The sequence below is a fragment of the Phyllostomus hastatus genome, unplaced genomic scaffold (assembly GCF_019186645.2).
Source record: "Phyllostomus hastatus isolate PE091 unplaced genomic scaffold, TTU_PhHast_1.1 phas_scaffold_182, whole genome shotgun sequence".
Taxonomy (NCBI): Eukaryota; Metazoa; Chordata; class Mammalia; order Chiroptera; family Phyllostomidae; genus Phyllostomus; species Phyllostomus hastatus.
The window spans coordinates 17,451,083-17,508,769 of record NW_025334013.1 but is presented as its reverse complement, the minus strand read 5'-3'; the positions used below and the strand labels follow the sequence as shown (position 1 = coordinate 17,508,769).

At 42.6% G+C, this 57,687-nt stretch overlaps 2 protein-coding genes, 1 long non-coding RNA gene, 1 other non-coding gene and 1 pseudogene across 4 annotated transcripts; 2 read left to right on the top strand and 3 right to left on the bottom strand.

Annotated features, from left to right (window-relative positions):
- Nucleotides 1-1,362: 1,362 nt before the first annotated feature.
- On the top strand, nucleotides 1,363-1,550 carry LOC123831555 (annotated as a pseudogene).
- Nucleotides 1,551-4,662: 3,112 nt separating this feature from the next.
- On the bottom strand, nucleotides 4,663-18,621 carry PPP1R8 (protein phosphatase 1 regulatory subunit 8). The gene is made up of 7 exons (XM_045859944.1): nucleotides 18,476-18,621; nucleotides 16,587-16,647; nucleotides 13,085-13,238; nucleotides 11,595-11,815; nucleotides 9,909-10,053; nucleotides 6,736-6,800; nucleotides 4,663-6,116 (listed from the first exon to the last, which is right to left on the bottom strand). Exons 1-7 carry the CDS (start codon nucleotides 18,529-18,531, stop codon nucleotides 5,763-5,765), a joined length of 1,056 nt encoding a protein of 351 aa, XP_045715900.1. The 5' UTR covers nucleotides 18,532-18,621; the 3' UTR covers nucleotides 4,663-5,762.
- LOC123832376 lies at nucleotides 14,591-14,746 on the bottom strand. Its single transcript, XR_006788034.1, has one exon. It is a non-coding gene; the product is annotated as a small Cajal body-specific RNA 1 (non-coding RNA).
- A 121-nt stretch (nucleotides 18,622-18,742) lies between the features above and the next one.
- On the top strand, nucleotides 18,743-22,492 carry LOC123832291. Its single transcript, XR_006788023.1, has 3 exons — nucleotides 18,743-18,962; nucleotides 19,674-19,738; nucleotides 22,208-22,492. It is a non-coding gene; the product is annotated as an uncharacterized LOC123832291 (long non-coding RNA).
- A 1,961-nt stretch (nucleotides 22,493-24,453) lies between these two features.
- STX12 (syntaxin 12) lies at nucleotides 24,454-57,244 on the bottom strand. The gene is made up of 9 exons (XM_045859890.1): nucleotides 57,022-57,244; nucleotides 42,911-42,980; nucleotides 41,340-41,439; nucleotides 37,066-37,203; nucleotides 33,412-33,455; nucleotides 31,927-32,032; nucleotides 28,787-28,859; nucleotides 27,431-27,513; nucleotides 24,454-25,966 (listed from the first exon to the last, which is right to left on the bottom strand). The coding sequence occupies exons 1-9, from the start codon at nucleotides 57,137-57,139 to the stop codon at nucleotides 25,871-25,873; spliced, it is 828 nt and encodes a 275-aa protein (XP_045715846.1). The 5' UTR covers nucleotides 57,140-57,244; the 3' UTR covers nucleotides 24,454-25,870.
- Between the last annotated feature and the right edge of the window lie 443 nt (nucleotides 57,245-57,687).

The window sequence follows — 57,687 nt, the reverse complement described above, 5'->3', positions numbered from 1 at the left end:
ACATCAGGGGGCGGGGTGGGTGAGGCGTCCAGCTCCAGGGGCAGGGTGGGAGTGTGCCTTGAGGGTTGAAGGACCAACCAGACTCTGGGCAGCTGCAGGTCATGAGCAAGAGGGAGAAGGGTAGGAGGGGAGAGCAGAGAGGGGGAGGGTGTGCAGTGGAAGAACTGCTCTTCCTCTGATGAAAACGAGGGGCCCTGGGAGCATCCTGATCGGAGCAGTGAATACGACAGACCGACAGTGAATACGTCATTAGCAGGCATTTCCATGGACTGTTGGTGGACTGAGTTGGTTTCAAGAGCAAGGGGAGGAGAGGAACTGGAAACAGCAAGATGAGGCCACTCTAATCAGATGTTCTGCAAAGCGGAGCAGAGAAAGGGCTGGGGGGAAGCTGAGGTCCCTGGTGGGGAAGTGGAATCGAATTAAGAGATGGTTTTTGCTGTTTCCTTTTAAGGTGAGAGCAGTAAGAGTGAGTTTGACTGCTGCTCCAAGTGATCCACAGCAGCAGGGGGCGGTCTGGGCAGCGTCAATAGGAGAGGGCATGACCACAGGCGAGGGAGACAGGCTCTAGTGGCCAGGTGGCAGCTTGGCTGGGCAGGGTGGGCAGGGTGGGCAGGGGGGCAGAGGGAGGCGGAGGGAGGCAGGCCGTGAGACTCAGCCACCAGAGGTTCTCTTCTCAGAGTCTCCTTCCACATCTGGTCTGCGCTTTCCCATAGTAAACCTGCCCCCGGGGCCATGAGGCAATAGTGTCACCCAACCTGGCCTCGGTGTGGACACAGCACTTATAGCTCCACAGACCCCTAAAGGGGACCAGAGATAGTGACAGAAGTAGGAAATAGAGAGGGAGAGAAATCAGAAAGAGACCAAAATCCAGAGTCTTCACAGACCCAGGCACATCAACTCGAGTCAGGAGCTCCCCTGTGCTGTGCATGGTCCAAACCACCAGCGCCAGGGTGGACCCTCTGCTGACCGCTTGCCAGCTGTGTGACCTTGGTCCCGGCACTCCTCTGGGCCTCAGATTCCCCACCTGTAAAACGGGATACCACCAACCTCCTATCAGGGCTGTTGGGAGAAAGAATTAGGGAGATAACACACGTCTGGACCAAAAGCTCGCGGTATACAGCGTTCCTCGTCCGCCCCTCACAGCCCCACCCCAGGCACACACGTCAACACAGCGATTCCAAGGGTGGTAGCAGGGCTCCCCCTGCTGGCTGACTCTGGAACTGCACCTTCGCCCCTGTTCAGAGGTGGACCGTCCCAGTGTATTCCCTAAGGACAACAGGCAATGATTTTATTCCGCAACAGATGCCAACCAAAGTCAGCAGGTGATAGCTTCCAGTGGTCTTGGCAAGGGGTGACAGGGCCATGTCTGGCCACAAAGGTGGCAAGAAGAAGCCCCTAAAGTAGCCCAAGAAACAGGTCAAGGAGATGGACAAGGAAGATAAGGCATTCAAGCAGAGGCAAAAAGAGAAGAAACTTGAGGAACTAAAGCGAAGGCCTCAGGGAAGGGCCCCCTGGCCACGGGTGGAATTAAGAAATCTGGCAAAAAGTGAGCTATTCTCCTGCCTGGGGCAGTGGTGACCCTTCATTCCATTCCCGTGCAACGTCTGGATTCCTTGTCACAGCTCTCCTGCCACCTATAGCTGGACTGACGTGCTGTCTGGAGCCTGTTGCACATTTAAGAGTAAACTTTTGTAAAAAAAAATATATAATAATAATAATAATAATAATAATAATAATAGTCATGCAGTGACTCATCTCTTTAGTTCTTCTCGCTGCCATTTCAACCTTAGCTGGGAGTTCAGAGTAAAACCCAACCCCAAATCCTGTCAAAGAGCGTTCGTTCTTCAGTCTTTGTTCCATCCAGAATTCTGTACCACCTGGAAGTAAACGAACTCCTTTGAAATGGCTGCTAAAAAAAATCAGTAGGTGAGCACTCCAGAACCTTCCCATCACCCCCTTTATCATATGCTGGGGGTTTTAATCCACCCCGCCCCCTTTGGTTCTGCAACTGCCCCTTCATGGAGTACCCTCCCCTCCACCATGTGGAAACACAAATGTCTCCCTTCTGGAACGTTCCATGACCTTCACCACCCTTCCTTCCTGCAGACAGAACTACTGGAACTTTCTCTTCCATATGCTCTTACCTCTACTGGATTTGCTAAATTATGTGAGAGCACTAAAACACCTGTCTCACCTGAGGCCAGGTGATTGCCTTATTCATCCACTGCCAGATGGATTTTAAAACATCTGAAATCTCCCCAAGGTAGTCTCCCTCACTGTGGGTGACAGGTGAGGGGTGTGTGTGTGTGATGTACTTTGGATTATCCGATATTTCTACATGAGCGTATCTTTTTTTTTTAAAGGAAAGAAAAATCCTTTAGTGGCTTCCTGGTATTTTCAAATTCCCCAGCAAAGCTTACAGGGTGGGGTCTGGCCTCTGCCTTTGACTCCTCCCTCCTTCCACCCACCAGCACCCCATACCTGCCTCCGTGCCTCTTCACACTGGTTGCCCTCCCTGGAGAATCTTGGTCCACACTCCTCCACACGGCAAATCCCTACTGGTTTTCAAAGCCTGGCCTAACTGTCATCTCCCTAGAAGCCTTCCTGACCCCCACAGTCATGCTGTCCTCACCTGTCCGGCCCTCCACTAAAGCTCTCAGCATCGACAGCACTGTATATGCTCCCTTGAAGGAGGCAGGCCCCCTGCAGGTGGGGGAGGGGTAGTGCACCACCTTCGTGTTCAACCTGTTGAGAGAAGTCAGTTCCCGCTGCCATGGTTTGCTCACAGGCAGAATGAAGGATCCAGGCAGAATCTCATAAATCCTTCAGATTCTAAAATTCTATGGTCTGCAGAGAGTAGTCACCTTATTTTAAGCAACCGTCACCCAACAGCAGATGCTGCACTGGGATCACCTGGGAAATGGGCCGTTTTCTGTTCTTTGTGGGATTCACCCTCCTCTCCCCACCCCCGGGCAGGGGCACATGGGTTGTCCTCTCCTTAGCCGACGGCCCCGTTAGTGGGCACAGGACTTCGGGGAAGCTCATGGTCTCTTCCCATGCAGGGTGGACTGTGTCCTAGGGGGAGAGGCTGTGTCTCAGCAGCATCATGCTCATCTGCATGACAGTCATTTGCCAACACCTGTGGTGAGTAGGAGGGTCGATGTCTAAAGCTGCACTAAGGGGAAGAGGCAACTGAGCCGCCTCCCGCGGTGCTCACCTTTGAGGGGTGCACAGACATGACTGGGGGGAAATCAGAAACATGGCGCCAGGCAAGCCAGGTTTCTTTCTACACGTACATCCCTCCTCACATCACGTAACTACCAAGTTCAGGCACTCCTGCTCCCACTGATGTCAACTGGGCCTTTGGAGGAAAAGATGCATAGCTTTGCAGACTTGGATAACCTCTGCTGAGCTTTCTTTGAGGCACCGATGCCAAGTTTCACCCTGCAACGCAAATGCTGGAACCCAATAATGCAGGGCATGAGCTCTACCTAGGAAGCATGTCTTTCATTATCCACACTAAATCTAAATCCTTTCACGTACCTTCCAGTACGTTGTTGTTTGGAAAACAATTAACTTCAAAACAATGCCCAGCTACAACCAATAAAGCTACAGCCCGTTGCACACAACAGCGCCCCAGGCGCAGGCTGCGCTCACTCACCCTTCGCCCCAACCCGTGCTGGAGGCTGTGTGAGCCTGTGTCCTGGATTCAGACTAGTTTCAACCCCGACTTCACTACAGTGGGATCACAGGGAAATTTATTTTGTCTCTGAGCCATATTCTCATCTGTAGAGTGGGGATAAAAACAGTACTCGACTTGGGGCTCTGTGAACTCAGTGACGCTGTAAACCAGGGGTCCTCGGCCTCTCCTCCCCTGTGGATGCCACCCGTGTTACTGCTCAAGCTCCTCCTCCTGTCTCCTCCCCACCCACCCCAACCCCACCTGGGTCGGTGGAAAAACTGTCTTCCATGAAACTGGTCCCTAGTTCCAAAGAGTTGGGGGCCGCTGCTGGGTTGGCAGGGTGGGTAGGTGATCAATGTGTCACTACAATGAGGGAAAGGTACTCTCCTAAGATGAGGACCCTCACTTTTACAGGAGCCGATGGAGAAGTCAACTTCCTACACACTTGTGACTTTATGGACCTTCCCATTCTTACCAGGCTGCGCCGGCTACAAGTCCACTGTCCACCCACGGGATCCAGAGCGGAGCTGGCACCTCCGTCACAAAGCCATCTCCGTGCATAATCCCGGCCACACGCCGAGTGCACTTGCTGCCGTGACGCTCCAGCAGGCAAGACACTTCCATTCAATCCAAACTCCAGCTGGAACCCCTTCTAAACGTACACAACTTTGGCTTCCTTTTGCTCCTGTGCTACCTGAGCTGCAGCTGTAACCAGAGAGCAGGTGACCGAGCTTAAACCACGCCCACGCCAGGACAAATGCCCCAAAGCCCAGTCTCCCAATTAAGAGCCGCTGCCGGCACCTCTTCACCCACTCGGCTCCATGAGGCTTCCCTCTGGGGCTAGAGTCTCTAACTGGAAGTCTCGCATCCGTCAGGGGGCATTTCCCTGTGTGGTAATAACATGGGGACAGAACACCACCTCCCAAGCCCTCTTGTCGGTGGGGATCGGTGATGGTGACTGAATCACAACTGCACGGGAATGACAAAAGTTACATTTAATTTACAATGTAATAAAGGTTACAGGTAAAAAGCTACACTTAAAGCGTGAAAAGGCCTATTACACAAATGTACAAATCTCTGTACAAAGCTCACATCAATGTTTCCTACCTCCGTCTCCTACGTTTGTTAGCCAGGACTAGCCTCAGCGCTCTGGGAAACGAGAGCTCTCAGTCAAAGGGGGGAAGAGCCATTGAACCAACTTCTAAAAACATCCTCTTAGAGACATCCGTTGCTTGCAAAGTTAAATCTTTTTTTTAATTAATTGGAATTCTTCTAACTGGTCATATCCTTTGTAAGTCGCCTTCATTAACACACTTGAAAAGGAAAAGTACAGCCTTAGAGTCGAGGACAGTACTCCAGAGTCAAATGGGAAGCTTCTGCACGTAGGGTACTCAGGTTTGACAAGAAAAACAGGTAAAGTTCAAACAAGTCGTAAGTGTAAAACTACCAACCTGTGTCTCTGGCACGGGCCTCAGCCACAAGCAAAATGTCCTCATTCCAATAGAAAGAACACAAGAGAAAAGCCTAACTACTGGACCTCAAAACCACTGACCAGGGAAATATTTTGAGTTTAAACTTGAGCTTAACTGAAGAGTACTAAACCCTTTCTGATCAACCTCAGACCCATGGCAACCCTTTTGCTCTGTGGGACTTACAGGGATAGTACGTTTAAATTAGGCTGCAGTACCCACAAGGCTGATGAGGTGACGGTCACCTCCCCACCTCTGAATTCAACCTGAGGGCCTGGAGTGTCTCCCTAGGGTTCATGACTTTAAATAAAAATGATCCTAGAAAGAGGGAGGGAAGGAGGAGGTAATGAAAGGCCTGGGAGAGGGCCAGGGCAGTCTATTTAAAAGGATGTATAAAACATTTCTCTACACCGAAGGTGTTCTGAAGACTAGTCTTTACGGGCTATTTCAACCCCACCCCAAGTCTTGATATCACATGGTTAGGACCCCAGGAGACACTCTGAAAGACGATACTGCACACATGGAAAATTTTTCTCCCTAGTTCATTAGCTCCCCCATCGCCCTTCCACCCAACTCCCACCCAATCCCACCCTTCTCCATGACCAAAAATATCAAATCAGCAAGGAAGGAGTGGGCTTCTTGCCCGGCCAAGCTTCTTTTGCATATTTCTTCTTCTTGGGTTCATTGACAGCTTCAGGGTTATAGACGACAGGGTTTGGTGCAGGATTCATGGTCACTGCTGATGGCACAACAGGAGTCAAGTCCACGTCAGGGGCAAGGTTCGGGTATGGCATGGGCAAACCACCGATGAGTGCTGTCCCGTGGATGCCATGGGGCTGAGAGCCGGCTTCACTGTGCGTGGGGGGCAGACCTCCATAGAGTCCTCCACTGAATGCAAAGTTCTGTATGCGCCTGCTCCCCGACTCTTCCAGGCCCAGGGAGCCGGCGCCCTCCACTCGCTTCTTCTGTGGTTCACAAGGAAGAGAGGAGACAAGAGGTGAGACACAGAGTGGTACCAATTAGCTTTTTTCTATTCTAGTCCGAAAAGAATTTTAGGAGGCCCCTTTTTGTTTTATTTCCCAGACAGTCTATTTCACTGTCCTGAAGCCTCAGGGTTTACAGAGACTTGACAGTGGCCGTGTAACGTGCCGGGTCCACACAAGATCTTTACCACCCGAGTCACACCGAGAAAATGAGGACAGAGTGTGAGCTTTTCCTAAAGTAAAACATATCTATCCAGTTTAAGTGATCATTCTTTATCCTTAGGCTGTCATACTACCCCTCCCTCTGTTTTTAAAGATTTTATTTATTTATTTTTTAGAGGCAGGGGAAGAGAGGGAGGAGAGGGAAAGAACCGTCAATGTGCAGTTGCCTCTCGCACACCCCCTACTGGGGATCTGGTCCGACAACCCAGGGATGTGCCCTGTCTGGGAATCGAACCAGTGACCTTTAGGTTCACAGGCTGGCACTCAATCCACTGACCCACACCAGCCAGGGCAAAAGTGATTTTTTTTTTAAAGAGTGAATTTTAAAACCAGATCATATGAAATGTCATTTCAAATACTGTTACAATGTGCTTCCTACCTTCACTGGGACCACAGCCGTCTGCACCATGTTCCGGAAGCGTCCAACTGAGGGATCCACATCCTCTGCAAAAAGACACGAGGGAAGAATTAGGTTGGTACTCTACTGGGAGGACTGAGGGTATAGCGTTCGCTGCAAACAAAGCAATCACAACAACTTATGTTAAAACAGTAAAATCCAGCTAATACTTTGAGTGTTTACTGGGTGCTAAGCACCGGTTAAGTCTCCACAAGCCTATGAGGTAAACACCACTACAGTCAACACTTAACTGACAAGAAAACAACTCAGGCCCTGGCAGATGAGGCTCCATGGACTGAGCTCCAGCCTGAGAACCGAAAGGTCACCGGTTTGATTCCTAGGCAGGGCCCGTGCCTGGGTTGTAAGCCAGGTTCCCAGTTGGGAACACGTGAAAGGCAACTGTTTCTCCCTCACACATGGATGCTTCTCCCCCTCTCTGTCTCTCTTCCCTTCCCCTCTCTAGAAAGAAACAAAAGAAATTTTATTTGTTTCTTTCTAGAGAGAAGAAGAGAGGGAGACAGAGAGGGGGAGAAACATCCATGTGTGGTTGCCTCTCACACACCCCTAACTGGGGACCTGGCCTGCAACCCAGGCATGCGCCCTGACTGGGACCTGAACCAGCAACCTTTTGGTTCACAGGCTGGAGCTCAGTCCACTGAGCCACACCAACAGGGCAAATAACTAAAATCTTAAAAACAACAACAACACTCCTATAAATTCCTTTGGAAAATAAAGATTCATTATTTAATTTGAATAATTAATACCTGGTTGATTTAAGCCTGACTTTTCCACGTTAGGGTGCCTCTAAAGAATATACCTTGGTATATTCACTGAACAACCAACCTTCGTTCAACGAATGAACGAATGAATGGCTCCCGCATGCAAGAGGAAAAGACAACCAGATTCAGGAAGGATACGAGGTCTCTAAAAAAGGCACCCTCATCTTTTCTCCTCCCCACAGGAGCCCTGTTCCAATCATCCCTTCGGCAAGGAAAGCTGAAGGAGGCACATGAGCAACGGGAGCCTGCCAGGGGTGGCTACCGGGGTGTGCACCCCACGGGCGCACCAGGCCTACAGAAGGGAGGCCTAAGCCTCTCTGGGGGACCCTGTTCTGTGCTGGCTGAATGGTGGTCAAGCCTCTCATCCTCTCCTCATTCTCCAGTCACTCTACTCCTACACAGAGGATACAACCACTCCAGGAGACCCCTGTTCCTGGGTATGTACCAACAAACTCCCTGGTAAGTCGACTTCAGGGTATAGGAAAGCTTGCATGGCTAGAAGGCTGACGCTCTGACAGGCGATGGAGGGATAATGGCTAACATTTATCAAGAGCTTACTGAATGCCAAGCACCGATCTGAAGTATTTTTACATATCATGCATTTAATCTCCTCACCAATCCTGTGAGGACAGTAGTCTTTTAAGTTACTTGACCAAGGTCTTGCAAGTACCAGGTAGAGAGGGGGACTTCCAACCCAGGCCCTCTCATTTCAGAGCCTATACTCTTTAACCATTCCACTGTGCTCGGCCTTAATACAGCTCTGGACAACACTTCCCCAGGAGAAAGACAAAGCAGATCAGATGCTGGTCGTCTAGTCCAGTAATTCCCAAGTTATCAGCTATTCGTTAGTGCCAGGGCTTGTTTTAAACTACAAATTTTTAGGTCTCACCTCTAGAAACTCTTACTCCATAGGTTCTGGGCCCAGAATAAGCTTCCGAGATTGGTCATCCCACCCCTGCCTAAACATTTCCCTCGGGCATTCACGACTTCTGGCAGTAAGCCGGTCCACTTCACACACCGTCTAGGGAAGGTAAACTGGTCCCTAGAATGAATGCCCCGATCTCTTTCACAGGAATCCTTTCAACTCTTCTAAATATAAGAAGGACTCGATGCTGTTATTGTTGTTTTAATCCTAAGGATATCTTTATTGATTTTAGAGAGAAAGAAGAGGGGGAGAGGGAGGAGGGGAGACAGAGACAGAGAGAGAGACACAGAGAGGAGCATCAATCAGCTGCCTCCATGTATGCCCCCTCAATCGAACCCACAACCTTTTCGGGTTCGGGATGATAACCCAACCAGCTGAACCAACCAGCCGGGCTCCTCGTTGCCTTTCACACTGACCCAAACACTTGCTACTCACCGGCTCTGGTTCTGCCCACGGCTTCCTCCTTAAGGCTGGCCCTGCACGGATCCGACCACAGGGGCCACCCCTCCTCCCTCCACTCTTCCCGACGCGTGGTCCCTTCCCTACATTCCAGCATCGGGGGACTAAGGGACTGTTCTCCATACCTATGAGTCTCTGCCTCCATTTAAATAATTGGTATTTTGAACCTAAATGCAGGGCTTGAAAGTGATTCTCACTGCATTTCATTTTGGGCATTAATAGCGACTTATTAGTCTGGGATCCCTGTTTCTATCCATTGAGATTTATGTTCAAACAAAGATTTTTGAATCCCAATTCCATCTTCACTGTACAAACTATAACTCCCAGCTCTATGTCATTCCCCTGCCAGAGTACTTAAGATACAACATGAACCCAGGGGGAGGGGTGGGGAGAAAATGCAGATAACTGTAACTGAACAATAAACTAATAAAAAAAAAAGATACAACATGAACCCAATAAATAAATGTTAGACGATGGAACAAACTGGTAAAGTTAGTGGCCGTCCCATATGATGTTCTTAGCTTACTGACATTTTCAGACAAACTTTCTATAAATTATTCTCCAACAGACAGGCAAGTCCTCAATGCGGTTAATAGCAGCAGCAGAAGGTTCTCCAATCTTAAGAGTTACCAAGCATACACAGAAGCGCAAAAAGACAATCATGTCCTCCTTAGAGATAAAGAGAGCAAACACCTATGCTTAACTTAACCCTTCACTATGACCCGGACATACCTGATCAGCAGAGGAAAATTACGGCCTTGCTCTGTATATCGAGTTACATGGGCCCTGCCTTCAGCTATTGCTTTCACACCGCAAGTGGATAATGCTTGAGTGTTGGGGGTGCCGCCCCAATGAACTACAGAAACTCTCTCCTTAAGGTAGCAACCTGTTATCCTAAACCTTGTGAGAGACACCGCAGCTGGCCTGCAGGTTATGTGTACCACTCTCTGAGACCATACTTTTTCACCAGAAGAAACTGGGAAGATACCCACCTGGGTTGATGATCTCATCATCCTCACTGAAAGTCACCCGTGAATTCTTCCTCTTCCTCTTTGGTCTCTGAATATCCAGATTCCCCTCCTCAATGGTGAGGGTGGAGATCCGCTTGTTGTGGGCAGTGTTGAACTCTGTCAGGTTCTAGGCCAAGGTTCACACAGGAAAGACAGGAGTCAGTACACAGAAGATCTGAGGAATATGTTCCTACATAAAGGGCAGGAAGGCATTAGGGGCTAACTCTGACTTCCCCAGGCAGACGAGATTCTCTTCTCTATTCAGAAAAAACTCATTACTGTCCCTAGATTGCTAATATTAACAAGATACCTTTGACAGAATGTGAGACGCCTTCTTTGACTAGTGGGGCAGTTGATATTCAAAAGGGGGTGGAGGCCGAGATCTGAGAACAGGCTATCTGTACAACCATCTTTGAGTTGAGGTTTTGAGCTTTTTTTTTCTTTTAAAGAAAGGCTATCACATTTTTATGCTGAGAATTAAAAGAATATGACTGCAAAGAACTCCAAGAATTGTTTTAAAGTAACAAAACAGAGACAAGAAAGGACAATTCACAGCTTCTTTCTTTTAGAACTCACAGGGACACTGCCAGTGCACTTAATGTTTGGCATGAACGTGCTGTCACTCCCCCATTCCTGCGTATGGCCCCATTTCTATTCATAACCATCCATCCATCTCAACGATTAACTTGGCCTCCGCACCGGTGCCTGCCTCTTCCCAATCCTCTGGACTCGCTCCAGTCTGCACTGCAGTTTGTGGTGTTCAAAATGCCTTGAGAATGAAGATGCAGACAGACCTCACACACTAAATCTCAAAGACAGAAAAGCATGGAAGAAGCCTGGAGGAAAAAGGGGCAAGAGTGGCTGCCATCAAGGCCTCTGGCTATGAGGCTACTTCTTTGTAACAAAATAACTTGCAAACTGTAAGATTTCCTTAAGTGCTTTTCTCCCTAAAGGCTGGGAAACTGCCTTAATGCACTAGAACAGTAAGTGCAAGTGGGTGGTTAAGGACATGCTTGCGTATGCTCTACCTGAATAAACCAGTCACACCCAGGCAGGGACAGACATGTAAAGGATGACAGCCACATCACAAACTATGGGGGTCAGCCTCTAGAAAACTTTAAAATAAAATACTGTAAAAATCATAGCATTCAGGGCAGCCAGGTCCATAAGAACAAGAACAGTCTAGTTCTATTCAGAAGATTCCTGGGTTATCTGGACAGTGTCAAAAAAGCTTCAGTCTAAGTCAGTGCTGTCCAAACTATCTGAATGATAAAAATGTTGTCTACCTGTGGTATTCAACACGAAGTCACCAGTCACATATGACTACCAAGTACTTGACATGCAGCTGGTAGCTACCACCATGGACAGTGCAGCTTTGGGAAAAATTCAACTCCCAGCCTTGGCTTCTAACATCCAGTGAAGGTGCATAAGAAAACCATGAGTGTCTACTGGCAAGAGACCTAGCCTCCTTGTCACCCCTTGTCATACATAACCAAACACACAATGCAGCTCTCCAACGTGTGTCAGTTGACCACACTAGTCTACCTAAGTGACAAAGGCCCATTACTGACATCAAGAAGATCTCCTGGCACTAAGTCATTGGCATTTTAAGCTACATACTGCCACCGGAGTCCCAAAGACAAAACAATGACATAGACGTGGAATTACATCAAGTTCGGTTTCCTCCTCTGGAAGCCCCAGTAAGCCCTTGAGTTCATCATCCTCTCCACCCATCTTCTCATCTCCTTTCACAGCCGATGGCAATGTCTGAGGCTTCTCTCGAAGAGTGTATGCCCTTGTGGATGCACCAAATGAGACTGTGGAATCGATGGGAATTTGCTGAGGCTTGTGAGGTTCCAATCGAATGTGACCCAAGAAAGTGCCGTGTGCTGGGAATAACCAAATCAAAAATGTAAGAGAAAAAAAACCAACCTGAGTTGTAGAAGGGAGAGCAGCTCCTCCCAGCATATCATTTCTGCTTTTTAAAATGAAAATGACACTGGGTCCACTTTGCATCCCTTGTCATGGGTCACAATGAAAAGGAAAACTCCTTCACTGGGTCTTGAATCTCTTCAGTGGAATTCTTACACATCTTCAGACCTGCTGTCACCCCATATAACAAACACCACTGCCTGCTCTCTGCTGCCAGGCAGGCTTGGCTCCATTCTGGGCCCAGCAGGAATGGCTCCGGCCCACCAATAACCATGCCACCCACAGCAGGAGGCAGGCATCGCTGTGGTCTGACCTCTCCAGCCCCAAGTCTAAGGAACACAGGCCCTGGCGGCAGTTATCCTTGGGTTTTCCCCAGGACAAGACAAGGAAGTTGGCTGAAACAGGTGTAATATGAATGCCAAGGCCAGCCAAAATCCTACTTCAGAGTCTGAAAACTTTTCCATGTCTGCATTCTGCGTGTTATAAAAACGGAGAGAAAAGATGAGATAAATTTGCAAGTAAGTACTTGTGAGACATGGCTCTCCAAAACCACTATATAGGCAGACTGGGCTGGGGTCCGTGTGGGGAAGTGAGGAGGGAGAACATGGGCAGCCCAGGAAGCAGGATCCTTTGAATTCCACACTGTACTCATATAAGGGAAAAATGAACAAACTTCAGGGTTCCATGTGGTTAACTCTCAATTGCATCTTGGGCAAAGTTGAAAACCTTATTAGTTGTAGTATGTTCACGAAATTAAAATTGATATTAGTAGGCAAAGCAGAATGTAGCTGGAGTAAATAACCCACTACAAGAAAATTAAACTGTTCAAAAGCTTTTTTTTAAATATCCTGCACCACTATTCTATTACATTAATGGAGCTAATCACAGCTTCTGCTTAAACTGGACCACAATTTATCAAGGTCCTACAAACACTTGGACTCCCGCGGCCCCCAGCCCTCGGGTATTTTTGTTGTTGTTGTTCTCTATCTCTACCAACTGCCTTCTCCAGCACAGTCCTCCCCAAAACCTTCCCCTCCAGTCACCAATTATTTCAGGAAAATTGGCGATATCACAGGAGTTGAGAAGGGCGGATTTAAAAACCAAACGTAAACTTCTTCCTTGATCAGTAATAAAACTCAACTTGGAAACTGAAGAACCCAGAGGGCACTTTCACACTGCCCAAAAGGAATGTGTGAGATGGGGATGGATGGGATGCCAGTACTTACTACTGTTGAGATCTATTAGGAAAACTCTCTTCAGATGCTTGTGGTAGACCAAGGCAGCATGGACCCGCGAGCAGGACTGGTGGTCAATGGTGAAGTCACACAAATCAGGGTTTCTCCCAAATAAGTAATACTTCTTCTCATCAATAATCAGTTTCTAAATAAACATTAGATTCAATATTACTCAAATCGTTTTGACAGGGTTTAGCAAACATTCTTCCAATCAAATAAACAGAGGATTATGAATAGATAAAATTCCTTGCCAAGGTGAAAAAAAAATTATTTCCTGTTATTCTTCAAGATAAAGAGCACAGAATAATTTACTAACATTTTGAGGGGTAGAGGCAATTAATCTTCCCAAATACAGTGGTCAAATGTCTAGTGTTGATTAAAAAAACCTGTCCTGCCCTGGCTGGCGTAGCTCTGTGGATTGAGTGCAGGCTGCGAACCAAAGCATCACAGGATTGATTCCCAGTCAGGGCACATGCCTGGGTTGCAGGCCACAGCCCCCAGCAACCGCACATTGATGTCTCTCTCCCTCTCTCTTTCTCCCTCCCTTCCCTCTCTAAAAATAAATAAATAAAATCTTAAAAAAAAGAGATTTGGACAGATGGAAACAGCCTGACTTCAGAGTCTAAGCTCTTTTAATCATGTTATATATTTTCTTCACTCTACCTGCATCAAAAAATGCACCATATGGCAAGGAACATTTTAACAAGTGAACAAATACTATAGACGCACTCTTGATTTTTTTTTAAAACAATCCCTTACCCAGTTTCTTTCAAGCTTTGCCTTAAGGCTCAATTAGTTCCAGCTAGTGGTATAGGTAAGTGGGTCACCTCTGGGAAACCCTGTCCAGCAGAGTGCCCCATCTGCTGCTGGCAAGGCTTGTTCCAGGTCCATACTATACTGCTGGGCAGCACCAAGAACTAACAGCCTGCAGCTCAGTAAGGCAATCATCCCTATGTGTGCTTAGACCCAAGTCTTAAGACTTGTGTTAAATATAAGACATTGCTTTAGAATTGAGAGAACTCTGAAATTTCAACATCTTATTCTCTCTGGGTAATATCCGGGCAGGCTGAATCTCATTGCATTTTTCATTCATGTGTATACACACACAGATTATGCCCTCACAAAATAAAATTTGCTAATCACAGTCCTCACTGGCTACTCTCAAGGAAAGAGTATATAAGACCACCAGCTCTTGGGTTCTAATATAACACTGACCAAATTGCTGTAATTCTGAGGTGTCAAACACATAACAGAAATATAGATGTTTGGGGGGGAAGCACAAAAGGGCTTTCAAATTAAATGTATACATTCATTAAAGGCATCTCAATTATAAAAACATGAACATGTAGTGGGAAAATAGTATGTCTTAGAATTGAGATTTGTTAACTCCTGGACAGTGTGCTGCTTCTGTTCAAGTAAATGAAAAAATGCACTGGTCTTTTTCAATAATCAGTAAAGCCAAAATTTCTTGATTAACTATGGCTAGTACCTTTATCCAGTTATGCCACTGAGTTATAACTCAGAGTGTGTCTTTATACACTGAGCTTAAAAGACTCATGGCTTTTGTTTCAATATTGCAGTTCTTAAACCCAGCTATCACAAGCCTTTGACACAAGGCTAGGATGTAGATTGTTCAGTTAGTATCAAGTGTTGCCTAAATCCTTAAAAATAAGCACATTGCAGATCTACTCCTCTCAGAAAAAGCACAGTGATGTCTAAAGATCGTAACTTGACAATTGCGTGGCAACTCAACACACCTAAGAGCAACGAAAGACAGAGAACACTATCAGCTAATGGAAACAGTAATCAGAGGGATGTTTGACAACTGATAGCACTTTGAAAATATAAATTATTTCACAAAGGAATATGATATTAAGGCTAGGCCTCCTCTTCTGTTTCTTCCTGTTGCACAATGGAGCCTTATTAAATTCTAGTAACAAAACAGATTCTTATGTCCTCAAAGCTTCATGCTATTTAGCAACAGTACTTTATATCTGTGAAACAGTCTACAGTTAAAGAGGCTTTACAGATATTTTAGAAAAATTATTTCATTGAATAATACTGTTTTGTAACTTTTAAGACAGAAGAACTCTACACAGATGGTGAATTACAAAACTGTACACCTGAAACATATCATTTCATTAACTAATGTCACCCTAATAAATTCAATTATAAATAAATAAAATAAAATAAAAAGATAGAACCACCCATGACAAAGGGGCTTAAGTGACTGGCTGTGGGCACGATGAATAAAAAAATTCATCACAACTCATGCCTTAATACTTTGTAAAATACTGGGGTATTTCTACAATATTCTGAAGTGACAATACATTTACAGAACATCATTCAGAAGATCTCACAGATAGCTTTTCAACCATGGAACAATGTTTTTACTATATACACTCAGAAGTGGGACCCTGAACCTAAATTCTATTCGAGCAAGCAAACATAAAAGTGGTCTAAGAGATGGAGACGCACAACTCCATGGTCATAGCAGGCTTAATCTCCATGCTTGGTAAATAAATAGCGCCATAAGAATTCAACGAAAACACAACCAAACCATACACAACCTATTAGCTAATCAAAATTTATGTTCTCTTCAAGTTCTATGGGGTGTTCATTCCAGAGACTTGTAAAAAATCTGGAATTCTGCTAAACTTTGTCTTTATACTACTTATTTCAATTATTATCATGGAATTTTTTATGTGATGTGTCTTTCCCACCAAATAATTTCCTTGAAGGAGGAAACCATGTTTTATTCACTGCTGAGTACAATAACTGGAACACAGTAAGCACTCAATGTTTTGAATAAATGAATAAATTTCACCAACATTCCATTCTCTTCATTCAAGGGCTTGAGCCTGAATATCACAAAAACAACTTAAAAGTTACACTTAATCTACATCATTCACTTCTTTTTTAGTTATTTCATATTTTCAATTTATTTATTTATTTATTTATTTATTTATTTATTTATAGACAGGGGAAGAGGAGGAGAGAGACAGAAACAGTAATGTGTGGTTGCTTCTAGTGCGCCCCCTACTGGAAACCTGGCCCGCAACCCAGCATGTGCCCTGACTGAGAATCAAACTGGCGACCTTTTGGTTCGCAGGCGGGAGCTCAATCCACTGAGCGACACCAGCCAGGGCCAGTTATTGCATATCCTGCACCTTCCACACAATTCCATGTACTTATATAGAGAGAATTCACTAAGTAAGTTATAGGGCTTCCAGTTTGATTAAGGTCTATAGGCCCAAGATCTATTAAAAACTCGTCATTTAGAAGGTGAGAGAAGTCACAAAAAACAGAGTGTCTGTGCGAGATATGAGGTATGAATGTGTTATATCACCAGGTGCTTTTAATAGAAAAAAATCAGGATGAACAAAAGTAGCACTGCTGGAAAACAAAGCACAGGAGAGGGGGTGGAAAAGTGAGCCACTGGCAAAAAATCTTTAGTGTGGTAGGAAAAAAGGGAAGACATGTATTTCCAAACCTCAATTAGTTTGTCTCCTTTGACTACATCCAGATGTAATCCAGGTGGGGGTTTACCTGCCCTGAAAAATAAGAGGGAAAAAGCATTTTCAGGATGAGTTCATAAGTGCCACTTACAATTATTGTCCCATTCAGCACTGGAGCTCTCCTATCAGCCTATAATTAGTTCATGTTTCAAACAGAAATGTCATCTACTTCACTGTTATTACAGCTCCTTTCTAAGTTTGACACTTACTTCCCCAGTGATTCAATTGCTCTAAAAGAGATTTTAGTGGATCTGTATTTAGAGCAGCACCAAAGAAACCTATATTTTAACACTGGCTTTCTACCTCAGCAAGACAGCGGCGTAGAGTCCAAGTACTATAGCTGGGGTAGTCTGATCATTTGAATGAATCTCAGCTTTGCCACTACCACTAATACCATATAAAGGTTGAATAAATCCATTGGTGTTTTGAACTGATCAAGAGCAATCCCATCACAGAATAAGTAGACCTCTGAGACCATATCACAGGTACATAATTAGGGAATTCAGGCAACCCGATATCATGCCCCTGAGACCAGGTAACAACAAATACAAGAGATGGCTCTTACCCTTGAACAGGTCATGCTATAATGGCTTTTCTAAGGGAACTTTCTCTCTATATTCCTATAACCACAGTATTCAAGGGGGGTACACAGGACAAAGCACCTAACAAAGTGCCTGGTGAGTAACAGCCTGAGGAAATGGTAGGTCACCTGTCTACTGTAACTGTAAGTTTACTGTCCTGGTCCAACTTCTGAAATTGATGCAGCAGGGAACCAAAACTGACACAAAATTTGTAGAGTGAAGTAACTGGGTGTTACGAAAAATGCAAGGACATCCAGAAAACGGCCACATTCACTTGCTTCCTATGTTTGCTCCTTTGAAGTTTGTCCTTACATTTGCATTCAAAAAGTGTGTATGTATCTGTTCATCTAATCGAAGAGGCAACATAGTCATCTCACAATTCTGTGCTGACTCCTCTATGGCAGTTGCTGAAGGGACAGTGCCTTGGACAAAGGCCCATTTTGTCTGGGAAACAGGAAAAGCAATGTTACATCCAAAACATCCTTTCTGAACCCCTACTAGGTGCCTGGTTGAGGCCTAGGAGCTGGGAACATAAAGATGCATCAGAGAACCCTTGTCCTTGAGGATCTCAACATAACAAGAGGCAAAGATTAACACATAAACAATATACACTGTGGAGAGTTGCAGCAGAAATAGAGCTCTAACTCAGATGGGGCTTCTGGCCAGGCAATTCATAGTTATTCATCCTGTACTCTACTCAAAGACTAAATTAAATTATTCCATTATTCCCAAGAACTTGAGAAAGGATGAAAGGGGCTCCTTGTAACAATTACTGATGCCCACTTGTGTCCGGCTTCGTGCTGGTCGCTGGGAACACAGGGGTAGGTCGGAGCCGTCCCTGCCCTCAGGGAGCTCCCAGGCTCGAGAGACAAACACGTACCGGGCCAGGCATGCCGCACGGCAGGGGATGCGGGGCTCTGAGGTCGGGCTAGGGCCGGGACGCCGGCTCGTGCGCGCTCGGGACAGGTAGGGTGCTCTACAAGAGCACTAGTCAGTCTGGAGTTGAGGTAAGTTCAGGGCCATGGCCCCGAAGCGCTCCGGCAAACGGCTCACGGACGGAGGGGCTGCGTAAGCGAGCACCTCAGAATCCCCCAACTCTGGGTTTCTTCAGTGCCTGGGCCCGGGCTGCCGGTTCCTCCGCACGCCGCCCGGCCCGACGAACTGTTCTGCCTCATCAGTCCCAAGGTGTCTGAGCCTTTCGGCCCGCTGGGAGAAATAAGCCGCCCAGCCCGCTCTGGCCGGGCCAGGCCAGGCCACTCCACCCTGGTCGCCCCGCCACTCACCAAGTCGGGCAGTCGAACAGCGGGAGGCTGGAGCCAGAGTTCGCGGCTGCCGCCATCTTGCGTCTCCCCCTCCCATTTGGCGGGCTCGAAGCACGCCGGGAAACTGGAAGACTCAGTGGGGAGAGGCGGCATCCCAGTATCCTGTGCGTACGCACGCGAGCGCGCACGCACGCACGTACCGGGCGCTTTTAGTGGCGGTGTGGACTGGGATGATTTTGAGGTGTGTTTCAGTGTTTGAGACAGTTATCCTTCTCTGGAAGAGTCTCCGAAAACTAGTTTTCCGTAGCTGGGAGGTGTCTGAGGAAAAGGTGCTTTTAAGGAGAGGTGTAGGTCCCCCCATACCTCTGAGCTCTTAAATCTTCCCACTCCATCCTTGCTACAGGCTTGCACCCCAATCTGGAGAGGAAGGAGCTAGAGCGCAGAGCTCAGAAATTGCAGTGATCATTCATTCTGTTTCTCTTCCGGCACTTCTCTGCAGAGCTGCAAGGTCACTTCCCCTTCCTAATCCAAACCTGGGCCTCGTGGGCTTCGTTCGGTAAATTAATTATATGGGAATCCGCTTTAGAGGGGTCAGATATTTTGCCATGTACAATGCGATCCCGTGTGTGACGTGCACCCACGTCTTTGGCCCAAACTTGCAAGAAAAAAAAACTTATAATTTTAAAATTCAATTGTTTATTTATGTTTAGATACTTGTTTTTTGTATTATAAAGGAATTTCAGCATTTATTTTGAACATATTTTATGTAACCAATTACAAAAGAACAGATACTGGTGTTTCAGGTTATAATATGTATAATATTGTATCCTTACAATATTGTATCCATGTATAATATGTATCCTTATTTTTCCCTCAAAAATTTGGGCAGAAAAGTGCACATTATACATTGCAAAATAGTCTGTTAATGAAATAAAGTCTGGACAAGGTAGAGCCAGGAACAATTTGACCAGAAGACAGGCATTCAAATCTTCAATAGTAATCAAGCTGTGGCCCCGTTAGATTTGTAAGTTTTGGTTATGGTGACTAAATCATGAAAGGAAACACGATTCAGGCCTACCCTGGGTCAATGGCTGATTGAGAGACTATCAGCAGGGCCCCTGGTTATAATGGCTTTGTCTGTTGGGTGCTTGCTTCTTTGGGCAAGTATGTATTTTATATGGATCATCTCATTTAAATCTTCATAACACTCTTGAGATAGGTATTATGATCGCTGAGTGAAGGTTCAGAGAGATCGAATTGCCCAGCCTCACTCTAGAACAAAAGGTGAGTGGGATTCACACCTAAATCTGGATGATGGCAAAGGCATGCTCTTTAATCAGCTGTCCTGCACAATTAGATGTTGATACAATCATCTTTATTATCACATACTAATGCCCAGTTTTCACTTTTGTAGAAAGCATGGATTCTCTGACCTGTTGTTTTCTTCAAGATTTTATTTATTTATTTTTAGAGAGGGGAAGGCAGGGAGAGAAATATCAATATGTGATTGCTTCTTGGACCTCCCCCACTGGGGACCTGGCTCACAACCCAGGCATGTGCCCTGACTGGGATTCGAACTAGCAACCCTTCAGTTCACTGGCCAGCACTCAACCCACTGAGCCACACCAGCCAGGGCCGTTTGTTTGTATTTAAAGAAATTAATTGAAAATTGTTCACCCAGAGTTACTGCACATGATCAGGGAGTTATTTCTTTTCTTGATTCCCTTTTACTGGCCCTCGATTTTAAACTGAACATCAACCTGTTCAAAGATTTTGCCCTTAATGACATCTCCAGGGATCAAGATTTAACTGCAACACAATAACTTGGATTTTAAAATGATCAACTCTTAGGCAGGTAGGAGAATCACCTTTTCCTCTGGCCTTCAAAAGCACAATAAACTCATCCAGCAAGGATATTAATCGATCAGATGACTTACCAAATGACCTATAAACATCCTCTTTTCCAGCTTGTGATTCCAAAGATTAGACTGAATGGGGAAAATACAAATTCTAAACCTGGTTTCAAGTAAACAGACTATGGCTCTCCTCTTGAGCATGGGAACATGATTCTTGAGAGGGAATTAAATAGTCTCAAAAGTGTTTTGAGTGTTAACAGAAAAGGACAAGTTTCTTTTATTTACAGAGGTTGTGCAGGCCTTGGAGGTTCTATGCCTCTTTAAGGTGTGAGGTGCTATTAAAGCCATTTCTAGCTATGAGTGACCTGATAACATCTACGTCAACTTTGCCTTTCAATTCTCAACTTCCTTGTGTGGTCCATTATTTAATCCTTTCTATTGCTGACTATCCAACCCAAGAAATCGAAAGCTGTATTCTTACCCTTGTAATTCTTTACTCCTTGGTCATGTTTTCTGCTTTCAGCACAGCTGATATTTACACTGGCTTGTGATGTGAGGGCACCTTGCACTTACCTAGGCCTTATAAAGCAAAAGGCTCATTGTTTGGGCACCAATGATGTCAGTATAGATGAGCAAATTGGAGGGCATCAGTCTAGGGTCTAGACTCTAGACCCTTAACCTTTGAAATGGAAAGGCTGTTGGCTAGCAGCTTTTGGATTTTGAACAAAGACAGATTAATTTCTCAGACATTGAGACTTCCTTAGAGTAGAATCTAAGACATTAGGAGCATATTGATGTCAAAAAACTTTCTTTTTTCTTACATTTTATTTATTTTTAGGGAGAACGAAAGGGAGGGAAAAGAGGACATCGATGTGAGAGAGAAACATCAATAGGTTGCCTCCCGTACGTGCCCCAGCAGGGGACTGAACGCCCAACCAACTGTGCCACACAGTTCAGGGCCAGAAAACTTTCTTAAACACAAAGGATCAAAAGGAGACACAAAAAACAACTGTGTATATATATGGCACAAGCAGGAGGCTTCATTTATCTTGGGGGTTAATGAAAAGTTCACAAGGTACTAACAAAAGGATGTCCATGAAAAATTGGGTGAAACTGCCATCACTCCAGATTTTTAGAGAAAGCTTCATGGAAGAGGTGGTGAGTAGGATAGTTTGTATCAATGATGCTCGAAGACAGTGTCTAGTGTTGAAAGGTGTGGTTTTCAAGTCTGAGTGCTTGAGATCCAGTCCTGGCTCCATCATTCCTAAACAGTGCGCCTATAGACAGGTTATTTACCATGTCTTGTTTTCCTAATCCATAAAAAGGGGACAAGAAAAATATATGTCCAAAATGATTTTGTGGGTATGAAATATTAAATACAAAACATCTGCCCTGGCTGGTGTAGCTCAATGGATCGGGCATGAGCCTGTAAACCAAAGGGTCGCCAGTTCGATTCCCAGTAAGCACATGTGCCTGGGTTGTGAGCCAGGTCCCTGGTGGGGGGGCACGTGAGAGACAAACACATTGATGTTTTTCTCCCTCTCTCCTTCCCTTCCCTTCTCTCTAAAAATAAATAAATGAAATCTTTAAAAAAAAAAAAAACAAAACATTTAGCATAGTAAACTGCTGGTAGCAAGAGCTCAAATATTACCCCACAAGTGACCATTCACATGTAGAGCAATCCCTTAAGCCTTTCAGTTCATGTAGTAGACTGCCATTCCTGGCCTCAACTTCTTCAGTTGTGAAGTGATGGGGCAAGTCCAAATGAGCAAGCAGTTCAGACGTTAGAGTTGTCATGGACCAGGAAAAAATTATTGGACTGTTGATTTTTATTGTGCCAACTAAGTAGGTTTAAGAAATGAAGATGGCCAGAGTGTACTTTCCCTTTCCACCAGAGACTGAAGATTGTGCTTTCCAGGCTGAGCTGGAATGCAGGTGCCTTGCCAGAGAGGAGTGGAGCAGAGCAGGAGCAGACTAGCGTGAAGCACAGCAGACCTTCCTGGAGCACAGCGGAGCAGAGCTGGGTGGAGAAGGGCCTGGCCCCAGAGCTCGTCCACAGCAGTACTGTTTTCAGAGCTATGCTGTATTGCAACTGTGCTGTTTTGCATTGAATAAAGTTTCCTTCTTTACCATATGCTCCCCACACCCTCAAAAAACTAAAAAAAAATAAATAAAAATGAAGACTGCCATCTAGTATCACCACCTTTTCATTATTATAATCTTGAAATACCCTTGTTTTAAAAAGTTGGAAGGTGCCCTGGCTGGTGTAGCTCAGTGGATTCAGCACAGGCTGCAAACCAAAGGGTCGCAGCTTTGATTCCCAGTCAGGGCATATGCCTGGGTTGTGGGCCAGGTCCCCAGTAGGGGCCATGCGAAAGGCAAACACATTGATGTTTCTCTCTCTCTCTTTCTCCCTCCCTTCCCCTCTCTAAAAATAAATAAAATCTTAAAAAAATAAAAAGTTGAAAGGTCATTAGCTTAGCCTCAAAGATAGTACTTTAAAAAGCCTATTATATCACTTTTCTCATGTCTCTATGGACTGGTAAAAGCTTGGTCCTTAATCATAGTCCAACATTAAAAATTCTATTATTTCAAGTTTATCTTTAAAAATTAAGTGCTACATTGTCAATCAAACTTCATTTTGGGTATTTAAAATGAACTATTCACCTGCCTTAAAAGTAAGATCAGAGGCTGGGAATCAAAAACCTTTCAAACCAATTCCTGGTTAAATGGAGATTTCAAAGTAGTTGTGTTTCATAGCACTGGAAGGCAATACTGAAAAAAATCTCTGAAACCTAGAGATACTAGGAATCAGGACAGACTGAAAACTGAACTGGGTTCTGGTCCACATTTAGTGACCAAAAGCAAAAGCTTCATTCCCATGACTGAGGCCAGCCTCTGAACAGAAGAACAAAGCTGCAAGGAGAAGGCTGAGGGTGTTTTACTTTGCACTGACTGAGTGATAATTTCCCTTTGATATTTTTGCTCAATGGTAAAACAGAGTGTCACCACCCCTTAACAAAACAAGACAAACCTACCCTGGAAACATCAGTCTAGCAGCTAACGAGTTCTTGTTCTGGAACATTCCCAGAGAAAGTAGTCAGCCTGGCATTTCTACTTTACCATATACAGTACTACAGTTTTAATTGACTTAAAGAGGGAATGCCAGATCTGTCCAGTACTTCTCAAACATTCCATAAAAGAAACGAGGAAAAGGAAAGGAATACAGAAGCAAACAGAATGTGTATGTTTAGACCAAACCCCTGTGGTCCTTATAATCAGAGAATTTCACAACTAGAAGAGAGCTGTTGCTAAAACTTGGGGCCTATGGGTTAGGTGACTTTTCCAAATACCTACAGCAAGTTAATGGCAGAGCTAAGATTCTCTAGGCCTTCAGTACCCAAGTCTAGCTTTTGACTTCCACTCCAGTGGTTCTTAACCATGGCTGTACATGAGAATTAGCTGGACCTTTCAAAGGCCCCTATGCCTAGCCTATATTCCAAATTAACTACATTAGAACCTTTTGGCAGGGGTACCCAGGTATCAGTAGTTTTCTAGTCTTTAATGTGAAGCCATGGTCAAGAAACATTGTCCTGGACCATGGTGCCCACAATGACGGGGGGGGGGGGGGGGGGCGGGGAACACAGATAAGGATTCTATGAATAGGCTTTTAGGATCATCTGACCTCTTTGCAACTGCCACAAATTCCAGGCCATTCAAATTCTAGGCAAGGTCATATTTGCTACCTATGGTCACTATTACCACCACCACTGGATTACACAGTATTACAGAACAGAACTACAGTGGCTTCATTTTACCCAAATGCAAATAGCTTTTCACAATCAAGACTTTTTATTGCCTGGAATGTTACAAATGATGTATCCAAGTCCAGCTATAATTTGGAGCTGAAGGGGCATGGATCATAGAACCAAGGAATCAGCTCTGAAGTTGCTGCCCGGGCCACTGTGACTCCCCAGCAGCTCTGCATCCTGGTTTTCAAGGACGGGACCGCAGCAGCCCTGTTCCACCCCCACACCAATCCTCCCAATCTCCGGTCTTCCTGCAGGTCTCAGCTTTTCTAGAGGACAACACATGACCTAATAACTACCCCGTTAGGAAAGTAACTCATAAAAACTTACTACAAAAGTTTTTAAAGTGTTTATTTGTATTAAGTGGGTAGAATGGTGCAAGAGTGCAAAAAAACCTTACGCATTTGGGCCCTTGTTTCCCTACTGTTCACATGAGTTTAGTAAAAGAAGGTTAAGGAACATGAAAAGGAATGGAAGAAATTAATATAAATATACCCATGGTAGTCAAATCCTCTAATTCACTTAAGGACAAACTGAAATTCTTGGCCCAATTCACATTTATGTGAGAGGTTAAAGAAATCACATTCCCTTTCACTGTCCTAGACCTGTGAAAAAGGGAAGTGAACAAATATTTATATTACAAGACAACAATCTTTTATTGAAACATTTTTTTGTCTAAAACTATGAGAGATTAATTCCTTGTTCATAAATTAAGTCTAACATCACTATTCCAAACCAGTATTATTTACAAAAATGAACCTTTCTTTTGCCTTATCGCCAGGTTCACAGCACTAAATTTTAAAACAACTTCAGTTTAGCTTTTAAAATCTTCCTGCCATCAAATACCCAGCAACCCTTACAGGGCTGGGCGGTGTTTGGGCTGCAACATTCATCATTCACCAGAAATGCAGAACCACAACTGAACGACACCACCAAAAAGATTAAATCATTCTACACAACTCCTAGTGGCTTTCCAAAAGCATGCTTTGTCTAATTATCCCTTTCTATACAGGCAGGTGGAGAGGGACACCTTGGAATATAGTAATGCTAATGAAATTAGTCTCTTCAGACAGTAAACATGATGGTTTAGTGTGTGTATGGGTGAGCTGCTGTGGATGACATCAGCAGGTAATAAAGCAAACTTTATACCCAGAGTAATGTGTACCTCAACACCTGGTAAGCTCACCTAGATACTTCTCATTTAATCTGGACCACATGTGCAATTTTTTACTTTCTAGTTAAATACACTGCCAAAATCTTTCCAAGCAGATGGAGAATAGGCTTCTTAAAAATTCAACTTAAAATGTTAAATAATAAAAACTGCTGGCTTCTTTTACGTTTCTGACAAATTCCAATATGCTGGGTGCCAGAAAGTAATTCTCAGTTGCTAGTAAAAAGGTAAATCTTGTGTATACATAAAAAGACAATTTACAAGACTGTAGTGTCACCTGTTAAAACAAGAATATCTAGAATGAAATTTTCAGTAAACATTTGGGATAAAGGGCAATCAGAATAGAAGAGAAAGCAAAATACAAATCAATTCCTAATTTGAGAAATCAGTACAATGTATACATAAATGGATAATTACTGCCTCTAGAGGTCACTAATTCCAAGGACTGGTTAGTAGTTTCTAACTAAATAATTACAGGACGTTCTGATATATGCTCTCTTCCTGTGATCAGTTTGTTCTGGCAGACTCCAGCAAGCACTTGCCCTTGAAAACAGTTCAGTGGGAGAAGGCTCCGAAGCAATCACTTTCCATAAACTATCCACATAACAAGTGCGAAGACAGCAACAATCACTGACAGGACAAGCACCAGGATACAGATCTTCTTGCGAGATTTTTTCTGAGAAGAGAAATGTGTGCAGAAGATACTCATGAAACAAGTAGGATTTTTTTATTCTAAGAGTGCTTCATAAATCTGCCTCCTGGTAATTCGAAATTTACTCTCTCCATGAATAAATATGCAGAGACCTGCCCAAAACCTTAACAGTTACCACAGCTAGGCAGTGGTGCAACTTTGGATTCCAGGTTCCCAAATACAATTTAGCTAGGCATTATTTGCAATAAAATAACTTATTTGTGCATATGTATATTAATAAAGGTTTTATACCTATTATAAAATGTTATGTTTGTTATAAAAAATACAGACAGGCAGAAAGAAAATAATCACCCACAGATAAAGGTACTGACATTTTGACTATATTTCCTCCTGATCTTTTACCGAAACAAACTGTTATTTCATATAATTGGGATCATACTGTATGATGTTTGATGTTTTTCTCACTTAACATTTTAGCATAAAATTTTTGTTATTATAAACCTTTCATAAACACCTCTTTTAATTCCCACATAACACTGAGTAGATGTAGATGATTTACTTTATTCCTTTGCTGTTGGATACTAAAGTCATCATTTAGTTTTAAAAGGAAACACTATTATTAAATACAAATTTAAGAATATTCCCAGGTAAAATACAGCTATCCTAGGAAATGGAACAGGAAAAATGACTGAAATGCTAGTTATTTCTAAAAAGCCATGCAACACCACATTGAGAAATGAGATGGACCTCATTCATAGTATCTGTACACAAAGACCCAGATGAGTCATAAAACCAGTTTCAACTAGTATGTAAAAGAATGTCACGTTATAGAAAGTAAAGCAATCAACCCCTATTTATTCACAGATTAAAAAAAAACCCAAATGATAAACCCCTACTTATTCACGGGTAAATAGCCATCAGAGCTGATCCTACATCCACTCTCTATGGCAAAGTCAACAGAAAGTGTCTGCAAAGTCCTACTTTGTATCAATCGTCACCCTAACTGAAACAGAGTTCAACTGTTTAGGACTTAAAAGTAGCCTTCAACCAGATTTAAGTATCAAGCTAGCTTCCGGGGGTTAGCTCTGTAGCTAACAGGCTTTTATATAAGTTTATCCAAGGTCTGATGTCTTTTTGTAGATCTCTCTGCAAAAGAAAATACTAAAAATGGAAGTGGAACTGCAATTACATCTTCTTGCCTCCAACTAAAGCCTAAGCAAAGGGCTGCAACTATGCTCAATGTGTTAACTCATCGCAGTGATTTCCCACCAGTGCGCTACAATTTTTAAAACATGCAACACCTGACTATTTAGTCAGGGGCACTGATCTCTTTTCCCTTAGTCTGTCAAATAAAAAAATGACAACCAAAACAACAACAGCCATCCAGTGTGAATGAATAAAAATTATTCTTATTGAAAATCACTAGTCTATTCTGATGGCCCATAAAGTCTGTGGTACAGAGTGACTTTCTCGGGTACCTTCTTTTACCTGATAGTAAGCAGCTCGCTGTAACTGGTCAGTGGCTCTTTCCACATGCACCTCTGAGCTTTCCACATTGGCTTCTATGCTATCTGCAAAAAAGGAAGGCAGTGGACATTTTACCAAACTCTGGTGTTTCAAGACTGCAAATTCAACAAACTTCTGATGGGTCCTGGTTTCACCACCACCATTGCAACTATCCAGCCACAATATCAAACGTTACTAACCCTGTAAGAAATAGCCCTATTCTTTGGAAATAAACACTGAAATGTGTAGGGGGAAGGGTTATGAAGTATGCAACTTACCTACAAATGGTTCAGAAAAGTTATGTATATACATTTGACAAGAAAAAAAATTCTAAGGTTTTCTAAATTAAAACTATAGCAGCTGCAGAGTAAGATAAAGAGACAGTTAATCTGTTAATAGCCATGGACCAGCTCTGACAAAAGACTGCTCACATTTATGCATATCTGTTGGAATTTAGTTTTAATTTCCAGGTGGCTATTTCTACAATTATCTAAAAGAGAGAATAGCCAGGTGCCATGGAACCCCAGAAGCCTCGGCTTCTTATTTACATATGAACATTCCAACCTGCTGCCCACAGCTAATTCACAGGAGTGGACACTTCTTTCTTGGGGACTGCACCTACCCCAGAACTGACCTTGCTTCACCTTCTCCCATCCCCTTTGTCACAGCTAATGTCATCCTTTCAGAAGGGCTTCCATCTTTCTCCCCACTATCGGATACATAAATGCTGGCAGAACTCCAGGATGACGAACGTGCTGTCTTTCCTACCTAGCCATGCTGCTGGGGGTTTCAACTCTATGCCCCAAGACTGGTCTTTTTTTGCTAGCAGTGGCCTAATAAACCCTTTTCTTTTAAAAAGGCTTTCAGCCATGGAAATTAATTTTTTTTTGTTTGACACATTATATAGAGAAAAAGAGTAAGAGCAAATAAAAAGCAAATGAGGTAGAATATTAACAAGAGGTAAGCCTGGGTAAAGATTACAAAGGACTTCCTTGTAGCATTTTTGCAACTTTTTATGAACTTGAAATTATTTCCTATTAGAAAGCTTAAAAAAGGACTTACTAATCCCAGAATTGTGAAAGTTTCTAGAAATAAAGTTGGGAAGCTCACAGCTACTACCCTAAACAGCAGAAGACCTACCACGAGGCTACGGCAAGTAAATGGAGCTGAATACCCACTGAGGCCTCACTTTAACTTCGACATTTGACGACGTAAGAGAAATGCTAAGAAACCGAACTTAATAATTTTTAAATGGCATTCCTAAGACACATTTTACTGACTTCTCTGCACACAAATATTACTAACTCACCTTGAGTTAAAGGTACTAATAATACATACCAATCAGGTCGCCTTGGTCATGGATCATCATAGCTAAATCTTTAAATATCTGATTGACATCCAAAATGTCAGCCTAAGGAACACAGAAAACAACTAATATTGAGCAACATGTTAGAGATTCAGCTCCTCTACTTACCTAAAGTTAGTAACATACCTAAAGCTATTAACATAACACATGTGTTTTTAAGGCTTATAAATCATGTGTAAGTGTTAGTTACTATTAACTATTACTTACTTGGTCTGCATGACAACCCAATGAGACATGTATTGTCTCCATACTATAGAAGAGAAAATTGGGGCTCAGAGAGGCTTAATGACTTATATACTAAGGTCTCACAGCTAGCAAGTGGCCAGACTGAGAATTAAAAGTTCGTGATGTTTTAGTTATGTTACTATGCCTCCTTTATATTTAAATTAATTGTTCAGTAACTCTATTAAGTAAGTATCTTTGAGGATAATGGGGCTCAAAGAGGTTAAGTAACTTGTCCAGTCACATGGCTTGTCAGCGAGAAAATGAAGCATCACAGCTAGGATTATGTCTCTAAAGCCCATCTCTCTTTTTTTTTTTTAAACTTTAAAGACATTTGCCATACTTGGGACAGTGTGCTAGTTGCTGTAGATACAAAAGGGCTTAATAGCTGACTGGGACTTGAGGGGATTAGCTCACACAACATTAATAAGAAGGGCTTTATGTGGGAAATGACTAATAAATGGTATACAGAACATTGCTTAGGGCAGACTTTGCAGAAGAGGTAGGACTTGAGTTGTGCCTTATAGCTGAAGAGAAGCCATATAAACAGAAAGGTAACTGTGTTATTAGAGCCAACAGGCCCAGCCTGGTTATAACATGGATATGATATATATTTGGTCTTCATCCCATTCCCTTTACAGAGCTCCTAAAACCTGTGGAACTCCCTAAGTGATCAAAGACAAAGGTGTCTTCTGTTATTTATTCATAACAAGCCCCATTCAACCACACCAGAATTCACTCTAAAGACTGGACTTTTGAGGACCTGACTGGTGTGGTTCAGTGGGCTGGGCATCGTCCAGCAAACCAAAAGGTTGCGGTTCAGTTCCCGATCAGGGCACATGCCTGGGTTGTGGGCCAGGTCCCTGGCTGGGGGCGTGTGAGAGGCAACCGATGGATATTTCTCTCGCTCATCAATGTTTCCCTCCCTCTCTTTCTCCTTCTCTTTCCCTCTCTCTAAAAATAAATAAATAAAATCTCAAAAAAAAAAAAAAACCCAAAAAAACCTTGACTTCTGGATAGCCCCTAAGGATGGGGGATAGTTGCCAGGGGAACGAACCTTGTGATTAGGTGGTTGGAACTTTCAGCCCCAGTATGGGGAGGGGAGGGGTACTGGAGGTTGACTCAATCTCCAGCGGCCAGTAACGTAATCAACCAAGCCCACGAAATGAAGCCTCCATAACAGTCCTGCACATGGGGCTCTGAGAGTCCCGGGCTGCTGAACACATGGAGGTCCTGGGAGAGCGGCACACACAGAGAGGGCATGGAAGCCCCGCGTCCCTCCCCCCACACTCTGCCCTGGCGTCTCTTCCATTTGTCTATTCCTGCGTTGCATTCTTCTATGAGAAGCCAGTAAGCTAGCCAGGAAGTTGTTTTCCTGAGTTCTGTGTGCCACTCTAGCATATTAATCAAGACCAAGAAGGGGGTTTGGGAGCCTCCAAGTTAGAGCCTACACCCTGTCAGTCAGAAGTACAGGTGACAATTTGGACTTGCTACTGGCGTGTGAAGTGTGGGAGTGAATTCAACCTTCGGGAGCTGGTGCTAATTCCCGGTAGATAGTGTCAGAATTGAGTTAAATTGTAGGATAGCCAGCTGGTGTGGCAAAACTGCATGATGTGGAAAAAAACCCACACTTTTGGTGGCCAGAAGTGTCAGAAGCGTAGTGCGAGAGTGCAGGAGACACGCGGGAGTGTGTTGTTTTCTCATCAGAACAGGGCTGGTGTGTCAGACATAGGGAAATAACTGAACATGGAAACCGAGCCTGGTTAAGGACTGTGGAATTGACTCTGTCAAATGCGAAGTGCCCCTCCCATTCCTGACGCCCACTAGCTACAGTGCTCACCTTAGCTCACTGTGTCTCACTCCCTACTGTAGCAGTGTTTCTGATGTTAGCGAGCCAAGTCGATGATTAGTAGCAGTAGGTGAAAAAAAGAAAGATACAATATCTTTGAAGGAAATTAAATAATCAAACTTGAGGATGAACTGTCCCATTTAAGACCAGGTACTGATGGGATCCAGGGCACAGTGGGTCTCAACCCTGACTGCATATTATCATCTGGAAAATTAAAAAAAGAAAAAAGAAAAAATCCATGCCCAGGGCCTCTTGTGATTTGCCCAGTTTTAACCTACAAAAGACAGGAGGTTCACAAAGTCCAAACTAATAATTGGTGTGTAGAGCATGAGAGCTAAGGCATTAAAAAACTGTCCAAGTGATTCCAATGTGCTGTCAGGGTTCAGAGCCACAGGTGAAGGTCAAGGAGGAGTTCAAAGTTTCTCCTCTCTACAACCTTCCTTTCCCTACCGCCCCTTCAGGGATGGCAGTCCTCTGGTCTAAGGATGTTTTACTGGTCACTGCGCAAAGTTACAGTGGGAAACTCAGGTAAGAAAGGCCCTAATATCTCCCTTTCAACCGCCACCTAAAACCTGTTCTACTTTCTCCACCCCACTGAAGTGATATCCACGATTTAGGATTAGAGTTTGGGATGCACAAAAAAGGAGCAAACTTCTTGGCTTACTTTTATTCTGAGCTACTCAGACTAAGCAAAGGGGCTCCCAGTAGAGCCCCACCTAACCCAGGGACTGGCACTGAGGTTTGGGGGTAAAGTCTTAATGAGCAAGACAATATCTGTTTGCCTTGCTCTGCTCTCCATGCATATTCTCGTGGACACCATAGAAGACATGGTGACTGAGAAAAGGAACTGGGTATTCTTGGGAACCGTGGCCAATTACCACCATAACAGTTGTTCAAATTCACCACTGATTACACTGAAACATAATATCCAAATCACACAGTGACTCACTTCATGTTTTCTCATAATCACTGAGAGAAAACCCAGGTGGATTATACAGTATAGATACATCAAGTGAAACAAAAAAAAACATGACCTCTCACCTCCAGCTGCCGAATCGCTGTTTCCCTCTCTTTAATAAGTTCCAGATCCTGTTCGGTGATGGCCACTTCATCCTCCTGGCTCTGCATCTGGTTCCATTCCTCGTGGCTACAGGGGGACAGGCACTCTAGTTCACTCCTCCTCTCAAAGGTGTGCACGAGACACCTACAACATCTCTATGGCCAAAGAGCCTACCCAAGGACAAATCCTCCGGTATCGATCAACGCAAGGCCCCTCGGGGCTGCACTCTGCATATCCAGAGGCAAAGGGCCCGATAACACCAAGAAAACAAAGTCCCAGCTTTCGCAGGTGAGACCGAGATGAGGCAGAATTATGAGGCATGGGACTCCCTGCTGTTTCCATTTGGGGGTACACTCTACAGTCTTGCTAGGGCTTGCTAGACAAGGACAATAGGCAGAGATTTGAAGTCAGTGAAGCATATACTGGCCCGTTCTCTTCCAGGGCACTCTCGAAGTGCTAGCTGTGCGGCTATCTCGGGCACTAAATGGAAGGAGAAGAGGAGGCTAAACGACCTGGCAGTCCAACAGAAAGACACCTCCTGGTTTTCAGAGATCTTGAGATTATGCTTTGGGTTAAATACCTCTTAACAGAAAACCAAAGTAAAAAGTTAGCGAAATGTTATAACTCTTCGGGTACCCTATTTAGGAGACAGGCACGGCATACATTATGCTAGACATGAAACACTTTGAAAATCCAGTATTAAGCATTTTTTCCAACAGTATGCATAAATCATATGTCATCTTGACATTATTTTAAAAATTTCCTTCATGTGCTGGAGACAGAAAGCTGCATAATACAGCACCCCTTTGAGGTGTTCATAACGTATTCTGTGACTTTAAGCAAAACAACACATAGAGGCTAGTTGATATAAACAAGAATTAAGTTCCCAGGGCATCTAGTCAAGGTTATAAGGAAATGACATTGAACAAAATGGTGTTATTCGAGGACCTACTATAGCTGATACAGTTTGAAGAATGGAGACATTTTTCAGATGCAAACGGCTTTCTCTTTCAATACTCCTAGAAAAATGAGTTGTCTCCATTTTAGAGATGAGTAAACAGAGACCCAATAACTTTGACAAATTAAAGATAAAATGATAAATCTCAATTAGAGATAAAATGTCTAGACCTCCTAATCTGTAGATTTGTGGCTCACTACTTATTCCTAATGAGCCAGGCTCTCTCCCCAACACAGGCATCAGGGGATTCCTGGAATTTTTCTTCACCTTGAAAGCATTCCTCACATAATTCAAAGACCTTGGGAAAACCCACGGTTTTGATGTTTTTGTTTGATTTGGTGGATTATAAATTACCCACACCAGGTCTCCCCTTGTTTTTTCCACTTTTTTTTCCTCACTGATTTTTAAAGTTAAAAGGAATAGAATAGAACAGAATAGAATAGAATAGAACAGAACAGAACAGAATCCTATCTCGACTAGCCAGCAGGTTGTCTGATAATTCCTTTACCTGTCAAAAGAGACGAGCTGCTCCTCTCTTTGCCTCTCTTCCGCCTAGAAAGCAGAGGGCGTTATTGCCACTGATATCCAGAAACATGTCAGAGACACACAAAACAATAGCTTCCTTTAGCTAGCGTGTAAAGAAGCTACATCCCTCGGCTCCAACCGGATCTACATAGGAAGGCACAGGGCTCTGGCATCTGTCTTGACTAGGAAATGGGGGAGAAAGCAAATCTGCCTTCCAGGTTGGGCTCAGAACAGAAACTACACTAGACAGGATGGAGAGAATATGGGCAAAAGAGAGGATTAAACGTGATAATGGCCCTGGTCAGTGGGCTCAGTTGGTTGAGTGTTGTCCCACAAACTAAAAGTTTCAGGTTCAATTCCCAGTCAGGGCACATGCCTAGGTAGTGGGTTCAGTCCCAGGCTGGGGTACACCCAAAAGGCAATCAATTGATGTTTCTCTCCTTTCCTCTCTCTCTAAAATCAATAAGCATGTCTTCGGATGAGGATAAAAAAAAACTCTAAAGAAAAAAGTAATAATAAATGATAACCAATTTAAAAATTGGAGGGAGGTAGATTAAGGGAAAGTTGAAAACTTGAAACAAATTTTTAGAACATATAAAGATTTTTAAAAATGGCCCTGGTTGGTGTGGCTCAATGCATTGAGTGCTGGTCTGCAAACCAAAGGGTTGCTGGTTCGATTCCCAGTCAGGGCACATGCCTGGGTTGTGGGCCAGGCCCCTGGTGGAGGGGCACATGAGAGGCAACCACACACTGATGTTTCTCTCCCACTCTTTTTTATTTCCCTTCTCTCTAAAAAATAAGTAAATGAAATCTTAAAAAAATATATTTTTAAAAATGGACACTTACAGCACATTAGGTACTTAAGTAGCAAACTCACTTCAAAAATCAATCTAATGGATGTGTTTAATTTTATAATTAAGAAACTGGAAAAAAATGTTAAAAGAGGGATCTATTCCCATTTTTAAAAAGCTTTCCCAGGATAAAAGTTTTTTTTTCAATTTCCAAAATTCTATTCATGCACAGGAACACTGTGGGATTTTTAAAAAAGTGTTTACTTTATCCCCAGGTTGAGAAATAAAACACCACTAGTGTCCCAGAGCCGACCTGAGTGCTCTTCTCCAGTTACAACCCCTCCCTCTCCTTTAAAGTAACCATTATCCCGACTTTGTGATCATCATTTTCTCATATTTTACATATATAATGATATGCATCTTTATTTAATATTATATTGCCTGATTTTGAATGTTACATGAATACGATTATGTTGTCTGGTTTGTATTCTTTCATGCTTTGATTGGATCATACCGGATTGTGCCATACCTGTCCCTGATGCTGAAATGTAACTGGTTTGTTTTTCTTTGCTGTATGATATTATAGTATATGAATATGTCACAATGTATTTATCTATTCTACAGTTGATGGATATTTGGATGCTTCCAACTTTTGACTACTACAAATAATGCTGCCATGAACATTCTTGTACATATCCTGGTACCAACATACACAGTTTTTTCTAGGGTAGAACTGCTGGGTCATAAGGTATACATACATGTGTTCTGAAGGTACAGCCAAAATGTTTGCCAGTGATTGTTCAAATCATACTACCACTGGCCAGGCAGAAAAGTTCTTGTTGCATTGTATCCATAACAAAAATGCTTGGTGTTCACAGAATCTACAAATTTTGCCCTTCTCTTGGACATGGAATAATACGTCATTTGGGTTTCAATCTGCAATTCCAAAAGATAGTTGCTGATAGCAAGCTCTCTTTGGCCTTCATTCTGGATATCCACTTTCAATGGGTTTAGAACTCTATGTAGCCAGTACTGTCCTACAGAACATTGAAGGGGGCTCTCCGCTGGCTTCCACTGTTGCTGATGACAGTCAACTGTCAATCTAACTAACTATTGCGTCTTTAGAGCATTCCATTGTTTTTCCCTGGTTGTTTTTATGCTTTTCCTCTTTGTCTTTGATGTTCTGAAGTTTCTCCTTTATGTACTAGATGAGAATGTTTATATATCCCTCCTGGGATTGGTCAGCTTCTTGAAACTACAGATTAGTGTCTTTCATTAGCTGTAAAATATTACCACCCATTTTCTCTTCAAATATCTCTGTTCTATGTTTGTTCTATTCTTGCTCTGTAACTCCAATTAAAACTGTCAGATCCTCTCACTTCATTCTTTATTTCTCACAATCTTTCTTCCCTATTTACCTTCTTAACCCCCTTTCCCACATGTTGGATAATATCTTCTAATCTATTTTTTATGAAAACCACTCATCCATGAAGTTTTTAAGTTCCATATTATATTTTTCAATTCTAGAAAATCTTTTCACATTTTCCCAAAGCTTTGCATAGTTTCCTGCTTCTTACAGATGTTTTCAAATCTTTCTTTTATTTCTTTAAACACAGTAAGTACAGTTGTTTTGTAATTCTAATAAGCAGTCTTAGTAAGCCCTAACTGGGTAGCTCAGTTGGTTAGAGCATCGTCCCAATATGCCGAGGTTTCCATTTCAGTCTCTGGGCAGGGCACATACAAGCAGCAAGCAATGAATGCACAAATAAGTGGAACCACAAATCGATGTCTGTCTGTCTGTCTCTCAAATCAATAAAGTTTTCTAAAAAAGAAGCCTTCATAAGTCTATTTCACCTCACTGTTGTTTCAGGGTTGTTTCCTTGTGTACTTGGTTATTTTTAATACTATGCTGCTTGATCACACATCAGAAAATGTTTGAGGGCACTGTTTCAGGACTGGGATAAAGGTGTCTAACCAGAGAGGATTTCTATTTGCTTTTTCCTGGCACCTAGGTACTCTACCAGTGCTAGACTACTTGAAGCTTAAGGCTTTTGCACCATTCAGGTGGTAGGAATTTGTGTAGTCAATTTGCCTAACGGTTACTTTGTGGTACAGCTTACAGTCTGGATTTCCCCTCCCTCCTGCTGCCCTCTACCTGCTCAGCTCAGTGCTAATGCAATCTTTTTGCAATCTACTGGGGGATGTGGTCTTTTGGGGCCCAGTTTAATTTGAGGAGCATCTTCCTGTAGATTCTCCACCTTGCATGGACCCTGAGCTCTGACTGTTATTCACCCTCATGCCATGAGAACATCAAAACTGAAGTTCAAGTTTCTCTTTAGTAAATGTACTCAAGGGCAAAAGCAGGTTCAGTGCTCTGCTTACCTCTATAGGTTCTTACCTTCTCTTAGATTTTGACCTTAAAATGTTCATGGCTCGTAGGAGCTTTTGAGAACTTGGGCTATTAAAATCTAGTGTTTGTTAATTCCTTTCAAAGAGAAAGCTAGTCCAAATAACCCAGCCTACTATATTCTAAAAAACAGATGAATTCTTTCTCTTTTTTTAAGTTTTTAATGGAAGGCCAGTATGATAAAAAAAAAAAAAAATCACATGTAACTCTACCTGTCATTTTTTAAAACCTTTGTGCACTTTTCTTTCTGGTCTTTGACCATGTAAAACATTATTTCTTTTACACAGGTTATATCAATCTGACATTTTCGCAGCAGCTAATGCCTATATTTATTATTTGGGCGGATAGTAAATAAAGGCCAATGGTCAGAGGGAAAAAAAAAGATTTAGGAAAGAACATCCTGAAATTTGCAAAGGTCTTCTTTGGGGAATGAACTTACAGAAAGTCGAGATCCAGCTCTTGCTCTGGCAATGCTCTCCTTTTCCTTTTCAGATACCCTTCTCTGCACAGCCTGGAAATTGTTTAAGGCTGCCGAGAAGTCATTCATGAGGCGTTCCTTCTGAAGTCTCTGCTGGCGCTAAGGAAATTAAACAAAAATTTGAAATTGCATAGTAAGTACAAATCATTTGGTTTTAATACCCATTAAGAGCAATATTATACCCCCTAAAGATTCCTTACTAGCAAAATTACTATGAAATAAGCTCTCCCTTAAATGAATACTTTTGTTCTTCACTAACTCAAACCCCTGGTTAATATTATAGGCCACATCAGAATTTTCATTCTGACAAACCTGGGAACTGGGTGACATTTACCTTGTAAGGTAATTTCAGAGGGAAATGCAATTCAGAATTTTGGTTCCCTGGAGACTCAAAAGCAGAATAAATACCTGTGGACTCAAACTGGACCCAACAAGAAATTATTTTTTATTAAAATGTTAAAACTGTATTCATCTATGCCAAGTTCACAGCTTCTCTGAAAACCATAGAATCATTTTCCTATGGTGATATTTTAAATCTTTGAGATCCTGCAAACTACTTTGAATAGTTACAAGCTACCTTAGTAGCTTGTAAGTAAGTAAGTAAGCTTACTGATTCTGTCTCAAAAAAGCACATACTAAGAGCACCTGCTCTGTGCTAAGGTCATAGAAGTAAAAACTCATCCCTCATCTCAAAGAGCTTCCACCACGTACTTGTAGATAAAGGATATAGACATACAAGTAAGTCTTGTACAGATATACAAGACATTTGTAGATAAAGGACATAGACATTATTATAAACAACTGCTTATCTAATTAGTACTGCAGGAGTTTAGAGGCAGGTATGCTCAGTAAGAACCCAAGGGGTCAAAGAGGCCCCAAGAGGAGGTGGGCCCTGGAAGAAGGAGTGAGGCGTGGATGCGCAGAGAGACGGGCTGGGCAAGTCCAGGCAGGAGAACAGTGTGAGCAAAGGCATGGCGGCAGAAACCTGAAGATCTGTAAGGAGATAGTTTGGCTGGAACCAAAGGTTTTTTCCCCACGAGAATAGCTAAAAGATGATGTGGGAAAGGCAGGGAAGGGGCTGACTATAGCAGGTTTTAAAGTGCCAAGCTGATGAGTTTGAGACTTAACCTCTAAAGAACAAAGAACAGTGAAGATTTCAGAGCAGGAAACATGATGGGTACAAAATAACTCATAGCTTAGACAAATGAGTCTGTGATGGTGTAGAAAATGGAATAGGGAAAAAGTAAAAAAGATTACTGCAACAGTCTCGGTTTAAGGATGGAAGGATGTGGTACCTGTCAGTGATGGGAACACAAAGGAATGAGTTTAAGACACGTGATGACTTAGTGAGTGGCTGCAGGGGAAGGGGACAAGGTCAAGAATGACTCAGATTTCACACCTGGGAGGGTGACAGTAATGCTGAAAGCAAATTTAGAAACGAGAAACTTTTTCTTCCTTTTTCTGGGATTTTTATTTTTTCATAAACATTGTAACAGTAAGAGTGGAAAAACATCATTCCTCAATCTCAGTGTCCAAAAATACTATCTTTTAAGTATATTATAAACATTTTCCGTGTTACCATACTCTTCACAATCATGGTCTTTGTTACATAATACTTCATCAAGCTGATCTAGTCCATTTTATGCAAATACTCCTTCTATATTGTTCCCCACTTTTTAACTATTATAAATAAAGCTAAAGTGAGCCCTATGGTAAGAGCTAATATTTATACAGTGCTTACCATGTGCTTGTACCGATGTAAGTACTTAATGTAACAACTCATTTAATCCATGCTAGAACCTATATTAGTTAGGTACTATTTAGTCCCTATTTTACAAATCAGAAAACCGAGACCAGAGACTGGTTAAGTAATTTGCCCAGGGTCACATAGTAAGTAGCACAGGCAGAATCTAAATCCAGGAAATTTGGCTCCAGAGTACATAGTTGGTTTTTGTTGTTGTTTTTCCTCAGGACATACTTGGGTGAGTGGATATTAGGTCAAAAGGCTAACATTTTCTATGACAACATGTATTGCCAGTCAGCTTAGTTAAGGGGTTTGGGTGAAAGGAGAGGAATTCAGTATAAGACAACACATTAAATTTCAGAGGAAGGCAGTATATTTAAGAGAACTCAGAACAGGAACTGGCAATACGGGCTTAGAGGCGGGGGCTGGAAAAAGATCTGAGGGTCATGTTCATAAAGATGACAGGAAGCTTATAAAAGTAGATAGGACTCCTGAGGGAAAAAGCACAGAGTGAGAAAATTGCAGGATCAATGGCAGAGCTGCACTCAGAGAAGGAGGGTGAGACTCAGGCTGGGGTAACAGAAAATAAGCCAGAAAGGGCTCACCAGAGCGGGGGGACAAAATGGAAGAGAATCACGGAAAGAAAGTAAGTTTCAGCGGAGACAGGATGGGCAAGAGGACCAAATGAATCAGAGAAGAAAAGGGAATAAGAACCAAAAAGACCCAGAGTTAGCAGCTAAAAGATCGCTGAAGCTAGTACATACATATAAAATACTGAAAGTAGAATGTATGGTTTGATGTATAGGACAGTAGCAAAAGATGGGTAATGCAGCTAAGAGAATTAGATGAAGAAAGGTGTGAAAAGGGAAAGAGAATTCAGCACAACAGGAGGAAGGGAATTATATTTCACCAGAGATAGTGTATTTGCAGATCTATTTCGTGTTTTTAATGATACAAGATAATGGAAGGAACAACTGCATGCATAATCCGAAAATAACTTCTGTTTGATTTTGGAATACATTAGATACATTTTTTTTTTGGTAGGAGATTTGACTTTCTATTTATATTTTGCTTAGGCTACTATTTAACTCTTAAGTACTTTCAGTACTCTGTTTGCATCAAACACTTAGACCCCTTTTTTCCTAACTATTACCTGCAAGTGTGTATTCCCTAAGTGCACAGCCAGGAGGAGGACAGGGGTAATTTGGGAACAGTTCAGCGATATTGGATGGCAAGGGGGAATTTGCCCATAATTGAAATTATCAGCATGAGTTACAAAACAAAGAACACACAGATGGATAACCAAAGGGTGATCACATGTAGATTACTTTTTATCTTAACTACTTTGTAGCAGGATGGGAAAGCAGCTAGCCTTGGATCTTCTCTTTTGTGCAAGGAGCCCCAAAACTCCAAAGACGGAATATATACTTCATTAAACGGCTTACCAGGTATAGGTTAGACTAGTGATCTTCAAACTGTTTTGACGGAGACACACAGTAAGAACACAGCATCTTGATGCAGTACCATATACATAAATATACATGAAACAGGTTTCATGTAACAGTAACACACTCCATTTCTATTGTATGTCAAAATGATGATGATCGCAACACACTAATACTATTTTATGTCCCAGCAGCCACAACTCACAGACAACCCTGGACAGGGAAGTTGTAGGCTTCATCTTCAGAGCCATCAGAGATGGGACATCATCATTTAAACAGTTCAATAATAAAAAGCAATATAAGCTGAGTGTCCTGCATGAATGGTACAGAAGCTGAAAGCAAAATGGACTCACAACAGGTTTAGGTAGATGAAGGTTTCTTTTTTCCCTAAAAGAGAAAGGATTTGGGGTAGACCACGAATGACAGGTATGAGTTAAGCCACAAAGGAGGAAGCACATCTGACATCAGGAATGTATGTGAACAAAGGCATGGCATTTCAAGGAAACCAATGAACCCTATAGAAAGTGTGTGTTTTTAAAGGATTTAAATGGCCACTGAATAAATTACTTAAAAAGAGAAATTTCTTTTCCCTGAGTGTTTCTTCAACCTGAGACCTATGAATGACTCATGGTGGGACATGAAGGTGACTGCACAATGTAAAAGACATATGGCCGAAGTTTATAGATACTGGATACAAAACAAACTAGCATCAAGCCTGAAAACCGAAGATCAAACACTGAGATTCTCCTTCAGTTAAACCTACTCTATTAATACATTAATGTGTTATTACTAATAATAGCAGCAGCCACCACATACTGAGTACCTACTAAGTGCCAGGTACTTTGCAAGATCTGGTGCATGCATTCTTTCTCTTGTCACAGTGGCTGCATTTTCCCATTTTACTGATAGTGAAATTGAGGTTTAGAGAAGGTCTAGCTGCACCAAAGGCGAAGTTATTTTTGTTTCACACACTGTCTTCCCATTAAAACAATGTCCTTTCCTCTTAAAAAAAAAAGCAACAACAACAAAAAACAGAAAATACCTACCTGTTCTGAAGTAGACAAGGGAAGAGGCAAGGTCCCTAATTCCTTCAGTAATTCATTTGTTTCCTTGGCAAGCTGATTTGTGGAGTGCTGTAACTGTTGCCTGAGAGACAAAGACATGTTTCAGGATTTTCTCATTTCTTGAGAGCTGTTACAGTTAGTACCAGCTTGTTCTCGGAGTGTCTCACAAAGCAGGGAATGAAAGGGCACCTGAAGAAATAGATTACTAGATGCCCAGGTTCACAACAAAATTCAGAACTGCTACCCAGTCAAAATCCACTTCGAGGCTTCTTCACATTACTGAGTAGAAAGAACCTGCCTCAGTGAAACCTGCTGATCAGGTATTTTAACTCTTCGGGGAGAAGAGAAAAGCGCATCAGCAGTTCTGACAGAAATATAAGAGCAACTGCCCCCACAGCTAAATCCAAGAGTTTGAACACACTGAACTGTCTCACAAAACTCTCACACTGAGTTGCCCGGGGGCTCTGCAGAGCTACGGTCACAGCCCACTGCCCAGAGACAGGATCCTGGCACTGGCGGTCGGATGAAATGTGCATTCGAAGCACGGCTCCCACCCTAGAGAACAACCTCCAAAGGTCTGTCCCCGGGTTCCTGCTTAAAGCTGGGGCTCCTTCAGCTTTACCTCGAGTCCTTACTGGTTCTTGATGCTCTACTCTCTGGTTCTTCCCCCTAAAAACAAAACTGTCCTACAGTGTGTAAACACATATAAAGAGCAGAGGGGAAAGGACACTAAAGAGGGAAGAATATGTAACATGTTAGGTGGAACTGAAAAGTAGTGGAAATCCAAAAAGAACTCCTGTCAGTCATGGTGTCCTCTGTTATCTGGCCACTTCTACAAAGATGTTAAGGGAGGACAGAGAAACCACACCATTAATTATTAATGTTTTTTCACTGCAAAGGAGACTCCAAGATAAAAGACAAGGGAGTCCAAAATAAGAGGGAGTCAATCAGGAGCCTGCCCATCCCGGGCAGGACTAACATATCCAGAGACATTTCACATCTCCCTGGAAAAAGCTTAAAGTAGTAAGTCATTCCTTCACCTCACAGTGTCTAAAACAGGAAACAAAAATATTGTTCAGTACATTTTAGAGATGAATAGTAGAACTTTTAACAGCAGAAATGTACTCAAGAGGGATGTGATAAAAAAAGAAATACCAGTCTACTATTCTCTCAGGCTCCGCTGGGGTCATTCTGAATAAATTTTTCCTAATAATGTGTGCAGTTGGAAATCCACCTAGATGAGATGCTCTCTGCCGAGCATTAGGAGTCCTCTGCCAACAGGGAGGGTCGCTTAGTCAAAATACAGTTTAAGAAAGTTAGGGGTTCCCTTCTCTCAAGGAAAGAAAGAACCAGAGATCAAGGACTCGAAGACACAGAGAAGATCACAGCCCATTAACATATTTTGTTGCCCCCCTTCTAGATCCACCTGTTACTTTCCGTCCCACTGCCTCTCGTCCTGGCTTCACAGGCCTGACCCCTAAGCGTCCATGCAGCAGTGGCACTGTGTCCTCAAAGGGCCCTCACAAAACCCAGCCTCGTCGGGAACTACTCACAGATTTTCCTGTAGCTTGGTGGAGTCCTGTTTAGTTCCCAGTTGGCTCATTAAATTCTTTATTTGGGCAGCTGAGGAGAAGGAGGAAAAAAGATTTGTTAAAAGAAAAAACAGATTCATCATGAGCACCCTGTCTAAAGTCAGCAGTTTTTTTCCACATCCTGAATAAGTACATGCAAATAGTAAGCTTGCTATGATCAAAACCTTGGCATACACATTCCCTTAAATTCTGAGGTTCACCTTTGTCCCATGGAGTATGTCTTTAAGTGGAGGGTGGTGGTTTTATTCATCACCCCCAAAGAACCTCCAAACTTTTCCGGATTTCCCGTGGCACTAGATAAAAATTTAATCACATTTAAAAGGGCCCTGAAGCACGGGCTGCGAACCAAAGTGTTGCAGGTTCAATTCCCAGTCAGGGCACATGCCTGGGTTGCAGGCCATGGCCCCCAGCAACCGCACATTGATGTTTCTCTCTCTCTCTCTCTTTCTCCCTCCCTTCCCTCTCTAGAAATAAATAAATAAAATCTTAAAAAAATAAAATAAAAAATAAAAGGACCTTGATACTAAATATAGGCCCTGGCCAATGTGGCTCAGTTGGTTGGAACGTCATCCCATACACTGAAAGGTTGCAGGTTTGATTCCTGGTCAGGGCATATTCCTGGGTTTCAGGTTCAATCCCCAGTCAGGGCACATATGAAAGGCAACCAATCTATGTTTCGCTTCACACTGATGTTGTTTTTTCTTGCTCTCTCTCTCTCTCCCCTCCCTCCCTCCCTTTCTCTCTAAAAGTAATGAATAAACGTCCTTGGGAGAAAATTACAAATTAATAAAATTTAAAATAAAATGGCCTCAATACCAAATATCACAACAAAAACTACAATCCTCTAGTACACAATGTTTTACAGCAAACATTTTTGGAAAGACATGTATATTTATTATTAATAAAAAGTTACCAATGCCCTGGTTGGTACACCTAAGTGGGTTGAGCGCCAGCCTGAGAACCAAAGGGTAGCTGGATCAATTCCCAGTCAGGGCATATGCCTGCATTGTGGGCTAAGTCTCTGGTTGAGGGGGTGTGAGAGGCAATCTATCGATGTATCTCTCACACACTGATGTTTCCCTCTCTTCCCTTCTCCCTTCCCCTCTCTCTAAAAAATCAAAATCTTTTAAAAATTATTTTTAAAAGTCTGTATCTATGAGACTATTTCTGTTCGTTTCTTTATTTTGTTGTTCAGATTCAATTTTTACTAGATGTATATCTATTGCCATTTTATTGTTCATGTTTTTTTACCTTTTCTCCTTCTCTCCCTCCCTCTCCTCCTTCTTTAAGAAGAACCTTTACTATTTCATGTAATACTGGTTTGGTGGTGATGAACTCCTTTAGCCTTTTCTCCTCTGGGAAGCTCTTTAAGCCTTTTGATTCTAAATGATAGCTTTGCTGGGTAGAGCTATCATCACTTTGCTTTTCATCACTTTGAATAATTTCTTGCCAATCCCTTCTGGCCTACAACATTCCTATTGAAAAATCAGCTGAGAATATTAAGGGAGCTCCCTTGTAGGTAACTAACTGCTTTCTCTTGCTGCTTTGAAGATTCTCTCTGTCTTGAACCTTTTGCATTTTAATTATAATGTGTCTTGATGTGGACCTCTTTAGGTTCATCTTGCTTGGGATTCTCTGCATTTCCTGGACTTGTATGTCTCTTTCCTTCACCAAGTTTTGGAATTTTTCTGTCATTATTTTTTCAAATAGATTTTCAATTTCCTGCTCTCTCTCTTCTCCTTCTACCACCACCTGCCATGATGCAAATGTTGGTACACCTGAAGTTGTTCCCGAAGCTCCTTATACTATCCTCATTTAGAGGGCTCTTTTTTCTTTTTGCTGTTCTGACTAGGTGTTTTTTGCTTCTTTATATTCCAAATCACTAATTTGATTCTTGGCTTCATCTACTCTACTGTACTGTCAATTCCTTGTACATTATTCTTCATCTCTGTTAGCATATCCTTCATTTCTGACTGGTTCGTTTTTATAGTTTACATGTCCTTTTTTATGATGTTGAAGTTCTCATTAAGTTTGCTGAATATCTTATAATTACACTTTGAACTCTGCATCAAGTAGATTGCTCATCTCCATTTGGTTTAGTTCTTTTTCTGGAGTTTTGTTCTGTTCTTTCTCTTGGGACATGTTTCTTTGTCTCCTCATTTTGGCAGCCTCCCTGTGTTGTTGTTTTTTTCTCTATGTATGAGGTAGAGCTGCTTCCTGTCCTGGGCTTGGCAGAGTGGCCCAATGCAGCAGGTGTTCTGTAGGGTCTAGCGGCACAGCCTCCCCAATCACCCAAGCTGGGCACTCTAGGTGCATACCCGCATGTACACCGTGTACACCCTACTGCTTAGCTGAGGTAAGAATTTACCCCTAGGCCTACTGGCTGTAAGGACTGGCTGCGACCACTGACCACAAACCACTATGGAGGATTAGCTGTTCTGAATAAGGGTTGTTGTGCAGTTCAGTTGTAATTTTGATGTGGTTGTGAGAGGATACAAGTACTGCATTTACTTACCCCGCCATCTTGACCAGAAGTTTCCTATTGTCTTTATCCACCTACAATAACATTCCTTTGGAATGTCAAAGTAATCTTTTCCAGACCCCTCAGGACATAGCCATCGCACCAGAGCACCAGATTGTGAGACCACAGAACCCCTTCTTCTTTTCTTGTCCACACACAACACACCTCTGTGTTGTAACTGATAACTATCCTATAAAGAAGTATGTGTCTCCCCCTTTACTTTTCATCCAGTCTCAGAGATATCCCTGCTTTGCTTTCTCCCACATCTCTAATCTACCACCAGTGGATTTCACGTAATCCCCCTAAAGTCTTCTTCTTTGATTCTAAAGTATCAAATAAGCTATAAAACCGCCATTCTCTTGACCATTTGCTCAATCCACTGAGATTTTGATTCCCACCAACTGATATCATTGTGGATCAAAAAAACTTTTAATAAGACTTTTTCTTAGAGTGAAATTTCTTTCGTGGACAGATTCTAAGTCTGATGAGACACAACGATTAAGCAACATCTTCTAAATGACCTTTGTGTGACTCTGCTCCTAAATGGACGCTACACAGCCTAGCCCTTAGCAGTAAGCACGAGTTATTTCTCCTTAGCCAAAACAAGCACTGTATCATAGATGTTTCAACCTCAAATTTATAAAGTCAAAAATATACAAGTTTATAGTACTTCAAATATGCTTTTATCTTATTTTCAGACCATACTGTTCTAGCAAATATGTAACTCCAATTTATAATGGAGATACAAGATTCACTTGATTACAGGAAAATGTAACCACTATAATTACTGCATTCTGCTAGTACAGCATTATATAAGGTATAAATCATTTTTCACTACTAATGTGTGGATATTCCTTATTATCTAAGTCAAATGGGAATCAGAGTATCACTAAAGCTATCAACTGGCTACAAATTTATGAAAGAGGCAGGCATTAGAGTTTACCGAGCATTTACTATGTGCCATTGGGCTACATACGGGTACTTGATATGGTATAATAAAAAGTATATTTGATCATTGTCACCATTTCCTGACACAAAGCACCTAAAACCCTTGGGCTTTCCTGAGTGATAAGAGCGTCTTTTGTTTTTCATAAAGAGCCCCTTTGGAACACACCAAGTTTATGCTAACAGGTGACTTGGGTGGGTCCTCTAGGCAGCCTTAGATGGGTGCGGCTGGTTACCAGAGTGACCAAGCGATTAGAAGGCTGGAACTTTCAGCCAGACGCACAGACCTCAAACAGGAGGAATAGTGGGGGGAAGGGTACAGATTAAGCTCTATAAAAACTCGTAACTAGATTTGATGAACTTCCCATTAGTGGAGACAGTGCTTGAGCTCAGAGGTGGCAAGGTAGCTCAGAGCCCTTCTCATGTACCTGCCCTAGGCATCTCTTCCATCTGGCTGTTCCTGAACTATAGCCTCATAATAAACTGATAACCTAATAAGTAAATGTTTTCCTGAGATCTGTGAGCTTCTCTAGAAAGTTAATGGAACCTAAGGAAATGGTTATGGGAACCTCAATTTCTGATTTGCAATTGTCGTGGGGTAAAGTCTTGGGGAATAAGCCCTTACTTAAGCTATGGAATCTGATGCTAACTCCAATAGTGTTGGAATTGAGTGAAACTGCAGGATACCCACCTGATGTCTGGAGAAGCTGATTACTGCTTACTGTGTGGAAAGCCCACATATCTAGTGTCAGAAGTAAATTATTGAGAGTAGAGGAAATACAGGAGTGTTTTCCCTTTATGCTTGATAAGTATGATCTTATTTGAACCAACAATCACTTTTTTAAAAAAAGATTTTATTTATTTTTAGAAAGAGGGGAAGGGAGGCAGAAGAGGGAGAAAAACACTGACGTGTAAAAGAAACAGTGATGGAATGCCTCTCACATATCTCCAAGTGGGGGGCCTGGCCCGCGACCCAGGCACATGCCCTGACTGGGAATCAACCAGCAACCCTTTGGTTCATAAGCCGGCACTCAATCCACTGACCCACACCATCCAGGGCCCAAATTATACAGTTCTGATCATGCAATTATGATTGGTTGGTATAGATGCAAATGAGGTAATTATATGCATAGTTTTGACTGAACAGGCAGGTCCCAGTCCCTCGGGAGAAGGACTGAAACCAGGGTTCCCTTGCAGTGGTTGACTCAGACAGCATAAACAAGCAGGATGGGGGTGGGAGGGTGTAGCGCTGTGAGGTCAGGCTGAGGTTCTTCCAGGTAATGAGTACATGAGGAGCTCCTGTCAGCGAATAGCCATTAGACAATTCTTAGTAATAAAATTTGGGCCCTTGGTTGACCATGAGGAGTCCACCTCAGCAGACAAATTACTTCTCGGGGTTCACAAGAGCTACAGAATTCATTAATTCAGAGTACCTACTACCCTGTTCTATCTTTGCTCTAGGAGACTTTGTTGTCAATAAGCTTATATTTTAAGGAAAAGAGACAAATAATAGCATATGTCAGGCAGTGATAAGTACTGTAAAGAAATAAATTCAGGTAAGGGCTGGAATGATGAGGGGTAGGGAGTGCATACTACTTTTTATAGGGTGGTCAGAGAAGAATTCTGACAAGGTGACACTGAGTAGACATCTTAGAGGAAATGAAAGACCCAGCCATGTAAATATCTGGGGGAAAAGCCTTCTAGCAGAGAGAGTGTTAAGTACAAACTCCCCAGGGCAAAAGCACGTGGCGTGGTGGAGGAACAGAGCAGAAGCCAGTGTGACTCGAGTTGAGACTGACAACAGAAGTAGCCAAAGAGGCAGAAGGGCGCCAGACTGTATAGGGCCTCATAAGCTAGTGCAGAGACTTTGGATTTTAATGAAATCAAGCCACTGATGGGTTTTGAGCAGAGTGTCATAACAAGCAGAATTCAAACCCAGGGCTAATTTCAATGGCTATATTCTTTGTGCCACATTATGTTCTATCAAAAGGCTGACGCTTGAAGGAAATAGAATGTAGTGACAGAGGGCAGGCCTCCACCTCCAGTGTTCCACTTAGCCCCACCTTGCCTATCTGATGCCTCCCTCACTTAATAGCTCTCTGCTCTAGATAGGCTGGCGTCCTTGCTCTAACTGGCTCCCTCCCCAACTTCCTCCCACCTTTGACAATATTTCTGGATCCGCATCAGAGTCCAGCAGTGCGCTAGGCACTCGGTGGGTATATAAGTAATTACTGATTAACTGAGTTAGCCTCCCTTTTATATCATGACACTTGCTTTCAAGAAGATGTGAATGAACATGAGCTGGCAATGAGACCAGAACTCTAAACCAGACCTGACCACTACCTAGGTGTGTGGCACTGTTCAAGTCATTTCATGTTGCTGGTCTCTTTGTAAGAACTATATATGATATTCAGGTTTAACTACCATATACTGAATACTTACTATTTGTCATAGTACTTTCTATTTGTGTGGGTAGATTTTTCTTATTAAATCTTTACAACTCTGTGAGGACTAAATGATCTCTAAGTACTCCCGCCACTGCTCAATGCTAAATTTCAATAATAACAAGGAAGCTCTAGTCTCAGAATGATGCTGTGTAACCAAGGAATGTTTTAGCAAGCCACAGTTTGGCTTAGAGAGGCTCCACCTGTACACCGACGGGACTGGGCTGCCTACATGCCTCTGGAGAGCAGGGACCACATTCTACTCATTTTTGTATTTGCATAACCACAAACACCCCTCTAGAGAATCACTGGTTGACTACATGGATGACACAAAAAGGTAGAGTATACAAAAGGTCGAGGACACATTTCATTTTACTGACTGTCTTTATAAAGTAGAGCATTCTCCTTAGAAAGTATGGAGATATGTCAAAGTATCAAGTTATTAATCATCTGTCAAAACTTACTGAATATCCTAGAGAGCAATGGGGATTTTATAGAATATGGGAAAAATCCATGAAAAACCAGCTGTTATTTCTATATTCTCATTTGAGAACTTTCTTCATCTGGTTTGTTTTTTACTTCTTTTGTTGAGATAACCTGAATTTGCGGTGTGTGTAGCAAGGAGGGCGCGGAGCCAGGGACGTGTGGGGTAGGGAGACTTTGCAGGATTGTTTGCTAGCTAAGCACCAGACTTAATCTAAGCCTCCACCAACTCCTTCTAAGCTCCTGATTATTAAGGTATTTTCCTAAAAGTTTCCATCAACACCAGGTATTAGATACCCCAAATTTCAAATTATAAGAACAGGAGTTTATTGGAACCCAAAGCTGCAGAATTTTTTGCACACTGCCCTCCATAACCACCAACATCTGGGATTTATTCAAAAATAGTGTCTCAATGACCCATTTATTTTATATCCAAGAACTGTATCCCTTAATAAACCTACAGCACACATAAAAAATAGAGTACATATATACTTAATTTTCACTTGAATGGATTTAAAATGTCAAAAAGTACAGTGATACTATTGGGAAAGATTTTTATCAAAATGGATTGAATCTAAAATAGAGTTTTCTGTTCAACTTGTTTACTGAGAAAACTTTATTCTAAGCATTCTAGTAAATTTGTTGCAACATTCTGGATGAAAATAATTAGGTATCTTCTATAAAATGCTACATAAGGGGTGGGAGGGAGAGGTGGAGGGAAAAGGCAGACAATTGTACTTAACAACAATAAAAAAAAAAAAAAAGAAAAAGAAAAGAAATGCTACATAATCCTGGAACCCAGATGACCAGGTCAAATGTAAAGACAATCATTCAGTTCCACATAAGCAAATTTTTTTTTCTTTAATCTTTATGGGTGCTTTATTCAGATGGCTAGTGATCTGAGAAGATGGCCAATTTTGTTATTTTTAAAACAGGGCTTCAATTTCTCCTACCACTGAATTTCATTTTTTTAAGGCTTGTTTATTTTTAGAGAGGGAGAGAAACATCAATCAGTTGCCCCCTGCATGCCCCCAGCCAGGGACCTGGCCCACAACCCAGGCATGTGCCCTGACTGGGAACTGAACCGACAACCTTTCAGTCTGTAGGCCAGCGCTCAATCCACTGAGCCACACCAGCCAGGGTGACTTTTCATTTTTAAAAGCATGTCCTGGCTAAAACTTTTAAAAGACTACAAAGAAAATCAATTTATTGTACATTACAGCTAATGTCCACCTAGGAACTACTCTAAATTGAATACTCTTTATGTTCTTTTAGCTGAGCTTTAAGCAGAATCTGAATCTCCAAATGAACTTTTATCCAAATCAAAGTCTAGTCATAGTGAAAGCAAGTACCATCACAGGTAGAAAAAAAAAATTCTCTTCATTTGACATCTAATGCTCTAATTCAGTGTGTGTGTGTGTGTGTGTGTGTGTGTGTATAAAATTCAACAACAAAAAAACCTACATTATCTACATTAAAGAAAATGTTAGCCTGAGGTGATTATGACAATGATGTCACTGTGTCTTATTCTGAAAATTAGGTTTACACTGTTTTCACACAGCTTCAATGAAAATGACCTGACTTACATAAATTAACCACTGTATTACAACAGTAAAGCTCCAAACTAAACTGAACATGAGTACTAATTATCAAAGGTATAATCTTCCACCTAACATATGACAGAATATGTAATGGTTAAGAGTACAAAATTCTGGCCCTGGCTGGTGTGGCTCAGTAGATTGAGTGCCAGTCTTCAAACCAAAGGGTCGCTGGTTTGATTCCCAGTCAGGGCTTGTACCTGGGTTGCAGGACAGGCCCCCAGTAGGGGGTGCATGAGAGGCAACCACATAATGATGTCTCTCCCCCTCTTTCTCCCTCCTTTTCCCTCTCTCTAAAAGTACATAAATAAAATCTTTTTTTAAAAGAAGAGTACAGATTCTGAATCACAACTGCCTATGTGTTGTTATTCCTGGTTCCACCACTTCCTAGCTTTTTGATCTTGAACAAAACGCTCCACTCCTCTGTGCCTCAGTTTCCTCACCCTAAAAATGAGAATAACAAGAGAAGTCTCTTGTGGTGGTTGTGAGGATGAGAGATAATATGAATCTAAATTTAGGACAGTGGCGCAGAAAGGACTCTATTAAGGATAGCTATTATTATCAAATGCAAGACCAAGTAAAATGTACTTAGCAATGATAAAATCAATTAAGTACATATTGAATGCCAACTACACATCCACTGCCGCACCAGGCACTGTAGCTAACTAAAGAGAAACACAATGCATGGTCTCTCTATTCCCACTAATAGCAATGTCTCTAGTTGGAATGACAAGGTCAAACTACATAAATTAATTAGAGAATACAGAATATAAGTGTTGAACTGTGAAAAGAAACTGCCTGCAAATTCAAAGAAAAAAAATGATAGTTAATATTTCCTAAACACTATGTTGCAGGCACTGTTTTAAATACATTACATCAATTACCTCATTTAATCCCCACAACCCTAAGAAATAAATATTAACTCCATTTAATAGATGAGAATATTGAGAAATAGAGGGGTAAAGCAATATGTTACACAGCTAGTAAAAAGCAGGTCTAGGATTCAAACCCAGGTAGTCTGACTCTTGAGTCTACTCACCTAACCACTACACTGTATTAGGGCAGGGAGCTCAACCAATACTACCACCATTTACTGAGTGGCTACTATGTGATAGGCACTATACTAGGCTCTTTCAAACAACCCATTTTGATAATTCTGTTCATTTGACAGAAGGGGTAACAGAGAAAAAGGGGAAATAACCTGTTCAAGGTTAACAGTGCACAGAGAACAGGGACTCAGTAACAGATCTACTGACCCCTAAAGCCCATACTTTCTGACTTCACTGTCCAAAGTAAAGAAGGCCCTGGCTGGTGTGGCTCAGTGCACTGAGTGTCAGCCTGCAAACCAAAGGGTCGCCAGTTCGATTCCCAGTCTGGGCACATGCCTGGGTTGCAGGCCAGGTCCCCAGTGAAGGGCACACAAGAGACAACCACACATTGATGTGTCTCTCCCTCTCTTTCTCCCTTCTTTCTCCTCCCTCTAAAAATAAATAAATAAATAAAATCTTTTTTAAAGAGCAATGGAAGGCTTAGTTATAGGCAGCAGGATTTAAGTATAACTCAAAGAACTGTATAATTTGGATAGCTAATGAGGTAGGGAAAGACATTACAGAAAGGAAGAACAGAACCAGCAAACGCCAGTGTTTAGGGATGTTAAGAAAGCAAGTCTGCCTACAGCAAAGAGTGAAGAGAAGTAGAAAATACGGTTAATTTGGATTAAGATGACAGAGAGGATAAAAGCAAGGTAGAATGTTAAGATCTGATAGAGCAAACAACACAGAACCACTGTAGGGTCTTCGGGAGGTGGGTGGATAACAAAACAGGACTTCAGACGTACTGCTGATGGCATTATCAGGATGAACTAGAATGGGAATAAGGGCACTGGGAGTATGCTGTTGGAATACACATGTTGAGATCATGAAAACTTAAGTGGGTGGCAATGAAATAAAAAGCAAGAGGAAAATGTGAAAATAACTTTGAAAGAAAAACCTACCGAATTTCTTGATAATCGGTTTTAAAAGTTCAACTGCTCTTTGTTTTTTTAGTAAATAAAATAGTATCAATAAATTAGCAACATTAAATAACAGAAATGCTGTTATTGCATGCCCTCCTTGGGGCATGCCCACTTGAATCTCCTTTTTGAGTGAATTTTCTTTTTCCTAAATTCTAAAGACCCCCACAAGACTTGCAACCAGAGCAGCAAAGCCCAGGAACAGCTTGTCCCAGGCTAACCCTCTGAATCCGCCCTGAAGGCCCCTTTTCTCTGACCTTCCAGTGAACTGACCACAGCCCCGCCTGGGCTCATTCTTCCCCAGAACATTTGTAGGGAGCCAAAGCACCCTAGGCTCTCTCTTGTGGCTTCTTCTATCCTAGGCCTTTCCTTGTTTCACTCTCCCCAGCTTTCATAAACATATCCTCAAAATCGAAATTAAAACAAAAAACAGAAATGCTGTTCTTCAATTTCTTCAGAGTTAACTTGGAGGCTATTAGGTTTTTTCCTATTTTGCCTCAGCAAATACTTGCTCAGACCTTTCACTCCACAACAGGCAGAGTCAAGCAGTTTCCCTCTGCACCAGACACATAACTGATAACAACTCTGTACCGAGCAGTGATCCTTAGCTGTACCTGTAACAACCCACGCAGTGACCTGCCACATTTCAGGCTGATATGCTCAGCTATTGCAAACCCATGTCTGTCGCTAAATGGGTAGGGAAAAAAGACAGCTATTCTCTCATATTTCCAACGGGTACAGGTTCTTGCAGGGCTGGATGGATGTGGATATACGTCTCGGCTCATGTTCAGAATGTACACTTAGCTACGACAGCCATGGCTTAGAGAGGTTTGGGGGACAGGCACTAGCCTGATAGTACTAACTGGGTAGACACAGTGTCGCCATACCAATTTCAAATTCCCAATTCCTCACCAAAAATCCCAAAGGAAGAATTCTAATTCATATTGCCTAAGGTAAGATGTGGCAGGTACTACATAGTACAAGGAGAATGCAGCAAGAGTTCCAAGATGGCAGAAAAATCTCATTCATTCAAATCTACCACATACAATTTATCAAGTATCAAGACCCTACATGATATGACCCCTGGCTACCTCCCTGACCTTATGCTCTCTTCTCTAACTGCAATCAAGCCTTCCTTGCTATTTGAACACACAAAGAGCTTTCCTCTTGCTATTCCCTCTGCCTAGAATGCCTTCCCCAGTACTCGCAGGGCTCTTGCCCTTACTTCATTCAGGTGTCTACTCAAATGTCACCTCCTCAGAGAGGCCCTCCTTGACCAACTTATCTCAAATAGCACACCCCCCATTCTCTATTCCCTTGTACTGCTTTTGCTTCATAGCACTTATTATTCAATATTATTTATGTATGTGTGTGTATATATATATACACACACACACACTTGTATGCACACACACGCGCGCGTGCGCACACACACACACACTATCAGTGAAGGGATTTTCTCTTTCTTGTTCCTCACTCCATCCCCGGCATGGAGCAGGTGCTCAAAGAATATTTGTTGAACAGTAAATGAACAAATCTATCACATGCTTGGGAGTGAGAACAGTACTAGAAATAAATACAAAGATGAATCAAGTCACATCCCATGGTTCAAAGACACTAAGAGTCTAGCAGGGAGGTAGGCACATCACAAGAAGACGAAGGTCAGCAGCCTTGGGTACGCCTCATAGTTTCCTATGCAGAGTTAAAAAGTGTTAACTGCTGTAAAACTGTAATATTAATTAAAAATTATAAAAAGGCTAATTGCTGATCATAAGAAACAGACCTGATTTCAGATTCAGGTTGCCATGTTAGCTGGGTAATTATTTATCTTTCTCAGCATGTTTCCTAATCTACAAAATTAAAATAATACTGGTAATTACAGGGTTGTTATAAAATTAAGATAATGCATGTAAAGAATTTTTCAGGGGGAGGGGGTATAAGGGAACTAAATGGTAATGGAAAAAATATAATAAGGATTATATATTTTTTAAAAAGGATTTTTCATACTGCCTGGCACACAGTATGTACCCAAATGTTAGTTATTAATGTATTTAATGGCTGACTCCAATGTCCCTTGAGCCCAATTCCCAAGCTTAAATCTTATCAATTCTATCACCAAAGAAGCCTTCTCCTAACATTTCCTTCCTTTCTGACTGCAGTGTCTCCCTTCCAATTCAACATATTCATACATCTACAACATCTACAACATCTATATCTACATATTCCTGAAGAATTAAATCCAACCCTCCCCTGCCCCCCAGTTTAGCACTTAAAGCTCTTCCTATTTGGGCACCAACTTACCTTTCCAACCCTATTTTCCACTACTTTGTGGAGTCTATCACTCTGGCCAAAGTAAATCACTCTACTTTTCTATATATATCCTATGCTTTCCCACTACAATGCCTTGTCCATTGTACCCCTTCCCGGAATACCCTTCCATTTTTTATCGTCAAAAGTTCAAACTCTTTCCACCATCTTTCCAGAACTAGCTCAAATGCCATAATGCCTTCCTTGACCCTTCCCAGCTGAAAATGATCCCACTCTCCCCTGAACACCTAAATAATGTTATTTATATCTCTTCTATAGCACTGATCCCTTTCGACTTTCTGTATCGATTATGTCCTCCACAGGAACCCTTTTGAAAGAATCCATGCCAGTTCCCACAGTACTTATCACATTGCCTGATACTCAAATATTATGTAGAATGATTTCACAAAGACATATTAAGATTAAATTTAGCCTCAACAGAAAACTTTTGGCTTTGAATCAGACTTTTTAAATCAAACTTGTATTACAGCTCCCTCACAGAGAGAAAACAGAACACAAAGTACTGCTATATTTCCTAGCCAGAGGTCATATTAATTTTTTTATTTCTGGATTAAACAGACCACATACTCTTCTTTCCACTTTTGAATCACCCAGTCTCAATCCCTTCCCATCAGAAACTTCCCACTTCTCAAATTCTACATGTTGTACTTAAATTTAAAAGCAAAATGATACTCTGTTCTTTAAAAATACTGAAAATAACTGTGCTCAGGGCCAACTAGTTCTGCCTATTAACAGTATGGCCAAGCTTACAAAACACACAATAACAAACAAGGATGATGATCACCATTTTTTCAAGTAAAGTTGCTGCTCCTCTCCTGTTTATAAGGATGAGCTGATTCCCAGGCACAAGAAATAGCCTATATTTGACTCATTCAGCTGGTCTCACTGACACTACTGTACTTGTGGGGGTGAAGTTTTAAGACAATGACCTTCTGAAATCCACCACCAGCCCTACCATGTCTGTCTTACTCAAGTCCCTGAGTTTCTCTGTGTATCAGATTTGTTCAAGAGTCGGTAAATAGTGAAGGAAAACAAAAGTTTCATCGGCTTGAAGTACAAAGATACGTGCAAATCTTTTGCTACAAAAGACAGAATAATATGAATTGAAATGTTTACGGTGAATTCTCTTCGTTAAAACGGAAGTTATCTCATCCCTCAAATACAAGTCATTGTATCTGGTTTCCAAATTATTAAAGGAAGAACTGTTTTTTAAGTCACCCAAACACACGCCCTCTCCACTTCCCTTAATTGAAAGCTGCTGATTCCCAAGGAGCCAGAGCTGAGCAGAACGTAAACCTAATGTCTACATCAGTAAAAAACTACCGATGCAAACTAGCCAAAGAGGAAAGAGAGGTGGGGGGCGGTGGCGTGGGGGAGGCGATGACAGGAAAATATTCGGCTGACCACTGCACCAAATCAACTCACGGATCTCGAGGTGACACACACACACACACATACTCCCACACTGGGGCTGTCAGGACTGATGTTTTGGCCCCAACATCATGAGGGCATAACTCTTAAGGAGAGACTCAAGCTTCCTTCCAGCTGGGGCTCGGGACCCTCGGGAAGCCTGGGCCTGGCAAGACTCGGAGATGACAGCTCGCCACCCCCAGAATGGAAAGCCCGACAGGTCTTCAGGTGAGGCCTTTGCCGCAGCCCGAGACGGGCTCCGCGTCGCGGCAGCTTCACCCAGGCCTGTCCCTGGGACGCCCCTCGCACCCCAGCTCTGTCCCCCGGCTTACTGGCTTGGCTGATCCGCTGTATATTGCCGCTGCATGTCTGGATGATGCTGCTGAAGTCCCGAAGCTGGGACCCCGAGGGCCCCGGGTTCCGGTACATGTCTAAGGGACCGTAAGACATAACGAGGAGCTGAAACTGACTCGCCCTGTTCGGCGGTCCCACCGGAAGCAGCCACCCAACAGGACCGCAGACTGGGAAACCGGGAAGAGAAAGGGCGGGGAAGGAATTGAGGCTGCGTGCGCATTAGCCCCGCCCCCTCGCAATGCGCACGCGTTCGCCCCGCCCTGCTGTACTGTGCGCCTGCGCAGCCAGAACTAATGTCGGGAGCAGTAGCTTAGAGACTGGACGCTCTGGGCGGGGCGGATGCGCGTCGGAGTGGTGGCGTCACACGGCTGGAGCTGGGATTGGATGAGTTGATGTAGCTGGCGGTACAGTTTCTCGCCAGGGCACGGTGACAGAAAGCAGGAATTTTCGATTAGCCAGATGATCTCAGCCCTAACATGTTCTATTCTGAGAATTCAGGCTCAAATATGGGAATATTCGACAATGTTGAAACTCAGATCTTTAACCAGACTCCTGAAATTCCTCACTCTACTTCCATCCTTTGGCTTTGTTAGTGTTTGCGGAGTACTTTTATGGTTTACAAACCGCTTTCATTTCTCCTCCCA

What these genes read in the sequence shown, in the direction of transcription:
- PPP1R8 (XM_045859944.1), bottom strand. Translation starts at nt 18,531, where the DNA reads ATGGCGGCAGCCGCGAACTCTGGCTCCAGCCTCCCGCTGTTCGACTGC. An exon ending in CTGTTCGACTGCCCGACTTG is followed by an intron (nt 16,648 to 18,475) that starts GTGAGTGGCGGG and finishes CTTATTTTTCAG; the next exon opens with GGCAGGTAAACCCCCACCTG. An exon ending in TGATGAGATCATCAACCCAG is followed by an intron (nt 6,801 to 9,908) that starts GTGGGTATCTTC and finishes GTCTTTTTGCAG; the next exon opens with AGGATGTGGATCCCTCAGTT.
- STX12 (XM_045859890.1), bottom strand. Translation starts at nt 57,139, where the DNA reads ATGTCTTACGGTCCCTTAGACATGTACCGGAACCCGGGGCCCTCGGGG. An exon ending in ACCAAGCTACAGGAAAATCT is followed by an intron (nt 41,440 to 42,910) that starts GTGAGTAGTTCC and finishes TTTGTCTCTCAG; the next exon opens with GCAACAGTTACAGCACTCCA. An exon ending in CAGCGATTCGGCAGCTGGAG is followed by an intron (nt 28,860 to 31,926) that starts GTGAGAGGTCAT and finishes TGTGTTCCTTAG; the next exon opens with GCTGACATTTTGGATGTCAA.